Here is a 72089-nt window from a genome sequence, read left to right on the forward strand (position 1 = left end):
AGTCTATGTCCGATGCAGGATATGGCACGCTTGGGGCTGGTACGCAGGGATGACTCAGAGAGATGTTGTGGGGAGGGGGGGTGGGAGGGGGGTTCAGGTTTGGGAACGCATGTACACCCGTGGTGGATTCATGTCAATGTATGGCAAAACCAATACAGAATTGTAAAGTAAAATAAAAAATAAATAAATTAAAAATAAATAAATAAATAAAAGCAAAAAAAAAATCTTCTTAAATCCAATGACAAATTGGCTAGAAAAGACTATAAGGAATACTCTGGTCAAAAACTAACAGGGAATAGAAAGGATGAACAACAAAGTCCTACTGTGTAGCACAGGGCACTATATTCAAAGTCCTGGGATAAAGCATAATGGAAAAGAATAAAAAAGACTAGATATTAAAAAATAATATATATAAATGTATGTAAGATGGCTGGATGGCATCACTGACTCGATGGACGTGAATCTGGGTGAACTCCGGGAGTTGGTGATGGACAGGGAGGCCTGGTGTGCTGCGATTCATGGGGTCACAAAGAGTCAGACACGACTGAGCGACTGAACTGAACTGATGTATAACTAAGTCACTTTGCTGTACAGCAGAAATTAATACAATGTTGTAAAACAATTACAATTCAAATTTTTTAAAAAAACTAAATGGTAACAAGCAGGGAAGAGAGAATACTGATTCTGCTTCCATTTTGAGGGCATGCACTGAACTGGGCTAACAGGATCTTTGATATGCATGCCTTCTGGGACTGGGGTAGAGAAGATGTAATCCAGGGTGTGAACAGACTATAGAGCTAGGACCCAAGGCATACAACCTCAATGGAAAAATGAACTAGAATAAACTCTGTCTCCCAAGGGATGGTAAAGATAATTGTCAATGTGTGAAAGAAGAAAAAAAAAGTTGTAACAAAAAATAATCCCATACTAGTCAATAAAACAAGTCTCAACAAGTTTCAAAGGAATGATATCAGGCAGATCACATAGCTTAGAAAACAATTAACAAAATAGTAGCTAGAAATATACCATGCTGCTGCTGCTGCTGCTGCTAAGTCGCTTCAGTCGTGTCCGACTCTGTGCAACCCCATAGACAGAAGCCCACCAGGCTCCCCTGTCCCTGGGATTCTCCAGGCAAGAACACTGGAGTGGGTTGCCATTTCCTTCTCCAATGCATGAAAGTGGAAAGTGAAAGGGAAGTCGCTCAGTCGTGTCTGACTCTTAGCGACCGCATGGACTGCAGCCTACCAGGCTCCTCCATAGTTGAAAATAAAGAACTACACTTCTAAATAGCCAATTATTCAAAAAGAAAACAAAAACTAAAAACAACCAGTAATTAAGAAATTAGGCAATATTTAGAATTAAACAATAATGAAAATTATACATGTCACAAGTTTTTGGTATGCAGCTAAAACAATAAGTAGAGAGACATATAACTCCTGTTGAACCAATTAGGAGTGAAAAAGAGCTACACATTATTGAACAAAGAATTCCAATTTAAGAAATTAGGAAAAGAATAGCAAAATAAATCCAAAGAAAGATGGAGATAAGAAGTAACAAAGATAAAAGCAGAAATTAAAAATAAGAAAACTCACAATAGTGAAAATTAACAAATTTGTTTCTTAGAGATGATTAGTAAAATTGACAGATCTCTAATGACACGGATAAAGAACAAGAGAGAAGAGGTACAAACAATCAATATTGGGCTTCCCAGGTGGCGCTAGAGGTAAAGAACCTGCCTGCCAATGCAGGAGATATAAGAGGCATAGGTTCGATCACAGAGTTGGGAAGATCCCCTAAAGGAGGGCATGGCAACCCATTCCAGTATTCCTGCCCAGAGAATCCCATGGACAGAGGCGGCTGGTGGGCTACAGTCCATAGGGTGGTAAAAGTCAGACACAACTGAAGCAAATTACCATGCATGTAAAAACAAACAATATTAGAAGTGAAAAAGGAAATATATCAACAGGTGCTGCAGACATTATAAAAAGATATTATGAACAATTTTATGCTAATAAATTTTAAAACAGATGTAAAAGACAAATTCCTAGAAAACTAAAACTTAACCAAAACTGACTCAGGAAGAAATGAAATATCTGAACCCTCCCAAAGAAACTAATGACTAAAAACACTCCTATGTAGGAGAGAATAATGAGTTCATCTTTAAAGCCTCTAGGTTTTGGGGTAGATTGTTGCATAGCAATAGATAACCACTCATTATCTATATTTGTTATAAAGGGCTCTAGGTAAATACTTAATGATACTGGAGAATTATTGTTTTGTCATTTCTTACTAGAAATTTTTTATTTCCCTTTTGATTTCTTCCATAATCTGTTGGTTATTAAGGAATGTATTCCCTAATCTCCATGTTTGTGTTTCTTACAGTTTTTTTTTCTTGTAATTTATATCTAGTCTCATAGCACTGTGGTCAGAGAAGATGCTTGATATGATTTCAATTTTCTTAAATTTACTGAGGTTTGATTTGTGACCCAAGATGTGGTCTATCCTGGAGAATGTTCCATGTGCATTTGAGAAGAAGGCGTATTCTTCTGCATTTGGATGTAATTTCCTGAAGATATCAATGAGATCCATCTCATCTAATGTATCATTTAAGACTTGTGTTTCCTTATTAATTTTGTGTTTTGATGATCTGTCCATTGGTGTGAGTCGGGTGTTAAAGTCTCCCACTATTACTGTGTTACTGTCAATTTCTCCTTTTATGTCTGTTAGTGTTTGTCTTATGTATTGAGGTGCTCCTATGTTGGGTGCATACGTATTTACAATTGTCTTCCTCTTGGACTGATTCCTTGATCATAGGTAGTGTCCTCCCTCTTATAATCTTCTTTATTTTAAGGTCTATTTTGTCTGATATGAGGATTGCTTCTCCAGCTTTCTTTTGCTTCCCATTTGCATGGAATATATTTTTCCATCCTCTCATTTTCAGTCTATGCGTCTTTAGGTCTGAAGTGGCTTTCTTTAGACAGCATATATATGGGTCTTGTTTTTGTATTCTCTCAGCCAGTCTGTGTCTTTTAGTTGGAACACTTTATCCATTTACATATAAAGTAATTATTGATATATATGTTCCTATTGCCATTTTCTAATTGTTTGGGGTTGATTTTGTAGATCTTTTTCTTCTCTTATATTTCTTGACTATATAAGCCCCTTTAACATTTGTTGAAAAGATGGTTTGGTGGTAGTGAATTCTCTTAACTTCTGCTTGTCTGAAAAGCTTTCTATTTCTCCATCAATTTTGAATGAGATCCTTGCTGGGTACAGTAATCTTGGTTGTAGATTTTTCCCTTTCAGTACTTTAAATATATCCTGCCTTTCCCTTCTGGCCTGCAGAGTTTCTACTGAAAGATCAGCTATTAAATGTATGGGGTTTCCCTTGTATGTTATTTGTTGCCTTTCCCTTGCTGCTTTTAACATTCTTTCAATGTGTTTAGTTTTTGTTAGTTTGATTAGTATGTGTCTTGGCATGTTTCTCCTTGGGTTTATCCTGTGTGGGACTGTTTGTGCCTCTTGGACTTGATTGACTATTTCTTTTTCCATGTTGGGGAAATTTCCAACTATAATCTCTTCAAAAATTTTCTCATCCCCTTTCTTTTTCTCTTCTTCTGGGACCCCTACAATTCGAATGTTGGTATGTTTGATATTGTCCCAGAGGTCTCTGAGACTACCCTCGGTTCTTTTCATTCTTCTTACTTTATCCTGCTCTTCAGAAGTTATTTCCACTATTTTATCTTCCAGCTCACTGATTCGTTCTTCTGCTTCAGATATTCTACTATTGATTCCTTCTAGATATTTTTAACTTCAGTAATTGTGTTGTTCATCTCTTTGTTTATTCTTTAAATCTTCTAGGTCTTTGTTAATTGATTCTTGCATTTTCTCCATTTTGTTTTCAAGGTTTTTGATCATCTTTACCATCATTATTCTGAATTCTTTTTCAGGTAGTTTGCCTATTTCCTTTTCATTTATTTGGACTTCTGTGTTTCTAGTTTATTCCTTCATTTCTGTAGTGTTCTCTGCCTTTTCATTACTTTTTTTAAAACTTATTGTGTTTGAGGTCTCCTTTTCTCAGAGTTTAAGACTGTATTCTTTCTTCCTTTTGGTTTCTGCCCTCCTAAGGTTGGTCCAGTGGTTTGTGTAAGCTTCATATAGGGTGAGATTTGTGCGTCAAGACCAGCTCAACAAGCAGGGTTTCCAAAAGCGCGATACTGGGGAGAATGAGAAACAAGACACAAGAATCCAGTGAAAAGCAAGGATCAAGGGACCAACACTGCTCCAAGGTGAAGGTGCCGAAACTGAATCCAAGCCAGCTTTATTATACTCTCAGCCTTGAAGGAAAGAATGTGCAGGGAGTTAAGTAAGCTATAACTCATGTGGCCTTCAGGGCCAAAGAACAAAGTGGTCATTGAGTAACTAAGAAACAGTAATCAATAACAAATCAGTAACTAAGACTAATATTCTTCTCTATAGATTTTCCACCAGATATGTAAAACATGTGACTCTGAGACACCAGCTGGGAAACAGTCTGGGGTCGGTTTTCCAACTCCAGGATTGTATCTTGTTTTCAAGATTATGAACTGTTCCCTCTGGACTTGTTCCAAGAGTCTCACACCTTATAGCATCCAGTTTATCAATAATTATCAAAAATTTCATTTGCAGCCCTTGCCGAGGCCTGCTTTTGTTTTATTCTTCCTGTCTCCTACATCTCCCCCTCTTCGATTTTGCACGTGATGAGAAATGGTGAGAAACGCTAGTTGCTGTTGTTGGCTTCATCTCTTGATCGTTCTTCTCCAGACTATACAGAAACACAAATACATAGTTAACAGCGTTCCCATAACCGGAGCAATTCCATATCCAAATGTTTTGATCTGTAAGAAAGATTATCAGCAGCGGTATCAAGAAAATCTGATCCAGAAATTACATTGAGATGTTTATTAAAAGATTTTATTATATCTTGTTGCAAGTCTTGAATATCTACAGAAATATTACCTTGGTTCAATAGGTGTTTAACTTTATCCCATTTGAGTTGTGTCTTATTATACTTGAAAGCCATTACACAAAAGGAAGTATAGTTCCAATCACATGTTAGTCTCACCTGTTTTTGTAAACTGACCAGTTGATCTAATAAAATAACAGATTGTTGAAGGTCGGCCACTGGGGAGGCCAACTTTCCATCAATTTTTTGTTGAGTGGTCCAAAGGATGTTGGCATCTTTATGCCATTCTTGTACAAAATGAACTGTTTGTATAGATTTATGAAGAGCCATTCCGGTTACAGCTGCCATAGTGGTAATAGCCATAATGCCTAAGGTGGCAGCAATTAGCAATCCCAGAAAACGCTTAACACATTTAAGATTTTTCAGTATTTCTTCAATAACATATAATGTAGGGCTTTCTTTCCAAGGTCGTTGTAAATCAACTGGAACCCATATGGCAATTCTGGTTTTAAGAATGTAAATACTCTACCAACTTTCATTAAAGGGAATGGCATTATTTATACATGTATAAAATGAACAATTAAGACATGTTACTAATCCCAAATTGGGATCATTTTTTGCTGGTCTGATCATAAAAACAAAAGGAATTCTTACACAAGTCTGAACAGTGTGGGTAGAGTTTTTTGTCAAATTAAAGGTAGCTTTTGGGTCATTTAAAATATATTCAGTATGTCATCCCTTCCAAGCGATTAGTTCTTTTAATGCCATGGGTATTTTCCATATTTCATCATGAATAGGGTAACGATCTAAACTTGGCACAGGGGGAGCTAACCCTGCCCCATGCCATGTGAGGGGCTGACTACCATAAGTACCAATTGCCTTATCATTATATACCCATGGGGAAGACACTTTAGATTCTATAAGTCTAGGGGTTCCTCAGAGTCCCCAATCGATAATGGAGCCTTCTGTACCATTTAATAATAAGTGACCTTCTGAGCCCTTTCAATTTCCGTTGTAACCAATCTTTAATACCATGGCTAATTTCAGCCACACAATCAGGAAGTTCAGGTGTATTCATCATGCTGGAAGTTTCCTCTTTTTCTAAAAAAAGTTAACAGAAAGAGGGACGTCTTATCATCATTTGATTCTTTGACAACTGGCAGCCATTTTTGATATCCTGTTTCAAGACATACACTTCCACAACAAGTACAAATAGGAGTGGCATCTCATATCTGTCTTTTTATTAGCCTTAGACAACGCTTGAGCCAGGAGTTACATTTTATATGGTTCTGACCCAACATCCTGGCAAATTTAAGATATTTTTCTAGAGAGGCACCTTGTGCTTTGAGAGGCTAAATCGCCTTTTTACATTTCAAGTTAGCACTGCCATAAGCAAGAACTTGCTTCAGCAAATCTCTCAAACCAGGTTGTGAGACTGTTTTATTTAAATTTTGACGTGACCTGGCAATAAAATCTACATAAGCGTAGATTTGATTGTTTAATTTGGGTAAATGAAACCGGGGCTTGTCCGGGTGGATTTATTCTCTCCCAGGCTTTTAAACATTTCATTCTCACTTGAGTAAGTAATTGATCATCAAATTTGAGCTTGAATGCCAAAATGTGTCCCGCTACCCATTAATTGATCAAGCGTTATATCAACTGGCGGGTTGACTGTCGCATTTCTGTGAGCTTGTTGATTTGCCTCATCTTGCTGCCAGGTCCTAAACTGTAGAAATTCTGAGGTGGATAGGCAAGTTCTGGCTATCATTTCCCAATCATAAGGCATTAACCGTTCAGCTTGTGAAAGTCCCTGAATTAGTCCCATGGTATAAGGAGAATTATAGTGGGTACATGCCTGTTTCATCGCCTTTATAGTTTTAAATGGTATGGCGTCATAATCATAATGCATTCCTCCTTGTGGGACTTGAGGATCTGGTGGGATTTGAGTTACAGCCACAGGAGAACTAAAGCATCTTCACCCCCCTGCATTTGTGCCGTACGAACCCCCCTTTAAAGGCGTCATTTTATTAGGCACAGTTATCTGTGGTTTAAAAGTAAATCCATCATCCCAAGGGGTTTTAGGATTGAAAGGAGGGGGCTCGACCAGAGGTGCAGTTGGTCGAGTGAGAAAGATCTGTTCTTGACTTCTATCATTCTTTTTGCTCTTATTTTTTGTTTTTATTGTTTTTCTTCCTCATCACCTATGCTATCATATAAATTCATTTCCTCCATTTGTTTTTGTATTTGTTCTACAGAATCCCCTGAATCTGAGGTTTCTGATTGCAGCGGTCCTAAAGCAGTGCTAGTAAGATTCCCTACTGACCATACAGACAAAGGAATCTCTTCGCCGCATTGGTAGGCACGGCGCAGGCAACGCATAACTTCATGCCATTCCTTATGCCTTAAAATCCCTTTATCTTCATCTAGCCAGTAGCAATATTTTTCGATGGCAGAAAACAATTCTTTAAAAGGGGATTGAGATATCTCAGCCCCCGAACTTTTTAACAAAGTTTTTAACACTTGTATATAGTCACTATGCTTAGAAGGATTTTGCCCCATTGTTACCCTGATTGACGAATCCGCAGAGGTGTGCTTACCAAGTACTTCCCTCGTCTGCCGAGCTGGCCCGGATTTCCCTGCGTTCTCCGCCACTAGGAGCGTAGCCTCGCAGGCTGGATTCACTTTCGGGTCCCTGTTCGGGAACCACGTGTCGAGACCGGCTCGGCAAGCAGGGTTTCCGAAAGCGCGATACCGGGGAAATGAGAAACACGACACAGAATTCAGTGAAACGCGAGGATCCGGGGACCAACACTGCTCCAAGGTGAAGGTGCCGAAACTGAATCCAAGCCAGCTTTATTATACTCTCAGCCTTGAAGGAAAGAATGTGCAGGGAGTTAAGCCATAACACATGTGACCTTCAGGGCCAAAGAACAAAGTGATCATTAATCACTGAGTAACTAAGAAACAGTAATCAATAACAAATCAGTAACTAAGACCAATATTCTTATCTATAGATTTTCCACCAGATATGTAAAACGTGTGACTTTGAGACACCAGTTGGGAAACAGTCTGGGGTCGGTTTTCCAACTCCAGGATTGTATCTTGTTTTTAAGATTATGAACAGTTCCCTCTGGACTTGTTCCAAGAGTCTCATGCCTTATAGCATTCAGTTTATCAATAACTATAAATTTCTTTTGTGCCCTTGCCAAGGCCTGGTTTTCTGTTATTCTTCCTGTCTCCTACATTTGTGCTGAGTTTTTTTGTTTGTTTTTCCTCTGATGGGCAAGGCTGAGTGAGGTGGTAATCCTGTCTGTTGATGACTGGGTTTGTATTTTTGTTTTGTTTGTTGTTTAGACGAGGCTTCCTGCACAGGGTGCTACTTGTGGCTGGGCGATGCTCGGTCTTGTGTTCAAGTGGTTCCATTTGTGTGAGTTCTCACTATTTGATACTCCCTGGAGTTAGTTCTCTGGTGACCTAGGGTCTTGGAGTCAGTGCTCCCACCCCAAAGACTCAGGGCTTGGCCTCTGGTCAGGAACAAAGATTCCACAAGTGTTTTGTTATGGCATTAAGTGAGATTAAAACAAATAACCAAAATAAGAAACCAAAGATGAACCCCAGACAAACGGTAGTTACAAAATCAGGCAAATAATAATTAAAATAATGGAGTAGACACATATACACCCATAAGCAAAGTCAAAACAGTCCAACAAAAATAAAGTATGGTAGATTGACCCGGTTAACAAAGGAAACCAAGAATTATATCTACCAGTTAAGAATGAAACTAACTAAAGCCCACCTGGAAAACAAAACTAAAGCAAGGTGCCAGTTGAGGAATAAAGCAATGGAAACAAAACTAGCAAATATGTTGAGAAAAAAAGGGCAGAAAGAAAAGAAAGAAAGAATAGATACGCAAATTTAAATAGAGGTTCATGAAGAAGATTTATATACATTAAAGATTAGCTGCATGGGGAAAAGTAGGAAAAGCAAACAAAGCAATAAATGTAGAAAAAATAATATTAGGTTTAAAAAAATTAAAAATAAAGTTAAAGAGAAGAAAAAAAAAAAAAAGAAAGGAAATTCCACAGAACTGCAAAAGCCCAACATAGAGGCAGAGGGTTATAGCAACAATAAAAAATGTGACTGAAGAAAAAAACAAAAGTTCAAAAGCTTAATTAGATTTCATAGTGACAATAAAATGAACAACTACAACAGAGGGGGCGCCTCCCTGAGCTCAAACGGTAAAGAATCTGCCTGCAATGCAGGAGCCCAGGGTTCAATCCCTGGGTTGGGAAGATCCAATGGAGAAAGGAATGGCAATCCACCCCAGTATCTTTGCCTGGAGAATTCCATGGACAGAGAAGCCTGGCGGACTACAGTTTGTGGGGTCACAAAGAGTTGGACAAGATTGAGTGACTAATATTGCATAGGAACCTGGAATGTTAGGTCCGTGAATCAAGGCAAATTGGAAGTGGTAAACAGGAGATGGCAAGAGTGAACATCGACATTTTAGCAATCAGTGAACTAAAATGGACTGGAATGGGTGAATTTAACTCAGATGACCATTATATCTACTACTGTGGGCAGGAACTCCTTAGAAGAAATGGAGTAGTCATCACACTCAACAAAAGAGTACAAAATGCAGTGGTACTTGGATGCAATCTCAAAAATGACTGAATGATCTCGTTTCCAAGGCAAACCATTCAATATCACAGTTATCCAAGTCTATGCCCTGACCAGTAATGCTGAAGAAGCTGAAGTTGAATGGTTCTATGAAGACCTACAAGACCTTCTAGAACTAACACCTTCAAGAAATGTCCTTTTCATCATAGGGGACTGGAATGCAAAAGTAGGAAGTCAGGAAACACCTGGAGTAACAGGCAAATTCGGCCTTGGAGTACAGAATGAAGCAGGGCAAAGGCTAACAGAGTTTTGCCAAGAGAACATACTGGTCACAGCAAACACCCTCTTCCAACAACACAAGAGAAGACTCTACACATGGACATCACCAGATGGTCAACACCAAAATCAGATTGATTATATTCTTTGCAGCCAAAGATGGAGAAGCTCTATACAGTCAACAAAAACAAGACCAGTAGCTGACTGTGGCTCAGATCATGAACTCCTTATTGCCAAATTCAGACTGAAATTGAAGAAAGTTGGGGAAAACACTAGACCATTCAGGTATGACTTAAATCAAATCCCTTATGATTATACAGTGGAAGTGAGAAATAGATTCAAGGGATTAGATCTGATAGAGTGCCTGATGAACTATGGAAGTTTGTGACATTGTACAGGAGACAGGGATCAAGACCATCCCCAAGAAAAAGAAATGAAAAAAGAAAAATGGCTGTCAGAGGAGGCCTTACAAATAGCTGTGAAAAGAAGAGAAGCCAAAAGCAAAGGAGAAATGGAGACATATACTCATTTGAATGCAGAGTTCCAAAGAATAGCAAGGAGAGATAAGAAAGCCTTCCTCAGTGATCAATGTAAAGAAATAGAGGAAAACAATAGAATGGGAAAGAGTAGAGATCTCTTCAAGAAAGTTAGAGCTACCAAGGGAACATTTCATGCAAAGATAGACACAATAAAGGACAGAAATGGTATGGACCCAACAGAAGAAGAAGATATTAAGAAGAGGTGGCAACAATACACAGAATTGAACAAAAAAGATCTTCACGACCCAGATAATCATGATGGTGTGATCACTCACTGAGAGCCAGACATTCTGGAATGCGAAGTCAAGTGAGCCTTAGGAAGCATCAGTACGAACAAAGCTCCTGGAGGTGATGAATTCCAGTTGATCTATTTCAAATCCTGAAAGATAATGCTGTGAAAGTGCTGCACTCAATATGCCAGAAAATCTGGAAAACTCAGCAGTGGCTACAGGACAGGAAAAGGTTAGTTTTCATTCCAATCCCAAAGAAATGCAATGCCAAAGAATGCACAAACTACCACACAATTGAACTCATCTCACACGCTAGTAAAGTAATGCTCAAAATTCTCCAAACCAGGTTTCAACAGTACGTGAACTGTGAACTTAAATCGGGAAAGGAGTACATCAAGGCTGTACATTGTCATCCTGCTTATTTAACTTATATGCAGAGTACATCATGAGAAACGCTGGGCTGGATGAAGCACAAGCTGGAAACAAGATTGCCGGGAGAAATATCAGTAACTTCAGATATGCAGATGACACCACACTTATGGCAGAAAGTGAAGAAGAACTAAAGAGCCTCTTGACGAAAGTGAAAGAGGAGACTGAAAAAGTTGGTTTAAAGCTCAACATTCAGAAAACAAAGAACATGGCATCTGGTCCCATCACTTCATGGCAAATAGATGGGGAAACAATGGGAACAGTGACAGACATTTTTTGGGGGGGGGGCCTCCAAAATCACTGCAGATGGTGATTGCAGCCATGAAATTAAAAGATGCTTGCTCCTTGGAAGAAAAGCTATGATAAACCTAGACAGCATATTAAAAAACAGAGACATTACTTTTTCAACAAAGGTCCATCTAGTGAAGGCTATGGTTTTTCCAGTAGTCATGTATGAATGTGAGAGTGGACTATAAAGAAAGCTGAGCACTGAAGAATTGATGCTTTTGAATTGTAGTGTTGGAGAAGACTCTTGAGAGTCCCTTGGACTGCAAGAAGATCCAACTAGTCCATCCTAAAGGAAATCAGTCCTAAATATTCATTGGGAGGACTGATGCTGAAACTCTAATACTTTGGCCACCTGATGCAAAGAACTGACTCACTGGAAAAGACCCTAATGATGGGAGAGATTGGGGGCAAGAGGAGAAGGGGATGACAGAGGATGAGTTGGTTGGATGGCATCACCAACTCAATGGACATAAGTTTGAGTAAACTCTGGGAGTTGGTGATGGACAGGGAGGCCTGGTGTGCTGTAGTCCATGGGGTCGCAAAGAGTCAGACACGACTGAGTGACTGAACTGAACTGACAACAGATGTCAGGGGGAAGGGAAAAAAATTTCAAAGGAATCTACAGAACAAGTCAAAACATAAGAATAATAAATGTCTTTCTTGAGTCACTGCTGTCAGAGTTCTTTCCCTCGCTGGGAGTCACAGTCCACCTCACCTCCCTAGGATGCCCTCCAACACTGTGCTGATCTCTGGACATGCTGTGGGGGCAGCTCAGACTCTAATCTGGTCCTACTCTGTATTCTTGCCTCCATTGTCCACAGCTATCAAACTAGTGTGTTTTCTTTTGTGGGAGCTCTCAATGACGTTTTACATTTCCATAGACACAGAGTCTGCCTAGCTGATTGTGTGGATTTAATCTGCAGCTTGTACAGCTGGTGGGAATGTTTTGGGTTTTCTTCCTTAGCCACACTGCCCCTGGATTTCAACTGTGGTTCTATTTCCACCTCTGCATGTGGGTAGTCTACTGGGGTTTACCGTTGAGGCTTTGCCCTGGAGGACTTGGGTTTCCTGTGAGGGCCAGGTGTGGCGGTGGTACAGCTGCTTGGGTTCTGGAAGCACCAGGTACTTGCGGGAGTTGGTGGCTAGGGCAGCAGGAAATACAGTGCTCTAGAAGGGTATGGTAACCTGTGCTGGCCAATATCCTCCAGTATTCTTGCCTGGAGAAATCCCCTGACAGAGAAGCCTGGCAGGCCACAGTCTACAGGGTCGCAAAGAGTGGGACATGACCGAAGCGACCCTGTGTGGACAAGACTTTTTTTTGCCTGTGGCAGCTCTGCCCCAGAGAGAGTTGAGTGTGAAGGTGGCGCAGCTGCTTGGCTTGTGGGGATTCTGGTGGTGCCGAGTGTGGCACGGACACGGACTGCCTCTGCTGCAGGAGTAATGGCTCTATCGGAGACTTTTTTTGAGCCTCTTGTAGCTGGCGATCAAAAGGCCTCTTGGCCAGTCTTTGTCCGTAGCTCTGCCCGTTTAGGCACTTAGAGGGCTCCCTTGCCTGGGGTCCTTCTCTGTTGTTCGGTGCGTCAGGCACGTGGAGGGGCCCCCCCTAGCTGAGGTCCTACTCTGTAGATCGGCACACCAGGCACTTAAAGGGACACCTTCGTGGGGTCCTACTCTGTAGGTCAGTCTATCAGCCCCTCTATTGTTCAGCTGCCAATGCTGGCATGCGGGGAGAGAGACTATGGTGATCGCTCCACCCCATACGCATGACTCAGTAATATCACCTTGCTTCCATGGTTGTCGAGCTTTCCTCCACAGGCATTTCCCACCACAGTCTCCTCCCTCACATCCCCTAGATCCATCTTTCTGCTGCAGTCAACAGCAGCCCTCCCCTTGGGCTTGCTCCACAATCTCTGAACTTCACCTCCCAGCCTCTGCACCTTCCAGGGGACGTGCATCCCTGCCTGGGGTGTGTATAGCTGTGACAAGGACTGTCTGATTCTCATTCCATTTAGGCTGCCACAGATCAGCTGTTTCACTCTTAGCCTTAAATGTTTCTCCTCTGACTCAGACAACTGCCCTGATGTGGGGATCAGACCCCTGCTTCCGTCCCCTCACCCGCCAAGGGCAGGTCCAATGCTACTAACACTCCTGTTTTTTCCCCTAGTTCCTTCATCCTACCAAGTTTTTTGTGGTTCTATATGTTTCTTTCCACTGGTCAGGTACTCCTGTCTGCTCTCAGCTGGTGTTCTGCATGCACTTCTGTGTTTGAAGGTGTATCCCTGATGTATCCATGGAGAGAGATGTACTCCACATCCACCTACTCCTCTGCCATCTTGTTCTCTCAAGGGTCTGATTTTTTTTTTAAGGGAGAGAATTATTATTAATTCTAGATATGACCTTGGTATTAAATTTAAAACAAGTCCTTATCTCTTAGAGGTACATTTTTAAGTGTTTATGGATAAAATGATATGAAATCTATAACTTTCTTTGAAATAATGGTGTACATAAAGGTTACATGAACCAAGACTGACCATATGTTGATAATTGATGGAGTTCGGTGGTAGGTATATAGAGGTTCATCATATCATTCTCTTCGTTTTTGCATATATTTGAAATGTTTCATAAGAGAGTTTTTCTAAGTTCCCAGGGATGAGAGAAACTAAGATCATGGCATCCGGTTCCATCTTTCATGGTAAATAGATGGGGAAACAATGGAAAAAGTGACAGACTTTATTTTCTTCGGCTCCAAAATCACTGCAGATGGTGACTGCAACCATGAAATTAAAAGATGCTTGCTCCTTGGAAGAAAAGCTATGACAAACCTGCTGCCGCCGCTGCTAAGTCCCTTCAGCCGTGTCCGACTCTGTGCGACCCCAGAGACGGCAGCCCATCAGGCTCCCCCGTCCCTGGGATTCTCCAGGCAAGAACACTGGGGTGGGTTGCCATTTCCTTCTCCAGTGCATGAAAGTGAAAAAAGTGAAAGTGAAGTCGCACAGTCAGCATATTAAAAAGCAGAGACATTATCAGCTTGACTATATCAGTTTATCATTACCAACTTTGACTATATCAGTAATAAAGAAAGCTGAGCGCTGAAGAATTGATGTCTTTGAACTGTAACTGTGGTGTTGGAGAAGACTCTTGAGAGTCCTTTGGACTACAAGGAGATCAAACCAGTCAATTCTAAAGGAAATCAGTACTGAATATTCCTTGGGAGGACGGATTCTGAAGTTGAAACCCCAATACTTTGGCCACCTGATGTGAAGAACTGACTCACTGGCAAAGACCCTGATGCTGTGAAAGATTGAAGGCAGGAGGAGAAGGGGACGACAGGAGATGAGATGGATGGATGGCATCACTGACTGGATGGACATGAGTTTGAGCAAGCTCCAGGAGTTGGTGATGGACAGGGAAGCCTGGCGAGCTGTAGTCCATGGGATCACAAAGAGTCAGACACGACTGAACAACTGAACTGAATTGAGGGATAAGAAACATGACAGATATTTTATAAATATTCTTTTGATGTATTCTATAGTTCATTAAAAAATTGAAAAGTGAATTCATCATTGCCAACATAAATTCAATACAACTTCTTAAATAATTTGGATACTTCTTATATCTATCTTTTAGGGGAAACATGGTAGTTTTATCTTTGAAGACACTTCAAATACATTAAACAAAATTTTTTTAATTGAAGTATAAATGACTTAAAATAGTCTGTTAGTTTCAGGTGAATTTCAGTATAGTATAGTGACTTGATATTTTTATACATTACAAAATGGTCACCATGATAAATCTAGTTACCATCTGTCACCATGCAAGGTTATTATAGTATTACTGATTGTATTCCCTGTACTGTACACTATATCCCCAGGTCTTACTTCTTTTAGAGCTGGAAGTTTGTTCCTCTTAATCCTCTTCATCTCTTTTGCCCCTCTTCACCTCTACCTGCTTCCATCCAGAGACCGCTGGTTTGTTCTCTGTCTCCATGAGTCTATTTAAGGTTTCTGTTTGTTTGCCAGATACTCTGCCTCAGGTAGAAAGCATGTAGTTCTCATCTTCTCAAAGTGGCTTCTTTGAGTGGAGGAGGAGGCTCTTTCCCTGGCTCACTGCACTCCCACAAGCAAATGGAGTGTTACTTTGTTTCTTCACTCACAGCCAGGCTCCCCAACCTGGGAAGGAGATGCTAGAGCCAAAGGAGAACAAAACCCTGGCTTGCTGCCAGTCACAGCATGGCTTTCTTTGTGAGGACCTTACCCAGAGCCTATCTTGGCATAAACTGCACACTTCAATTACAGAGGGGTGCGGTGTGAGCTCCTGGGAGGGAGCCACATGCATGGTTAAAGGGCAGAAAATAATGGTGAGATTTTCCTGTGTGGCCTCACCTAATTTATCTTCTCAAGTAGCTCAAACACTAAATGGAAATACTCACCCTCCCTCCTCCCTATGCTGTAGACAAGGCAAAAGGAGTTTAAGAGCTTTTTTCTTTTTTAACAAAAAAAAATTTCTGCTTCTTTTGCCATTCTGTAGTCAAGGCAAAACAAAATAATGGATTACTATGCTTCACAGGGCCATGAAATAATTTCAGTTAAATTTGCGATTGGTGTTTAACATGTCAGTTTGTCATTGCAAATTGATTTCTCTGTGCAGATCAAGAAACAAAAGGGGTTTTAGGAATGAATGCCAAACCAGCCATCATGGGTGAATTTTTAAAAAGGTGCAGTTGAGAGGTAGTCTACACATACTATTTTCGAGCTGTTTAGATGAATTTTCATGACTTTTCCTTTGTCTGGTATGTTTGTTTTTCTACATGGTTTAAGCAGGATTAATTCACGCATTTCACACCTAGGACCCTCTGAAAGACAATTTTACATTTGAATATATTTAAGCCCCAGGTCTACTTCTTTCCATCCCGCAGCTTCAATAGCTCTACTTCTCATACCCTCCTGCTGTGACTCTGGCAAAGTTCTCTCATCTTTTCTAGGACACAATTGTACAATTGAGTAAATCCCAGGCCACAGGAACCAGTAATGTGTCCTTATAGTTTAGAAATGTTATTATAGCTTTCAGAAAGGACTTCTCAACCCTATCGCCAAAGATCAACTTACTGTTTAAACCAGTAAGTCAAATTCATCCAAAGAATCATGCACCATACATATTTTATAAATTTTACCTTCCTGTAGGAGGTACTTTATAGAGAATGTGTCCTAGGGCTATATACATGTTGACAGCATCTGCTTTCTTTTACTCAAAAGTCAATTGATGTTTCTTAAAAAAACTGGAGGGAAGGACAACCACTCTTACTCCTCCTCACCAATCCTCTTTGCTCTCTGGGTCTCCCTGGTCTTCTCAGCTCCAGTAGAGAATTGTGTCTCCCTGCCTGCACACCTGGCAACAGCATATCTGACCCATATCTGTGTATGGCCTTTGAGATGGAGGAGGAGCATGAGCCTGTTAAGTTCAGATCAGTTGCTTGGATTCCCATTCCCACTGTGGACTGGCTCATTTGTGTTTACGTTCTCTCAATCATACATTTTAGTTAGTGAACAGGTCACACAGTAAAGAAATTCATATGGCCTGAAATGGGGTGTAAACGTGTATGTGAGTTAATTAGGTAATCTGAAAGTGAAAGTTGCTCAGTCGTGTCTGACTCTTTGTGACTATAGCCTGGCAGGCTCCTCTGTCCATGAAATTCTCCAGGCCAGAATACTGGAGTGGGAAGCCGTTCCCTTCTCCAGAGATCTTCCCAACCCAAGAATCAAACCCAGGTCTCCTGCATTGCAGGCAGATTTTTTACCATCTGAACCACCAAGTAATCTAGAAAAAGCATTTTTGAAAAATAAACTAGGAAGAACCTGGAACTGATGTCCTATAACTAGGCTTCCTATTGCCTTAAACAGTTATTATGATCACATACTTGTTGGTGGCCAACTTAATGCAAAAGCAAAACGTGTAACGCAGACTAATACAATCTTTTCCCAGATTCTGGAGGACAGCTTATGGTGGCTCTGTTTCATCAAAGGAAGTCTTCTCTGCTGCAAGAAAGGCTTGTTCATTCTGCTCATGAATTAGCTGTGCTAATGTGCCAGAAAGAAAGCAATGATGTGGGGATAATTTCTATAAAACCTGATGTCTCATCCAAATGTGATTAACACAGCCAAGAATTTTTGCCCTTGCTACTATGACATAACTCAGAGCCAGTGGTTGAGTTAATCAGAGCTAATCTTTTGTCACCAACTGAGGAAAGGTGTCACTTGATTTTTCTTCCTTTCTGCATAACATTGATAGTTTTTGAGAGAGCCCATAAATGAGCCTTTTGTTTTTTTTCAGTTTGAAGATTTCTTTCGTGAGGATCAGACTATGGAATCTGCCAGATTAGAGATTAATTTTAGGGTCAGGTACTCAAGGGATCAACAACTACGCAAACTCTGCAAGAAAATGGTTATTAGACACATATTCCATAGTATGGCCCTTAAAGCTGTGACGTAGCAAGTCTGAAGCTACAAACATAGCTTTGCCTTTATCAGTACTTTGGGAAGGAGTAAAGGATTGTGGTTAAATATGCACAGGAAAACATTAGAATGATTCAAAGCTTTCAGACTTCCTCTATCACTCTAGGTTATAACGAGAACTGAAGCTAATTACTGGAGACTGCTCTATAACTCATTGCCATCAACAATGAGGAGGAAAGATACCTACCAACCTTACTGAAAAGTGGATGAAAAATCTTGAGTAAGCTCCTAGTGCAAAGTAAATACTCAATAAGCATTGCTACTAACTGCTTAAATATTAAATCAATACAATACTTAGGCTTCATCTGATAGTGAAGATTATGTACCAAATCACAGAATAATAAAAATTTATCTTATTACAATTAACTCAAAGTGTTAATACTACTTATTTTCTCTGTAATTCACAATGCCTTATCCATGTTAAATTATTAAAAAACAAAACAGAACAACAACAACAAAAAAAAACACCACCACTTAGTGCAGCTGACGTATAAGAAGCTTTCTGAAGGCATGATGATTTGAGTAGAGCAAGCTGACTTAGAGGTGTTTGGGTACAGAATATGATCTCTATTTTAAATATCTAAATCCTGTAGACCTCAGTTTCTTAACCAGCTAGGATTTGAGATAGAGGGAGCAGGGAAGGTAATCAATTCCCTTCCTATTCCTCCACTAAGTGGTGGAGCCAGGATTAAAAGAGGAAATTTTAGACACTAAAATATGTGAATTTAACTACTACTAGAATTGCTTTCCCAGTTAGGGATAAAGACTGGGCTGGGCCAGGAGTTCCCAACCAGAGACACTCAAGAGAAGCAGCCGGTACAAGGTGGTCTCTGGGAACCCACTGCCTGAGTCTGGATCCAGCTCTACCACACGTGCCATAAAACCCCAGGACTTGGCACATGTGGCAGAATTTTCTGTCTCTGTACCTAAGCTTCTTTACCTAGAAAGTCAGAACAGACACAATACTTGCTCATAAATTCATAGGAGGATAAATAACAATACATACGATTTGCATAAAACAGTGGCCAGTCTACTATAAGCAGTTGTTACCTGTTATTTATCTTGATAGACGTATGGGAGACATGCTAAGGTTTTGGATTTTTTTCATTTATTTGTTAGTGAATCTATGGGATGTTGTCCCATTTGCAACAGTTTTTACTCTGTCCTGCAAAGCTGGGGGTGTACTGTTTCTCTCTCATGCACTGATTAGTCCAAACACTGCTCATGTATGGTTGTTGTTTTTTTTTCCCCTCCTATTTCATACGGATTTCTGGGAAGGAGATATTTCCAAATCAAGCTATCCCTTTGTGAGGACTATAAGTGATAAATTATTTATCTTTGGGTCAATGGTTCCCAAAATCATACTAAGCTTTCAAAAGTGCACTGGACTGTAAACTGCTGAGAATAAAACTGCAAGGCACACTCTCCCTCAAGGAAGTTGGATCTTATCATAGAGCTCAGCTTTAATATTAGCACTTAAGGCAAAAATTAACATCTTTAAAATTACTCTTGAACATCTCTTAGAGAATAGGACAGTTCTGTTTGTCAGCAAATCCGCTTTTTTTTTTCCTCCAGCTTTGGAGCAGATCACATTTCTTCTGTTGAAAACCAGATGAAGAAACTGACTTGTAGTTAAGCCAGTTTTGTATGAAAAAAATACACAACATAAACCAAGCAGTTTATGTACACTATCTCATTTACTCCTCACAGGGGCCTTCTGAAGAATTAGTACATATTCTTTTCTACTTTCTAAGAACGGAGACAAAGCAAAGTAACTGACTCACCTGTGGTCACTGGCAGGGGGGCTATGCAGCAGAATTTTGATCTCAGCTCACCGAAGCTCCTAATTTCTCTCTACGCATTCCCTCAGCCTAGAATCACATTTGTATAACACTGAAGGATATAAATTCTTTTAGTCTGCTCAAGCAAGACTGCTGCTGCTGCTAAGTAGCTTCAGTCGTGTCCGACTCTGTGTGACCCCATAGACGGCAGCCCACCAGGCTCCTCCGTCCCTGGGATTCTCCAGGCAAGAACACTGGAGTGGGTTGCCATGTCCTTCTCCAATGCATGAAAGTGAAGAGTGAAAGTGAAGTCACTCAGTCGTGTCCGACTCTTAGTGACCCCATGGACTCCAGCCCATCAGGCTCCTCCACCCATGGGATTTTCCAGGCAAGAATACTGGAGTGGGTCGCCATTGCCTTCTCTGCAAGCAAGACTACTTAGCATCTATTACAGGAAAGGTTGTGTTTAGAGCTTCTTGAATTGAATGCAGAGAAGCTGGAGGAACTCCAAAAAAGACTAAGGAACTCCTTTGAATGAAGTCCCAGGAGGGATGCAGTTTAAGAGTGGAAAGATATAAAGAGGGATAGAAGGACATTACTGACTCTGCTGGATTTTAAAACCATAAATAAGTTATACAGGGAAGCCGAGAAGAATGAGCCCAGAGGTCCAGGTGCCTTGGTTGCAGCTCTCCTTGCAGATGGGACTGGATGGGGGCCTCTCAAGCAAGAGTCCTTTCCATCCACAGTTCTGGGAATCTACCCTGGACATTACTAATAAATGGAGCAAAGCTAGAGAGATTTTGCCCACAGCTAGTTACAGATACTATTCTGTTGATCCCTGGAATGCCTCTCTGAAGGAGGACCAGACATTACTGTCTTCTCATTTAATGAGGGGAAATGAGGCCCTGACACTCGCTTCACAGAACAGTGACTGCTCCACAACATGCTTGCTGGACAGGCAGCCCCAAGGGCACTGGCTTCATATTATCAGTTTCCCATGCTGACTCCACAGCCATCAGCAAGTGTCCATGCCCACCCTTAACCAAGAGAAAGTGCACAGGGCCTGAGGGGGTAGGGGGAATAGGGTGTAATCAGGGGAATGTTCCTAAAGGCTGATGCCATATATATACCTGTGGCCACCAGACCAGCTCATCCCTCTGCGTAAATAGGCCTTTGAAAGATACCAATTACTCAAATCACTGATCCACAGTAAAGTCAGATCCTTTCTTGTGGCCTTGTTTCTAAATGGCTCTTTTTCTTTTAGTTGCTTCTTTTTGTGATCATAATACAATATCAGTCCAGTTCAGTCACTCAGTCGTGTCCAACTCTTTGCAACCTCATGGACTGCAGAACTCAAGGCCTCCCTGTCCATCACCAACTCCCGGAATTTACTCATGTCCATAGAGTCGGTGATGCCATACAACCATCTCATCCTCTGTTGTCCCCTTCTCCTCCTACCTTCAATCTTTCCCAGCATCAGGGTCTTTTCAAATGAGTCAGTTCTTCGCATCAGGTGGCCAGAGTATTGGAGTTTCAGCTTCAGCATCAGTCTTTCCAATGAATATTCAGGACTGATTTCCTTTAGGATGGACTGGTTGGATTTCTTTGCTGTCCAAGGGACTCTCTAGAGTCTTCTCCAACCCACAGTTCAAAAGCATCAATTCTTCGGTGTTCAGCTTTCTTTATAGTCCAATTTTCACATCCATACATGACTACTGGAAAAACCATAGCTTTGAGTAAATGGACCTTTGTTGGCAAAGTAATGTCTCTGCTTTTTAATATGCTGTCTAGGTTGGTCATAACTTTTCTTCCAAGGAGCAAGGGTCTTTTGATTCCATGGCTGCAGTTACCATTTCAGTGATTTTGGAGCCCCCCAAAATAAAGTCTGTCACTATTTCCACTGTTTTCCCATCTATTTGCCATGAAGTGATGGGACCAGATGCCATGATCTTAGTTTCCTGAATGTTGAGCTTTAAGCCAACTTTTTCACTCTCTTCTTTCACTTTCATCTAGAGGCTCTTTAGTTCTTCTTTGCCCTCTGCCATAATGGTGGTGTCATCTGCATATTTGAAGTTATTGGTATTTCTCCCGGCAATCTTATTCCAGCTTGTGCTTCTTCCAGTCCATCATTTCTGATGATGTACTCTGCATACAAGTTAAATAAGCAGTTAAATATACAGCCTTGACTTACTCCTTTCCTGATTTGGAACCAGTCTGTTGTTCCATGTCCAGTTCTAACCGTTGCTTCTTGACCTGCATACAGATTTCTCAGGAGGTTGGTCAGGTGGTCTGGTATTCCCATCTTTTGAATAATTTTCCACAGTTTGTTGTGACCCACACAGTCAAAGGCTTTGGCATAGTCAATAAAGCAGATGTTTTTCTGGAACTTTTGTGCCTTTTTTATGATCCAAAAGGAAAAAAACAAAAAAATGTATAAAATAAGCTAAACAACATAAAGACGGTCAGATAAACAACAGGTCCTAATGTATAGCACAGGGAACTATATTCAATATCCTGTAATAAACCAAAATGGGAAAGGAATCTGAAAAGGAATGCTGCTGCTACTGCTAAGTCACTTCATACGTATATATAAAAACAGGACTACCATATGATGCAACAATTCCATTCCTAGGTCTACACTCAGAGAAAGCCACAATTCAAAAAGACACACGCACCCCAATATTCCTTGCAGCACTATTTACAATTGCCAGAACATGGAAGCAATTGAGACAGAGGAATGGATAAAGAAAGTGTGGTATATGGATGCATATATAGTCAGCCATCCCTCATAGCTCAGTTGGTAAACCTGCCTGCAATGCAGGAGACCCGGGTTTGATTCCTGGTTTGGGAAGATCCCCTGGAGAAGGAAATGGCAACCCATTCCAGTATTCTTGCCTGGAGAGTTCCATGGACAGAGGGGCCTGGCAGGTTACAGTCCATGGGGTCGCAAGAACCAGACATGACTTAGTGACAAAACCACCATACTCAGTCATAAAAACGAACAAAAATGCCGTTTGCAGCAACATGGATGGACTGAGAGATTGCCACGCTGAGTGAACTAAGACGCAGAAAAACAAATGTCATATGAGACCGCTTATATGCAGAATCTAAGAAAAAAGGTATAAATGAACTTCGTCTCAAAACAGAAAGAGAGTCACAGATGTGGGTAATAAACTTCTGGTTACCAGGGGATAAGAGGAAGAGGGATAAATTGGGAGACTGGGATTGACACATACACACTAACATATACAAAATAGATAACTAATGAGAACCAATTGTTAGCACATGGAACTCTACTCAATACTCTGTAATGACCTGTATGGGGAAGAAAACCTAAAAAACCAACTGGATATATGTATAACTGATTCACTTTACGGTACACTTGAAACTAACTAGCACATTGTAAGTCATATATATTTCAATTTTCAAAAAAAGATCATATATTTCTATATGCTATAGTTTTTCCTTATAAAACTCAGCTATAAAAGATATAGACTGGCAGGGTGGATGAAAACATGTGCATGTATGCATTTGCACTTACAGCATCACTCTACTTACCCCCCCAAATTGTATGTAATTATTTTATATTGTTAGGATCATGTTTCCATTATGGCTTGTAATTATAACTATCTTTTATTTTTCGTCTGGCTATTGATTGTGAAAACTGATGAACATCTTTTACTATTGTGATTATGTAACTATTATTCATTTAATACCATTGTATCATGATTGGTCAACAGAAAATAATATAATTTTATATCAGTAAAACTGTTTAATAGAGAAACCTGTAGCCACCTTTTAATTCAGATGCACATTAGAATTATCTTGGAATTTTTGAAAAATTCAGATATCCAGGTACTTCTTTTTCTCCAAAGCTCCAGATGTGATTCTAATAAGCAGTTATGTTTTAAAAAAACTGGACTAGATGATGATATTTTACTTTCATCTAGATCATTTCACTTTTTCTATTCATATTCAAGTGTTCCCATTTAGTTTCTGTTTTCCAAATTTTCCATCTCCTTTTTTTGGTTTGTTTTTCTTTCTCAAGTCTTTATCAAGTATAGGAAAAAAAGTTTTGGTATAAATATGTACAAATAGTATGTGTAATAAATATATATTTTAGAAAATCTATGAATTTTTGCCCAAGTAAAAAATTTTGACATTTTGATTACACTTGTTTGACTAAGAATAGAATGCTAGATTTCTAATTTATATTCACTCAAAACTGACATAGTCCCATTTATTCTGGCATCTATTAGGCTGGCGCAAAAGTAATTTTGGTTTTGCATTGTTGAACTTTGCTGTATGATACTGGAATACATTCTTAAATAAATGTGATTATGTTATACATCATTTTAATGAGTATTGCTTTATGTTTTTTGCTAATGAATTATTGTTTATTTTATATGTATTTTAGTGGAAATGATGCTAGACAAAAAACAAATTCAAGCAATTTTCTTATTCAAGTTCAAAATGGGTCATAAAGCATCAGAGACAAGAACTGCCAATGAACGTACAGTGCAGCAGTGATTCAAGAAGTTTTGCAAAGAAGATTACAAGCTTGAAGTTGAGCACAGAGACTAGCCATTGGAAGCTGACAACAACCATCTGAGAGGATCACTGAAGCTGATCTCTTAAAACCATACAAGAAGTTGCCCAAGAACTCAACGTCAACTATTCTACAGTTGTTTGGCATTTGAAGCAAATTTTAAAGGTGAAAAAGCTCAATACATTGGTGCCTCATGAGCTGCCGCAAATAAAAAAATTCGTCGTTTTGAAGTGTTGCTTCTCTTCTTCTATGCAACAACAACAATTTCTCAATTGGATTGTGACATGCAATGAAAAGTGGATTTTATATGATAACCAGGGATGACAAGCTCAGTGGTTGGACCGAGAAGACACTCCAAAGGACTTCCCAAAGCCAAACTTGCACCCTAAAAAGGGTCATGGTTATTGTTTGGTGGTTTGTTGCCGGTGTGATCCACTACAGCCGTCTGAATCCCAGTGAAACCATTACATCTGACAAGTATGCTCAGCACGTTGATGAGACATACCGAAAACTGCAGTGCCTGCAGCCAGCACTGGTCAGTAGAATGGGCCCATGCTTCTCTGTGACAACACCTGACCGCATGTCACACAACCAACTTCAAACGTTGAACAAATTGGGCTACAAAGTTTTGCCTCATCTGATATATTCACCTGACCTTTCACCAGTTGACAACTTTTTCAAGAATCTTGACAACTTTTTGTAGAAAAAAATCCTTCCACAACCACCAGGATGCAGAAAATGCTTTCCAAGAGTTCATCAAAACCTGAAGCACAGATTTTTATGCTAAGGAATAAAGAAACTTATTTTTCATTGGCAAAAATGTGTTGATTGTAATGACTCCTATTTTGATTAATAATAATGTATTTGAGCCTAGTTATAATGAATTAAAATTCAGCATCCAAAACTATAATTACTTTTGCACCAACCTAATAGTATTATTGCTAAAAGTCTAGAAATCTTATTAGCCAAGTGATTTTTTTTTTAATTTGAGTAAGGTTGAAACTGCTATTCCAATTCTGAGAATATAAGAAATACTATGCTGTTAAAAAAAAAAAAAAAGCTAGTAGAGGTGATGGAATTCCAGCTGAGCTATTTCAAATCCTAAAAGATGATGCTGTTAAAGTGCTGCATTCAAGATGCCAGCAAATTTGGAAAACTCAGCAGTAGCCACAGGACTGGAAAAGGTCAGTTTTCATTCTAATCCCAAAGAAAAGCAATGCCAAAGAATGTTCAAACTACCACAAAAATGCTAGCAAGGTAATGCTCAAAATCCTTCAAGTTAGGCTTCAACAGTATGTGAACCAAGAACTTCCAGTACAAGCTGGATTTAGAAAAGGCAGAGGAAGCAGAAATCAAATTGCCAACATCTGTTGGATCATAGAAAAAGCAAGGGAATTCCAGAAAAACATCTACTACTGATGTAGTTCCATTTATTCTGGCATCTATGAGGTTAGTGCTAAAGTAACTTCTGCTTCATTGATTACACTAAAGTCTTTGACTGTGTGAATCACAACAAACTATGGAAAAGAGATGGGAATACCAGACCACCTTACCTGCCTCCTGAGAAATCTTTATGCAGATCAAGAAGCAATAGTTAGAACTGGACAAGGAACAATGGTTCAAAATTGGGAAAGAAGTACATCAAGGCTTTATTTTCACCCTGCTTATTTAATTTATATGCAGAGTACATCATGGGAAGTGCCGGGATAGATGAAGCACAAGCTGGAATCAAGATTGCTGGGAGAAATACCAATAACCTCAGATATGCAGATGACACCACCTTAATGGCAGAAAATAAAGAGGAACTAAAGAGCCTCTTGATGAAGGTGAAAGATGAGAGTGAAAAAGCTGGCTTAAAACTCAACATTCAAAAACCTAAGATTATGGCATCTGGTTCCATCATTTCATGGCAAATAGATGGGTAAAAAAATGGAAATAGTGAAAGACTTTATTTTCTTTGTCTCCAAAATCACTATGGACAATGACTGAAGCCACGAAATCAGTATTGTAAAGTAAAATAAAGTAAAATTTAAAAAATAAAATTAAATTAAAAATAAATAAATAAAAGATGCTTGCTGCTTGGAAGAAAAGCTATGACAAACCTAGACAGTGTATTAAAAAGCAGACACATCACTTTGTTGACAAATGTCCATATAGAAAAAGCTTTGGTTTTTCCAGTAGTCATGTATGGATTTGAGAGCTGGATCTTACAGAAAGTGGAGAGCTGAAGAATTGATGCTTTCGAATTATGGTGCTGGAGAAGACTCTTGAGGGTCCCTTGGACAGGAAGGAGATCAAACCAGTCAATCCTAAAGGAAATCAATTCTGAATATTCATTGGAAGGACTGATGCTGAAGTTGAAGCACCAATGCTTTGGCCACCTGATGCAAAGATCAGACTCATTGGAAAGGATTCTGATGCTGGAGGGCAGGAGGAGAAGGGATGACAGAGGATGAGATGGTTGGATGGCATCTTTGACTCAATGGACATGAGTTTGAGCAAACTCTGGGAGATAGTGAAGGACAGAGATAGTGAAGGACTGCGTGCTGCAGTCCATAAAGTTGCAAAGATTCAGACACAACTAAGTAACAACAACAACAACAACAACAACAAAAGAACCACAGGAAATTAACATATGATACAGTATTACTAACTACAGATTTTGTTCAAATTTCACAAAATTTTGTTAGTGTCCATTATTTATTTTCCTACCTTATTCAAGAATCCATATTGTATTTAGTATCACTGAGCCACTTCAGCTGCAGCAACAAATTCTGATAAATTCTCTTTTCACTTTTATTCTGTTATGAATATTTTAATGAGAAAACATTCATAACAGAATAAAAGTGAAAAGATATATCCATTAATTTTAATTACATGGGGTTTATAAAGTATCTTTGATATTAATCTCTCAATTTGATATTAATTTCTCATTTAAATGCTTTCTTCTCTGCAATCACCCTCTGTGTTTTTTCAGTCTTTTAACTTTATTGAGGCTTTTAATGGCTAAGTCAAGGATCTCTCTTAGTAAATGTCACATTGCACTTGAAAATATGTGGATTATTTTCAAATATCTTTTGATTTTGATTTTTAATATAATTCCACAGTGGTAAGAGAACAGACTGTATGATTCCAATACCTTTAGATCATGAAATCTCTGAACCTTGTTTTATGTTCCTGGATATTTTTCAGTGTCTCCTGGCTTATAGTCTATGAGAACTTAAGTAGAATTTGTAAGCTGCTGTTTTATGAAAATTGTATAAATTTTAATTATGTTGAACTCGTTCATAATGCTTTTCAGGCCTACTATATCCTTCTACTTTTCTATCTATTCGTTTATTAATTTTTAAAATTTATTTATTTTAATTGAAGGATAATTTCATTCTATGAATTTTGAGAGCTTGCTATCGAAACTCCAACTAAGTATCTTAATTTATCTATTTAAAAAATAATTGTAAGATAGAGTGGAACTCTATGTAACTTTGTTCTGTAGTTTCCAAGTTGCTTATAAATGTGTTATCATACTTTCATAAATTAAAAAATAAAAAAGTAATAAAAACTCAGCTATATAATAATCTATGATGTGGATAATAATAAAAATAATAATGATGAGATAGCTTATGCTATTCAATTGGATTTTACAGACTCTGAAATGATCCCCAAAGTATGAGCAACAAAGGGAAAAATAAACATCAAAATTAAAAATTTGTACATCAAATGACACTATCAAGAAAGTGAAAAACAAACAACCCACAGAATGGGAAAAAATACTTGAAAACCATATATATGATAGGAGTCATCCAGTATCCAGAATACATAAAGAATCCTTACAATTCAACAACAAAAAGACAAACAACCCAATTTAAATATAGGCAAAGGACTAGTAGACATTTCTCTAAAACAGATATACAAATGGACAACACATACATGCAAAGATGTTCAATATCATTAGTCACTGGAAAATGCAAATCAAAACAACAAGATATACTTCATACCCAAGAGGATAGTTGTAATTTTTTAAAAAATGAAAAACAAGAAATAATTAGTGTTGTCAGGAATGCAGAGAAATAGGAACCCTTGTACTTTGCTTGTAGAAATGTAAAATGGTACAGCTGCTATGGAAAGCAGATTGGCAGTGTCTCAAAAAGTGAAACATCGAACTACCATATGACCCAGCAATTCTTCTCCTAAGTGTAGACCCAAAAGAACTGAAAACAGATATTCGAACAAAAACTTATGCACAAGTGTTCACTGTGGCACTATTCACATTAGTCAAGGGGTAGAATTTATCTACATCTTCATCAGCTGGGTAAATTGATAAACAAATTGTGGCATAACCATTCAATGGAGCATTGCTGCTGCTGCTGAGTTGCTTCAGTCGTGTCCGATTCTGTGCGACCCCAGAGATGGCAGCCCACCAGGCTCTCCCGTCCCTGGGATTCTCCAGGCAAGAACACTGGAGTGGGTTGCCATTTCCTTCTCCAATGCATGAAAGCATTGTTCACCCATAAAAATGAATGAAGTACTGACATATGCTATACCATGGATTAACCTCAAAGACATGCAAAATGAAAGAAAGCAGATATAGCAGGTCACACACTGTATGAATCCATTTACATGCAATATCCATCACAGGTAAATCCATACTGAAGAAATCAGATTGGTGGTTACTGGGAGCTAAGAGATGGGAGAATTGGGGAGTGACTGCTTTATGAGTATGGGGTACCCATACCCATATCTTTAGGGGTTATGGAAATATCTTAGAATTTGATAGAGATGGTGGCTGTATAATACTGTCAATGTTTAAATGCCACTAAACTGTACACTTGACAATAGTTAACTTTTATGTTATGGGTGTTTTACCTTGGTTTTTAAAAGTATGATGTAGAAAACACAGTAGCCTTTGACAATGACTTTATAAATGTTCATTTGCTGACAATATTTTCCTGATCTTCATTAAGTAATAAAACATTAATTTATTTTATTAAAAATAAATTAAGTTAAATTTTCAAAATTATGAATAAAAAAAGCAAAAGAGGATGAGGAAACAAAGAGAAAAAGAAACAGGGAGAAAGAGAATGAGAGCCAGGGAAAATGAGAAAGGGAGGGAAAAGAAAAGAGGAGGAAGAACAAGATGAGAAAAAGGAGAAAAGAAACAGAGGTAGAGCTCTGTTAAAGCTGGTGACATTAAGTGTCAGTGGGACCCGTATAGAAAACCCTAGAACAGCTGGTAAGAATGTGAGCTGCACAGACACAATGGAGAACAACTAGTCAACAGTTAACAAAATTAAAACGGACATACACAGTAATGTTCAGCATGTCAACTACGGTTAATAATCAGTTCAGTTCAGTTCAGTCGCTCAGTCATGTCCGACTCTTTGAGACCCCATGATCCACAGCACTCCAGGCCTCCCTGTCCATCACCAACTTCCACAGTTCAACCAAACTCATGTCCATTGAGTCCATGATGCCATCCAACCATCTCATCCTCTGTGCCCTCAATCTTTCCCAGCATCAAGGTCTTTTGAAATGAGTCAGCTCTTTTGCATTAGGTGGCCAAAATATTGGAGTTTCAGTTTCAACATCAGTCCTTCCAGTGAACACCCAGGACTGATCTCCTTTAGGATGGACTGGTTGGATCTCCTTGCAGTCCAAGGGACTCTCAAGAGTCTTCTCCAACACCACAGTTCAAAAGCATCAATTCTTTGGCGCTCAGCCTTCTTTATAGTCCAACTCTCACATCTGTACATGACCACTGGAAAAACCATAGCCTTGACTAGATGGACCTTTGTCGACAAAGTAATGTCTCTGCTTTTTAATATGCTGTCTAGGTTGGTCATAATTTTCCTTTCAAGGAGTAAGCATCTTTTAATTTCATGGCTGCAATCACCATCTGCAGTGATTTTGGAGCCCCCAAAAATAAAGTCTGACACTGTTTCCACTGTTTCCCCATCTATTTCCCATGAAGTGATGGGACCAGATGCCATGATCTTCATTTTCTGAATGTTGAGCTTTAAGCCAACTTTTTCACTCTCTTCTTTCACTTTCATCAAGAGGCTCTTTAGTTCTTTTTCACTTTCTGCCATAAAGGTGGTGTCATCTGTATACCTGAGGTTATTGACAGTTCTCCCGACAATCTTGATTCCAGCTTGTGCTTCCTTCAGCCCAGCATTTCTCATGATGTACTCTGCATATAAGTTAAATAAGCAGGATGACAATATACAGCCTTGATGTACTCCTTTTCCTGTTTGGAACCAGTCTGTTGTTCCATGTCCAGTTCTAACTGTTGCTTCCTGGCCTGCATATAGGTTTCTCAAAAGGCAGGTCAGGTGGTCTGGTATTGTCATCTCTTTCAGAATTTTCCATAGTCTATTGTGATCCACACAGTCAAAGGCTTTGGCATAGTCAATAAAGCAGAAATAGATATTTTTCTGGAACTCTCTTGCTTTTTCCATGATCCAGCAGATGTTGGCAATTTGATCTCTGGTTCCTCTGCCTTTTCTAAAACCAGTTTGAACATCTGGAAGTTCACGGTTCACGTATTGCTGAAGCCTGGCTTGGAGAATTTTAAGCATCACTTTGCTAGCATGTGAGATGAGTGCAATTTTGTGGTAGTTTGAGCATTCTTAGGCATTCCCTTTCTTTGGGATTGGAATGAAAACTGAGCTTTTCCAGTCCCGTGGCCACTGCTGAGTTTTCCAAATTTGCTGGCATATTGAGTGCAGCACTTTCACAGCATCATCTTTCAGGATTTGAAATAGCTCAACTGGAATTCCATCACCTCCACTAGATTTGTTTGTAGTGATGCTTTCTAAGGCTCACTTGACTTCACATTCCAGGATGTCTAGCTCTAGGTGAGTGATCACACCATCGTGATTATCTGGGTTTTGAAGCTCTTTTTTTGTATAGTTCTTCTGTGTATTCTTGTTACCTCTTCTTAATATCTTCTTCTGTTAGGTCTATACCATTTCTGTCCTTTATCGAGCCCTTCTTTGCATGAAATGTTCCCTTGGTATCTCTAATTTTCTTGATGAGATCTCTAGTCTTCCCCATTCTATTGTTTTCCTCTATTTCTTTACATTGATCACTGAGGAAGGCTTTCTTATCTCTCCTTGCTATTCTTTGGAACTCTGCATTCAAATGGGTATATCTTTCCTTTTCTCCTTTGCTTTTCGCTTCCCTTCCTTTCACAAATATTTGTAAGGCCTCCTCAGACAGCCATTTTGCTTTTTGCATTTCTTTTTCTTGTGGATGTTCTTGATTCCTGTCTCCTGTACAATGTCATGAACCTCTGTCCATAGTTCATCAGGCAATCTGTCTATCTGATCTAGTCCCTTAATTTACTTCTCACTTCCACTGTATAGTCATAAGGGATTTGATTCAGGTCATAGCTGAATGGTCTAGTGGTGTTCTCCACTTTCTTCAATTTCAGTCTGAATTTGGCAATGAGTTCATGATCTGAGCCATAGTCAGCTCCTGGTCTTGTTCCTGCTGACTGTATAGAGCTTCTCCGTCTTTGGGTGCAAAGAATATAATCAATCTGATTTCAGTGTCGACCATCTGGTGATGTCCATGTATAGAGTCTTCTTTTGTGTTGTTGGAAGAGGGTGTTTGCTGTGACCAGTGCATTCTCTTGGCAGAACTCCATTAGCCTTTGCCGTGCTTCATTCTGTACTCCAAGGCCAAATTTGCCTGTTACTCCAGGTGTTTCTTGACTTTCGACTTTTGCATTCCAGTCCCCTATGATGAAAAGGACGTCTTTTTTGGGTGTAAGTTCTAGAAGGATCTAGATCTTCATAGGAGCATTCAACTTCAGCTTCTTCGGCATTATTGGTCGGGGCATAGACTTGGATTACCGTGATATTGAATGGTTTGTCTTTGAAACGAATAGAGATCATTCTGTCGTTTTTGAGACTGGATCTAGGTACTGCGTTTCGGACTCTTTTGTTGACCATGATGGCTACTCCATTTCTTCTAAGGGATCCTGCCCGCAGTAGTAGATATAATGGTCATCTGAGTTAAATTCACCCATTCCAGTCCATTTTAGTTCACTGATTCCTAGAATGTTGATGTTCACTCTTGCCACCTCCTGTTTGACCACTTCCACTTTGCCTTGATTCATGGACCTGACATTCCAGGTTCCTATGCAATATTGCTCTTTACAGCATTGGACCTTGCTTCTATCACCAGTCACATCCACAGCTGGATAGGCTTCCCTGTCCATCACCAACTCCCGGAATTTACTCAAACTCATGTCCATAGAATCAGTGATGCCATCCAACCATCTCATCCTCTGTTGTTCACTTCTCCGCCCGCCTTCAATCTTTCCAGCATCAGGGTCTTTTCAAATGAGTCAGTTCTTCACATCAGGTGGCCAAAGTGTTGGAGTTTCAGCTTCAACATCAGCCCTTCCAATGAATATTCAGGACTAATTTCCTTTATGATGGACTGCTTAGATCTCCTTACAGTCCAAGGGACTCTAAAGAGTCTTCTCTAACACCACAGTTCAAAAGCATCAAATCTTCAGTGCTCAGCCTTCTTTATAGTTCAACTCTCACATCCATACATGACTACTGGAAAAACCATAGCTTTGAAGATGGACCTTTGTTGGCAAAATAATATCTCTGCTTTTTAGTATGCTGTCTAGTTTGGTCATAACTTTTCTTCTGAGGAGCAAGCGTCTTTTATTTAATGGGTGTGGTCACCATTTCAGTGATTTTGGAGCCTCCCAAAATAAAGTCACTCACTGTTTCCATTATTTCCCCATCTATTTGCCATGAAGTAATGGGACCAGATGCCATGATCTTAGTTTTCTGAATGTTGAGTTTTAAGTCAACTTTTTCACTCCCCTCTTTTACTTTCATCAAGAGGCTCTTTAGTTCTTTTTCACTTTCTGCTATAAGGGTGGTGTCATCTGCATATCTGAGGTTACTTATATTTCCCCTGGCAATCTTGACATAGCTTGTGCTTCATCCAGCCTGGCATTTCACATATAAGTTAAATAAGGAGGGTGACAATGTACAGCCATTCCCTATTTGGAACCAGTCTGTTGTCCCATGTCCGGTTCTAACTGTTGCTTCTTGACCTGCATACATATTTCTCAGGAGGCAGGTCAGATGGTCAGGTCCAATCTCTAAGAATTTCCCACAGTTTGTTGTGATCCACACAGTCAAAGGCTTTGATATAGTCAATAAAGCAGAAGTAGGTGTTTTTCTGAAACTCTCTGGCTTTTTCGATGATCCAGCAAATGTTGGCAATTTGATCTCTGGTTCCTGTGCCTTTTCTAAATCCAGCTTGAACATCTAGAAGTTCCCTTTTTACCTACTGTTAAAGCCTGGCTTGCAGAATTTTGAGCATTATTTTGATAGCATGTGAGATGAGTGCAATTGTGAGGTAGTTTGAGCATTTTTTGGCATTGCCTTTCTTTTGGATTAGAATGAAAACTGACCTTTTCCAGTCCTGTGGCCACTGATGAGTTTTCCAAATTTCCTGGCATATTGAGTGCAGCACTTTCACAGCATCATCTTTCAGGATTTGAAATAGCTCAACCGGAATTTCATCACCTCCACTAGCTTTGTTCATAGTGATGCTTCTTAAGATTCACTTGACTTCACATTCCAGGATGTCTGGCTCTGGGTGAGTGATCACACCATCATGGTCATCTGGGTCATAAAGACCTTTTTGTATAATTCTTCTGTGTATTCTTGCCACCTCTTTTTAATATCTTCTGCTTCTGTTAGGTCCATACCATTTCTGTCCTTTATTGTGCCCATCTTTGCATGAAATGCTCCCTTGGTATCTCTAATTTTCTTGAAGAAATCTCTAGTCTTCCCCATTCTGTTGTTTTCCTCTATTTCTTTGCAGTGATCACTGAGGAAGGCTTTCTTATCTCTCCTTGCTATTCTGTGAAATTCTGCATCCAAATGGGTATATCTTTCCTTTTCTGCTTTTCCTTTTGCATTCTTTTCTAAAATGTTATTTGTAAGGCCTTGTCAGACAACCATTTTGCCTTTTTCCATTTCTTTTTCTTGGGGATGGTCTTGATCACTGCCTCCTGTACAATGTCATAAACCTTCATTCATAGTTCTTCAGCACTCTATCAGATCTAATCCCTTGAATCTATTCATCATTTCCACTGTATAATCGTAAGGGGGTTGATTTAGGACATACCTGAACGGCCCAGTGGTTTTCCCTACTTTCTTATATTTAAGTCTGAATTTGGCAATAAGGAGTTCATGATCTGAGCCACAATCAGCTCTTGGTCTTGTTTTTGCTGACTATATAGAGCTTCTCCATCTTTGGCTGCAAAGAATATAATCAATCTGATTTTGGTGTTGACCATCTGGTGATGTCCATGTGTAGAGTCTTGTGTTGTTGGAAGAGGGTGTTTGCTATGAGCAGTGCATTCTCTTGGCAAAATTCTGTTAGCCTTTGACCTGCTTCATTTTGTACTCCAAGGCCAAATTTGCCTGTTACTCTAGGTATCTCTTGACTTTCTATTTTTGCATTCCAGTCCCCTATGATGAAAAGGACATCTTTTTTGGGTGTTAGTTCTAGAATGTCTTGTAGGTCTTCATAGAACTGTTCAGCTTTTTCAGCATTACTGGTCCGGGCATAGATTTGGATTACTGTGATATTGAATGGTTTGTCTTCGAATCAACAGAGATCATTCAGTTGTTTTTGAGATTGCATCCAAGTACCACTGCATTTTGGACTCTTTTGTTGACCATAATGGCTACTCCATTTCTTCTAAGGAATTTTGCCCACAGTAGTAGATATAATGGTCATGTAAGTTAAATTCACCCATTCCAGTCCATTTTACTTCACTGATTCCTAAAATGTTGATGTTCACTCTTGCCATCTCCTGTTTGAGTACTTCCAATTTGCCTTGATTCATGGACCTAACATTCCATGAATAATACTGGTTAATAATACATGGTTGAGGCTCAGAGGTTAAAGCGTCTGCCTCCAATGTAGGAGACCTGGATTCGATCCCTGGGTTGGGAAGATCCCCTGGAGAAGGAAATGGCAACCCACTCCAGTATTCTTGCCTGGAGAATCCCATGGACAGAGAAGCATGGTAGGCCACAGTCCATGGGGATGCAAAGAGTCGGACACGACTGAGTGACTTCACTTCACTTCAACAAGACTGTGGACCTTAGACACACAATCTTTGAAGCAGAAATGCAGGTGGAAGTCCCAGAGAGCCCTAGACCTAGGGCTGATGCATGGGGCACCACTTCTTTTCTTTTCCCTTGAATTGTTTTTTTTCAATTGGAGGATAATTGCTTTACAATATTGTGTTGGCTTCTGCTGTACAACAACACGAGCCAGTCATAGCTCTCTCTCTCTCTATGTGCATATATATATATATATATGTATATATATCTCCTCCGTCTTGAGCCTCCCTTCCACCCCCTCATCCCACCTCTCTAGGTCATCACAGAGTGCCAGGCGAGGCTCCCTGTGTTATATCAGCTTCCCACCAGCTATCTATTTTATACATGATAGTGTATATATGTCAATGTTGCTTTCTCAATTCATCTCATCCTCTCCTTTCCCTGCTGTGTCCACAACTCTGTTCTCAATGTCTGCATCTCCATTGCTTCCCTGCAGACAGGTTCATCAGTGCCATTTTTCTAGATTCCATGTAGTTGCATTAATATATGATATTTGTTTCTCTCTGACTTACTTCACTCTGTGTAATAGGCTGTAGGTTAAATCACCTTAATACAACTGACTCAAATCCATTCCTTTTTATGGCTGAGCAATATTCCATTGTATATATGTATACATACACATGTATACATTTCCCAGGTGGCACTAGTGGTAAAGAACCTGCCTCCCAACACAGGAGATGCAAGAGATGCAGATTCAGTCTCTGAGTGGGGAAGATCTCCTGGAGTAGGAAATGGCTACCCAATCCAGTATTCTTGCTGGGAAAATCCCACGGACAGAAGAGCCTGGTGGCTACCACAGGGTTGCCAAGAGTTGGACATGCCTGAGCAACTGCGCCCCGCAACTTCTTTATCCATTCATCTGTTGATGGACATCTACCTTGCGTCCATGTCCTGGCTATTGTAAACAGTGCTGCAGTGAAGATGTGTCTTTTTGAATTGTGGTATTCTCAGGTATATGCTGAGTAGTGGGATTGCTGGGTCATATGGTAGTTTATATTCCTAATTTTTTAAGGAATCTCCATAGTGGCTGTATCAGTTTACATTCCCACCACAGTGCAAGATGGTTCTCTTTTCTCCACATCCTCTCCAGCAATAAAAAAGCATTTTTATTGTTTGTAGATTTTTTGATAATTAGCCATTCTGACTGGTGTGATATGATACCTCATTGAAGTTCATTAGAGTTTTTGTCTCATGACTTTGCAATGAAAATCAAGGTAGAGAGATATGTGAAGGAGTAAGAAAGAAAAAAATTAGAATGCAACAGGACAGCAATATTTAACACAAAGTTTATCAAAGAAGAAACTATATTCTATTACTAATATGTTAAATAACTGAACCACACAAACAAGCTATATTAGTTAATAAAAACTTAATGACTTGAAATAACTCACAACAATTATCTCACATTTTTGGTGGGTCAGGAGTCCAGCCAAGGCTTAACTGGGTCCTCTGCTTACAAACTCAAAATTAAGGTGTGCTCTGGTCTGCATTCTTATCAGGAGGATTGAGTGGGGAAGAACATTTCCAAGGTCACTTAGATGTCTGACAGAATTCATTTCCCTGTGCTTGTAGTACGCCAGGGCACTGGCTTCTTTCTGGCTGGAGGCTGCTCCTAGAGGTCACCTACAATTCCTTGACTAGAGGACTTTCCCAGCATGGCTATTTACTTCATCAAGCCGGATCAGATGGTCTCTAGAGAGAGCTGGCTAGCAAGACCAAGTCTTGTGTAATGTAATGTAGTCACAAGAGTGACTTCCACCACCTGTGCTATATTTATTGTTTTACAAGCAAGTCACAGGTCCCAGACGCACTCAAGGGGAGGGGGGGGTCCCAAAAGGTGTGAATGCCAGGAGTCAGCCACCTTACAATCTTTTGAACAATCATAGCTTTTGCTGCTTTGGAATTTTTAAGTTAAAAATGACCATGAGTATAATCCTTAAAGAATGTAACATATAATACTAAATAAGAAGTAAAATCTAAACCCAGAATATGATAGGGACAGAGTAAACAGACAAAGTAGGTGATTAAATAGTTAACCACACTAGAGGATTGTAAGTAGAAATAAATATGGGTGCCCCCTGTAGTAATGATTACTCAAGGAAGCAGGATGACTTAACCACAAATCCAAGCAGGCTTGCTTAGCAACAAAACCATGGAAAAGAAGCATGAGACATAGCAAAAAAACAATGGTGGCATGAGGCCCACATCCTGCCCAGTGAGCTCAGCAAGTAGATGATCCATAGAACATGCTTCTGCACATATAAGAACAACAATTTATGGAAAGGTGACATTTCAAAGTGAAAGACGCCCATTGTACTGAGACTTGAAATAATTTTTCCATTACTGACATGACAGTCCTAGCTTGACTATATAGGGACAAAAAGACTTCTTTGCCTAACCTGGGGGAGGAGCTAATGATGAAAGCATGATGCCTACTTAAGAACAAGGGAGACGGTTGTCTTTCCCCCTTATCTATTTTTCCTATTTTATAAAACTGTAGCCCACTAAGTTCTCAGTGTGGCACCTTCACACCTGCCCACTGATAAGCCTCACAAGCATCCTATCACCTCTTATCTATCACTTTGCCTATTGATGAATTCTTTTTGTGCTGAGACATAAAGGACTGCACCTCTTTGGAACCTCCTGAAATGCCACTTAGCAGTCTCAAATACATCTGATGTCAAACCTCATGACCTTCTTACTTCCCCAGCCATATCCAATTTAAACTGGATTTCCAACATTTCTGAGTAAATCCCTAGAATGAAACATAACAGCAAAGGCCTGGAACACATGTGATTTCTAGCCCCATATAGGGTATAAGAATATGGGTACTTTTTGCCCCTCAGTCCTAGTATCCATTAAAAGAGGTTAATTTTAACCATTTATATTACTTTAATGGCTATTCTAGGGACCAACAGAGAAGGCAATGACACCCCACTCCAGTACTCTTGCCTGGAAAATCCCATGGACAGAGGAGCCTGGTAGGCTGCAGTCCATGGGGTCGCTGAGGGTTGGACACACTGAGCGACTTCACTTTCACTTTTCACTGTCATGCATTGGAGAAGGAAATGGCAACCCACTCCAGTGTTCTTGCCTGGAGAATCCCAGGGACAGGGGAGCCTGGTGGGCTGCCATCTATGGGGTCACACGGAGTTGGACAGGACTGAGGTGACTTAGCAGCAGCAGCAGCTAGGGACCAAAAGAGCCACTGATTACTCAGTAAATGTTCCTGGAATCACTGTAACCAGAACAGTTACAGAACACGAGTGAGGGTGCTGAGAAGGGAGGAGATGCAGATCCTCAAGTAGGTTGTGTTTCACTGTTCCCTCACCAACCACCAGAGTTTGATCCTCAAAACCAAAGAGAGCTTCACTAACTTCATGGGAGGGGAAAAATGCATTTGATTTCTGCCTTAAGTTGTAGGCATTAGGGCTCATTACTAACTTGAACTTTTGGGGGGGGATTATCTGTATTTAATTTTTTTTTTCCTTCTATGATTGTCCATGCTCTTCATCCATTTGCCTTGGAGATATTCATTGATTTGAGACAGGATATTAACTGTTCTCTGCCCTCTCTACCTAAATATTCCCATCCCCATTCCAGTCACTGATCTCATTTTGTTTACAGCGGGGGTGGGGTAGAGAGAGGGCAGAAGTACACTTGCTTCCCATCCAAGGAGTGAACCCCATGGTCCTCTGCCTGGCATATAGCGAACACGAGGTTCGTTTTACAACTGTAAGCTGCGTTCACTTGAGACCCATCTTTGCAAACTTTGTTCCGTCGCTCAATCGCTAGGTTGATCAGCAGTCCGACGACTTTTGGAGGCTGGGGCTACCCGGGCCCCGCGCCGTTCCTGCCGCCGCCACCCCGCCCTCCCCGCGGTCCCCGGGGCGCGCGCCCGTGCCCGGCCCCCGCCTGCGCCACCGCGCCGCTCCGGAACCGGGCTGCGGTCACTGAGCGCCTGGGCGCAGGGCGGGCACCGGCGCGGGGTGGCCAGGAGCGCGTGAGCCGGGCACCAGAGACTTCGCGCCGGTCGGGGGGGCCCGATGCACTCGGCTGGGAAACTTCTGCGGGCGCGAGGCCGGAGCTCTGCGTGAGGCCAGCAAAGGCCAGGTAAGGAGGGAGCCGGGGCGCCTCGGCCGCCACCCTTCCGCCGCCGTCTGCACCCTCACACCTTGCGGCACTGGGGCCGCTTGCCGGGTGCGGTTCTCTGTCCTGGCCCCGCTCCTGGGAGGGGATCGCGACCTGCAGACCCCCTAGCAGCGCCCAAGCTTCGCTGCCTGTGCCCCTGCTTGCGCGGCGCTGCCACCTGCCTCCCGCTCCGGCCCCGCTCCGGCCAGCGGCGAGTCCCGGGGTCCGCGCGGGTGCTGCTGGAGGCTGGCCCGCTGGGGTCGGCGCACTGGCCCTAGGCGCTCGGGTCCTCCGCCCACAGAGGTGAATCTTCTTCCCACCTCTGCTGTTGGACCCACTCTTGCCCCGGGCAGCACCTTGGAGACCCCCAAAAGGTCGGATTTTAGAGGGAGAAAAGCTGTTTCAGGAGGCCCTAACAGCCCTCGGTTGGCCTTGGGGAAGTCGGGCAGAGGCGAGAAGCTTCCCTGGGCAAAAGGTCTGAGTAGGGCAGGGTTTTCTCTTTGAGTTCGGGACCCAGAAAGCGGCCTCATCCAAGGTCACGCTGACCTGTTTACTCTATTTGGGGAATCCCCCTGGGCAAGGGGAGGGGAAGGAAAGAAAGAGAAAGACATTTGAAAATCACTAAACTACCTCCTCACCAAGGTCGGTTACAGAGATATGTATTTTGAGGGTCTGTATTTTAAGAAAAGATTAAAGGCACCGAATCAAATACAGTAATATGGCTATGGCACACACACGAAAAAATTCTTAGGAGGCATTTTACAAAAAGTGAAAAAGTTCTATAAGTAAATAAGTGGGAAAGCAGAATTAGAAACCCACTTTTGAACATAACCTAATTTGATTTACTGAACTTCTAGAATGTGACAACCTTCCTTCCTGACTTTTTACTCTACTTCTTGTGGTTAGGTATTTTCAGTTTGCAAGCTTGCACGTTGCAGTTGAGTTTTATGGCAGCCTTAAATTTACTGCTGTCTCTCTGTTCATGCTAAAGTTTAGTGGCTATTTTCTTTTCTGTTATTTTTAATACCAGGGACTGTTGCACAAACAACTCCCTGGTGTGACAATACAGGAATTTGGCACTGTTCTTTGTGGCAACTGAAAACCAAACAAGAACTACCTGAAACAAAATATAAGCAAAATAAATATTGGATCTCTTTCCACATTTGCCAAATGAAGAGGTCTGTCTGATCCCACATGATCTTTAAGGTTCTTTCCTTCTCTGGGAGACTGGGTTTGCCTTTTGGGATACAAATATTAAGTGAAATCTAGAATAAGAGGTTATCTGTTCTACTAAAATTTTATACATATAAGCTGGGAGACATTTGATAATTGAGTTTCTTTAATCTCATCAGTTTCTCAAAATAGCTGAATCACTGTGCATCCTGGGCTTCTAAATGATGCCAGTCTAGGCTATTAAATAAATATGTGTCAGGGGAAACCCAAATCCCATGCTTCTTATCACAAGACTGACTAATAGGGTTGATACACTAGAGCATTCATGTCTGCTTTCTGAACAGTCCCCAGGAAAGATCAAGAATGGTTATGAAGCATTTGCTGCAGCATATGAGCATAACAACACGTAAGTGACATGACAAGCAAGAAGTTTCAAAACTGCTTTGGAAAATGTCTGTGATATATTTGCAAGCTGGCAAACTGCAACTGAAATTGGTTTCTGTAATTATGGGTGTTGGTCAGCTGGGATTATTAGCTATAGAGAACAAGTAAGAATTTATAAAAGTGTATTGAATCATTAATGAGATTTTTTTTTTAAAGGAAAAGAGAAAACATTCCTGTCTTTTATCTAAGTAGTTAGAGGAAAATATCTTAAAGTGAAAGTTACAACAGATTATTTTATGAATTAAATAATAACAAAAAGTTGCTGACTTAAAACTCCCATAACAATGCTGGACCCTCCTCCAGCCTAGAGAATTGAGAGATCAATTCACACAGCCACAAAGTGAGACCTTCTCATTTTGTATTTTCCAACAGAATAATCTCTAGTGACTCTCTCACACATACTGAAATTGGTGGGGGAGGAGGGATTTACGGTCTAGAAAGAAGAGCAAGCAGCTGGGCCTGTGGAAGAACTTTCATCTTTCCAAGCCTCATTTTCCACTCTGAAGAATGCTAATGATACTATTTGGGTGGCAGAGTTGTTGTGACTCCTCAGTGGGTCAGTGTAGACAAGACCCAGTGCATGGCACATAGTGAGACCATAGCTAATCTCAGTTCTCCCTGTCTTCCTTAGTAGGTGGTTGTTTATTGACTTAACAAATTGTAGGATGAACAGTAGGTTACAGTTTTCTGCTTTTGATTTCAAAAATTCCATGTGGCAAAACCTTGATGAGTGCTGAATCTAGGTAATGGGTATATAGGGGGGTTATCATACATTATCTTCTCTATTTTGGAATATGTTTAAAATTATTCATCAGAAAAAAATTAAGCATAAAGCTGAAAAACTCATAAGATACATTTCTAGTCTAGCCTAACATTTTAAATTGGAATTTAAAAAATTATTCTATATGGACAGGAAAGAAATGTAGCTTTATAGAGGGAGTTGATGGGTGAGGAATGGCACTAGAGGGTAGTCCATGATGATCTTTAATTTTTTGTGGAATCTTTTTTATTTTAAAAAGATCCAAAAATATGACAGTGTTGATATTTGATAATTTTGGTTATTGGGTTCATGGATATTTCTTCTCTGATATCTTTGTATTTAAAATTTTTCAAATTAACATAAAATCACCTTTTGGTTTTATAAGATTATTATAAAGGAAGCAAACAATATAGATATATGCAAAGAAAAAAGTAGTGTCCTGCCATCCAGGAATAACCTTTCTTAGCATTAAGTGAAAAATCACTCCATATGCCCTTGCATTTATACAAATAGAAGAATATAGGCATATTAATATGTAATATGCTGCTCCTGTGACACATACAACATTTTAGGGTTTGTTTGTTGCTTTTGGTCTTGAATTTCTAAGAAATAACTTGCTTGCATTTTGATTTTTAAGACTTTAGTTTGTCTTTTAAAATATACCATTTATTTAAAAATTCAGTATGGAACAACTGACTTTAAATGAGTTTTAAGTAGCTTATTTGCATATAAAATGTATTTTTAGATTATTTTAGAACTCATAATTTGAAACTGGGCTTAAATGGTGTCAGTATTTGAATTTCACTAAAATGCAAGCTCCATGAGGGCAGGGATTTGTTCAATTCTTACATATGTTAATTATTAATGTGTTCTTGGCTATTTGAAAGTAGATGATACAGTCAGTTATGCTATAATGCTTATTTTGAAAACCAGCATCATTCCAATGCAACTGAAATGTAAGTAACAATTCAAACATGATGTAAATTTTGTACTAACTTATTCAATGATTTACTCAGTTAGAAACACCAGGCGAACACATTAAACTGCAACCAGCTAACCAAGCCCTATAGGAATATAACACAAAATATAACACACACAGACCTCAAACATTACCAGCTACGTTGGTTCACTGAGTGATATCCTGCAAGATTGTGTTTTGTTATTCTTTTACAATTATGCGTTTTTTTCTATAGAAAAACACTCATTTAACATCCCAAGAATATTTAAGCATCTTGATTCAAAAATGTCAAATAGTGCATGCAAAAGGACAGCTTAAACACTGAAGAGAAGCTTGAGATAATCAAATATTTTGAAAGAATCAAGAGAATATGCAGTATTTCCTGAGCAGCAGGAATGAGGGAATAATCCACACTGACGATCATGACAGGAAGTACACAAAAATAAAAGCAACGTCTATGGCTGGAATAAGCTCAAGTACTTCAAAGTCAATAACAATGAGGCTGAAAGAAATAAAAAAAGTGGAAAGACTGTTGGCTGTCTGGATGCAGAACCAGTGAACAACTTTTCTCACAAAGAGAAAGCTCCTATCTCTATAAAACACTCAAAAGGAAATGGAATTCCTTGCAGAAATGCTCCTATTAGCACCAGGAGTGGCTGATTTGGTAGTTTCAAACATTGCTGACCCTAGTATATGATCCACCTGCTCATTAAGCTCAAAAAAATGACAAAGGAAAGATTACAGCCAATTAGCTAGCACACATGAACTTATTAGGTGTGTTTGCCAGGAAGGAACATGAAGTAAACATAGAAAAAGTGAGTTCATTTGCTGTATGCAGGACACTTGGAGGAGAACTAAGTGAAGGTGTCTTCCTTGGATTCATATCAAGGAAAGACTGTTTCATGCATCTGTGATTCCAGCTTCTCTTGCATCTTTCATCAGGAATCTCTGGTGAACTTACTGCATGACATGATTGCAGCTGACTGAAAGTGAATGGCTTCCTGCTTGTGCCTTTAGCCATTTCCAGAACATGGAGAAATTAGAAGAACTTGAAGCAGAGTATGGGGATTGTTTGTTTAAAGCAGATAAATGATAAGCTTATGAAGGAAAGGTTTATAGCTGTTTCTTCACATTAACAATCATAGGGCACTAAGTGACTCAACCTCCTGTCCTTCTGTTGCTCCGAAAATTGTAATTGCTTATTTTTCTTTCAGTTTTACTGAAATATAGTTGACATATAGCACTGCATGGCTTTAAGATGTGCTGCATAATTGTCTAACTTCCATCATAAAATGATTATTACCACATTAAGTTTAGTAAAAGTCTCTCATCCCATATGGATACAAAATTAGAGAAACATAAAAGATACTTTTTCCTTGTGATAAGAGCACTTAGGATTTTTCTTAGAAACTTTCACATATATAACATACCGCAGTGTTAACTATATTTATCATGTTGTACATTATATCCTTAGTACTTATTTACCTTATAACTGGGAGTTTCTGCCTTTTGACCACCTTCCCCCAACTCCTGCCTCTGATAACCACAAATTTGACTTTTTTTTCTATGAGTTTTTTTATTTTTGAAATATAATTGACCTGTGACACTATGTTAGTTCCTGGTGCACAACATAGTGAGTTGATATTTCTATATATCTCAAAATGACCACCATGATAAGCCTGGTTACCATCTGTCAACATACAAAGATTAATATTATATAATTGTCTTTGTATGGAAACACAAAAGACCCCTGATAACTAAAGCAATCTTGAGAAAGAAAAACAAAGCTGGAGGAATCAACCTTCCTGACTTTGGAAGTATAGACTGAAATACAGTAAAACTTCTTTGGAAGGAATGATGGTAAAGCTGAAACTCCAATACTTTGGCCACCTCATGTGAAGAGTTGACTCACTGGAAAAGACTCTGATGCTGGGAGGGATTAGGGGCAGGAGGAGAAGGGGACGATAGAGGATAAGATGGCTGGATGGCATCACCAACTCGATGAACGTGAGTTTGAGTGAACTTCAGGAGTTGGTGATGGACAGGGAGGCCTGGCGTGCTGTAATTCATGGGGTCACAAAGAGTTGGACCCGACTGAGCGACTGAACTGAACTGAACAGTAATCAAAACAATATGATACTGGCACAAAAACAAAAGTATATATCAATGGAACAAGATAGAAAGCACAGAGATAACCTCATGCACCTATGGGCATCTTATCTTTGACAAAGGAGGCAAGCATATACAATAAAGAAAAGACAGCCTCTTCAATAAGTGGTGCTTGGAAAACTGGACAGCTGCATGTAAAGAATAAAATTAGAACACTTCCTAACACCATATACAAAAATAAATTCAAAATGGATTAAAGACCTAAATGTAAGGTCAGAAACTATAAAGCTCTTAGAGGGATACATAGGCAGAACATTCTTCGGCACAGATCTTTGACCCACCTCCTAAAGTAAGGTGAAGTCGCTCAGTCGTGTCCGATTCTTTGCGACCCCGTGGGCTGTAGCCTATCAGGCTCCTCCGTCCATGGGATTCTCCAGGCCAGAATACTGGAGTGGGTGGCCATTTCCTTCTCCAGGGGATCTTCCTGACCCAGGAATCGAACCCAGGTCTCCTACATTGGAGGCAGATGCTTTAACCTCTGAGCCACCAGGGAAGCCCTCTCCTAAAGTAATGAAATATCTGTTTAGATCTTCTGCCAATTTTTTTTTGTAATGAAAATAAAAACAAAGATAAACAAATGGGACCTACTTAAAAGTTTTTGCACAGCAAAGGAAACTATAAACAACAGGAAAAGACAACCCTCAGAATGAGAGAAAACAATAGCAAATGAAATAACAGATAAAGGATTAATCTCCAAAATATACAACCAGCTCATGCAGCTCAATATCAGAAAAACAAATAACCCAATAAAAAATTGGCAGAAGATCTACACAGATATTTCTCCAAAGAAGACATACAGATAGCCAACAAACACATGAAAAGACGCTCCACATCATTCATTACTAGACAAATGCAAATCAAAACTACAGTGAGGTATATCACCTCATGCCAGTCAGAACTGCCATCATCAAAAAATTTATAAGTGATAAATGTTAGAGAGGGTGGGAAGGAAAGGGAACCCTCTTGCACTTTTGGTGGGAATGTATTAATAAGTTGTTAATACAGCCACTATGGAGATTCCTTAAAAGAAAACCAGGAATAAAACTACCATATGACTCAGCAATCCAACTACTGGGCATATACCCTGAGAAAACCATAATTTGAAAAGACACATGTGTCCCAGTGTTCACTGCAGCACTATTTACAATAGCCAGGCCATGGAAGCAACCTAGATGTCCATCAAGAGATGGATGGATAAAGAAGTTAGTGGTACATATATACAATGGAATATTTCTTAGCCATAAAAAGAAATGTATTTGAGTCAGTTCTTGTGAGGTGGACAAACCTAGAGCCTAGAAGTAAGTCAGAAAGAGGAAGACCAATACCATATAGTAGCGCATATATATGGAATCTATAAAAATGGTGCTGATGGACCTATTTGCAGGCCAGGAATAGAGACGCAAACATAGAGAACAGACTTGCTGGACATAGTGGGGGAAGAAGGGGGGATGGATTTAGAGAGTAATACTGACATATATACACTACCATGTATAAAACAGATAGCTAGTGAGAAGCTGCTGAGTAGCACAGGGAGCTCAGCTCAGTGTTCCGTGATGACCTAGAGGGGTGGGATGGAGGAGTTAGGAGGGAGGCTCCGGAGGGGGGTGATATATGTATTCTTATGGCTAATTCACATTGTTGGACAGCAGAAACCAACACAACATTATAAAGCAATTATCCTCCAATTTTTAAAAAAATACATAATTGTCAACTATATTCCCCAGACTGTACATTTTAGACACAACTCATTTGTTTTGTAACTGGAAGTTTGTACCTCTCCACCCCACTCACCTATTTCATCCTCCCACCTGAAAATTTGCAATTTCTTAAGAAAACATTTAAATTCACTGAATCTAGGACTGAAGTGAGAAAACAAGAATGCTGTGATTTGCTCCAGTAAGTCCAGATATTTAGATTCAAACTGTACGTGAAGCAGTTAAGTCATGAGGGTTAAGACAGCAGAGCCTTGGCGTCTGCCTGCCTGAGAGTGAGTCTGGGCTCTATCAATATTGGATCCTTAAGCAACCTAGACTTTAGATATCTCATCTTTAAAATGGGGAGATAAATTTGCCTACTTCAAGAAGTTGTGAGAATTAAGTGACATAGCATTTTAGGGCTTTTAGACATGTGCCTGGCACATAGTAAGTATTCAGTAAATATTAGGTGCTGACAGTAACAGCGTTGGTAGTACTACTAGTAGTAATAGTATATGAGGATTAAGAAGATGGCACATAGTTCATTAATTCCCACTGCTCAACTCATCTAAATTTGGTGGAGTCACAATTCGAATTACATAGCTATCTGTTTCAAGTTTCTATGGGCTCTTTTTTTTTTAGTATTATTCTCTGGATGTGTTTGAAACATCAAGTATTTGCCATACATGTATGGCTCAATTTTGCAAAGAATTGACCCAGCTAAAAGTCAACCAAGGAAACATGGTATTCCAGGAATTTTGGAGATTGGTATATGAATGACTTATGGGCTTCCCTGGTGGCTCAGAGGTAAAGAATTCGCCTGCTAATGTGGGAGACGCAGGTTTGATCCCTGGGTGGGGACGATCCCCTGGAGAAGAAAGTGGCAACCCACTCCAATATTCTTGCCTGGGAAATCCCATGGACAGAGGAGCCTGGCAGGTTACCGTCCATGGGGTCGCAAAAGAGTCACACATGACTTAAGCTCGCCAGGCTCCTTTGTCCATGGAATTTCCCAGGCAAGAATACTGGAGTGGGTTGCCATTTCCTTCTCCAGGGGATCTTCCCCACCTAGGGATCAAACCCTGGTCATCTGCATTGCAGGCAGATTCTTTACCATCTCAGCCACCAGGGACCCCAAACAACAACAAATGAATGACATAAGCATTCTAGAAGTTGCCCACATGTACAGATGCTTAATAGTGTTGGGGCCACTGGACTCCATGAAAGGAAAACCTATAAAGTGGTGCAGTTAATTTAAATATAATTCCCAGGGCCACTTATCCTGTCTTGTTTTCCAGATATGACTAAAGACCTGTTATCACTTGATTTTCTTAATAGAAATCTCACAAGGATTGTCTTCTTCTCCACAGACCTGTATTCCAAGTCCATCATAAAATGTAGTTATTACCTTAATGAAAAGCCTCAGTTATAGTGGATATTCGTAAGTGTGTATATTCATTTTCTATTGCTTTGTAATTACCTCAAACTTAGTGGCTTAAAACAATACAAATTTACTGTCTCACAGTTTTTGTGTCAGAAGTCTAGGCACAGCGAGAATAGATCCTCAGCTCAGGGTTTCACAAGCTTGCAATTCAAGTTATCAGCTAGACTGCACTCCTCATTTGAAGTCTAGGATCCTCTCCCCAAATTTCCAGGTAATTGGCAGAATTCAGCTCCTTGTGATTGAAGGACTGAGGTCCTCATTATTCTGGAAACTTTTGGTTGGGTACTTCTTTCAGCTCACAGAGACTGCCTGCAGTTCCTTGCCTAGTGGCCCCCACAGGCAGTTCACAGCATGGTGTTTGCTTTTTTCTAGGCTAGTAAGAATATGTTTGTCTAATTTCCAGTCCGACAGTGGAGTCTTACATGGCTAATCACAGACGTGACTATTCCAGCCCCATTGGCCAGAACATGTTACCTAATTAAGGTACCCTCTATGCCATGCCATTCACATGGAATGCCATTCAATGGGAAGACTCAAGGAAAGGGGATTACAGGACCTGTGTACAAGCAGGGTAGGAATCTTAGAATTCTCCCTACCACCATATGTGATAAAGTAAGAAACCAAACATGGCTAGAGATAATCAAATGTGGCTTTAGCTGAGACAAGAGAATCAGAGAAGCCTGGCATAGCTTGTGGGCAGGTTCTCTAATTTCCTCGAGTCTGAAGTGAAGCCAAGCTTTCATTGGTATAAAAAGTCAAAGGCATATTCCAGCCTGGGAGCCTAGTGGTGCATGAAGAGACTTAGGTATTATGTGAACCGCCCCCCCTCCCCAAGGCTGGTGTGGATTTTCTGGAATCTAGAAGGCCACAATCCAATCTCCAGCATAAAATTTATGAGACTGTCTACCTGAGATTTCCAATGTATTACATGGGGTAACATCAGAAGATGAAACGAGAAAATGAGACCATGTAATATAATTGCTTAAGAAAGTAGGATTCGTCTAAGGCAAAAGAAAAAAGTACCACCTTCCTTGGCAGAATAAAGGAGCCAAGAGCTTAGTGGGTTGGCCATCTCTATAGGCAGAAGCCAGATGGTGACACATCGATGCCTTGGATAACATCTGACTATAGCATATGAACACTGTAGCCAAAATCATTTACATTTACATCAACTCTCTGCTCTTAATCTTAGATAATCCTTCCATATTTATACATTTATATACTATACATATGCACTGTTTGCACAGCATCATGCCAAGTCTTGGCATGATGAAGAAATTAATTTCTTCTTTCCTGTTGCTTGAGAGGCTCTAGACTAGCACTGTCCAAGAGAAATATAATGCAGCCATATACATAATTTAAAATTCTCTAGTAGCAATGAAATGGGTGAAATTAACTTTAATAATATGTTTAATTTAACCCAGTATTTCCAAAACATTATCATTTCAACATGTAACCAATAAAGAAATTATTAATGACATACTCCTTATCTTTGTACTGTCTCTGAAATCCATTGAGGCCAACGCATCTTACTTCAGACCAGTCACATTTCAGAGGCTCAGTGTGGCTGATGGCTCCTGCAGTGGCCAGCATAACCCTAGAATTCTAAGGCTTCTGGTCATGGGCATTTAACTTCAACTCTCATTTCTCTTTCTACTCACTTTCTAGATAATCTCATCAGCCCCAATCCTTATTCAGTGTTGTCCTGTGTCATTTAGGACAACTGTTAAATATGCCTCCATCCTGCACCTTCTGCTGTGAACTCTGTTGTTAGACCAGGTGCATCAGGTTAAACATGACTCAAAGTGAGTCCCCTGCCCCCCAACTCCCTCTGATTTCTTTCCCAGCTTCAGGATCTCTTATAACTCCAAAGTGTCTTTATCCCTTCTCTGTTCTTCTGTCTCAGTAGAGACATGTCTTCCTTTCATTTTCTTCTTCATGGTTAATATAATATATGCTTTTCTTTCTTTCTTTGTCTAACACCTAACCCATTGATTCAGGTATCAGTCATATCTCACTTGGGCTTCCTGGCTATTAACCTGCTTGTTCCAAAACTATATTCTAAACATTGTTTTTCTACCTGAACACTATTTATATTATATATATATATAAAACCAATTAATAAAGCCAATATTTAAAATATATATACTATCTACATTAGATTCTTTAAAATATTACTTAAATATGTACCCCCAACTGAAAGAATAAACAAATTATGATGCTTTAAAAAGGAAAACAGAGGCTTCCCTACTGGTCTAATGGTTAAGACACTGAGCTCCTGATGCAGGGGACCTGGGTTTGATCCCTGGTCAGGGAATTAGAACCCACATGCTGCAACTGAAGATTTCATATGCCTCAACTAAAAAAGATCCTGCATGCCACAACTAAGACCCGGCACAGCCAAATAAATACATACTTTAAAAAAATTAAATGGAAAATATAATTATGTTCAATATACAGAGGAAGCCATGTAGACACATAGTAAAGGCCATAAAAATGCACAGCCTAGAAAGTACACCTCAGCCACCATGTTAAGGAAAGGCTGGTGCAGAACATGCACAAACCTTGAGCCCTCTCAGAGATGAGTGTGAGGAAGAAAATGCCTCCTGACCTGAGCAAGCATGGAGGTGAGCAACACAAGAGAAAATATGCCTTTCCAGCCCCAGAAAAATAAGGATTAAAACCCAGATTCTTTCCTCTATAGATTGTCTCTTACCCCTTGCCCCTAAAATTTCTTAACCCTGGCTGCACAAAAAAATCAATGGGAAGTCTGTGAAAAAAATGCCAGTGCCTGGGTCTCACTACAGTCCATAAATAATTAAACAATTTCCAGAGCAGGGCCCCAGTCACAAACCTGGTGTGAAGATGCGCAGTCATGATTCAGTTCTGCCCCTCTGCTCTATATTTTGACCTGGGCTAGGAATAACTTTGAATTGCATATCATAGAGAGTGGTGTTATTTTAGAGCTGAAAGGAGCTGCACATTATTTGTCCAAATCTTTCATTTTATCAATGAGGAAACAGGTCTGGGAAGATTAAAATCTCACGCTGTGGGACTGCCTTGATGTTACGGTCGGTGGTTAAGAATCCGCCTGCCAGTGCAGGGGACACATGTTCTATCCCTGGTCTGGGAGGATCCCACATGCCGCAGGACAACTAAGTTTGTACGCCACAGCTACTAAGACCACACACCTAGAGCCCGTGCTCCACAGCAAGAGAAGCCACCGCAACAAGAAGCCCGCAGGCCACAGCTAGAGAAAGCCCAGCACAGCCAATAAATAAATCACATGCTGTTTAGGGACATAGCTAAGACTGGCACCCTTCTCTTAAGCAGTAACACCAACTGGACAGACCAGACAGAAGGATGGTAGACCCAACACTGGCACTACAGCTGTGGACAGACAAGGCTCAGAGGACATCACATGGAGTAACCAGCCTGGAAGGACGCCCAGCTGGCAGCCAGGAATGGACAAAGCCGGGGCGCTTTAAGCAAGGATAAACCAGGAATCCTTCAGGAACAGGATGAAATGATGGCTCTCAGACTGAATGGATACATGTATATGTATGGCCGAGTTCCCTTTGCTGTTCATCTGAAACTATCAAAACATTGTTAATCAGCTATACTCCAATACAAAATAAAAAGTTAAAAAAAAAATCAACTGAGAGCTTATTAGAAATGCATCTGTCTGGGTCCCTCCCTGGCTCAGTTATTCTGGGGTGGGGCCAGGGAAGGGGTATTTTAACAGGTCCTTGAGTGATTCCGATTGTTATTGGTTTCCAGAGACTGGTTTCTTTACTCAAGGATAGGTTAGTTATGGGTCGATACCTACCAGCCGTAGGTGGTCAGGACACAACATAGGGAAGAATAAGATGATCACTCCTGCAGAAATAAGTAAGTTTAGAATTTACAACGTAAGGATGGTTTGTCTTCTATTGAAATCCTCTGAAGAAAGCTTTTAAAATCTATATCTTCAAATGGCTCAGCTTTGTAGCAAATAAGCAACAAGTACAGCAATGCCATTTCTCTGTTATTTAAAAATCTGCTCAATATTAAAAAAAAAAAAAACTGAATCAAAAAATGGGCAGAAGACCTAAAGAGACATTTCAAAGATGAGCTGGCCATACAGATGGCCAAGAAGCACATAAAAAGATGCTCAATATCATTAATTATTAGAGAAAAGCAAATCAAAACTACAATGAAACACCTGTCCAAATGGCCAGCATCACAAAATCTACAAACAATAAATGCTGGAGAGGGTATAGAGAAAAGGGAATGTTCTTGTACTGTTGATAAAAATGTATTAATAAACTGGTAGAACCACTATGGAGAACAGTATGGAGGTTACTTAAAAACTAAAAAGAGAACTTCCATGTGATCCAACAATTCCACTACTGGGAATATACCCAGAGAAAACTTTAATTCAAAGAAACATGCACCCCAATGTTCATTGCAGCACTACTTACAATAGCCAGGATATGGAAACAACCTAAATGTCTATCAATGGAGGAATGGATAAAGATGTGGTACGTATATGCAATGGAATACTATTCAGCCATAAAAAGGAATGAAACTGGGTCATTTGCAGATACATGGATGGGCCTAGAGACTGTCCTACAGAGTGAAGTCAGTCAAAATGAGAAAAACTATTAACACATATATGTGGAATCTGTAGTTACAAAGCAGAAATAGAGATACAGATGCAGATAACAAATGTATAGACACCAAGGGAGGGAGGGGGTGCAATGAATTGGGAGATTGGGGTTGACATATATACACTGCTGTGTATAAAACAGATTACTAATGAGAACCTACTGTATAGCACAGGGAACTCTACCCAGTGCTCCATGGTGATCTAAATGGGAAGGAAATCCAGAAAAAGAGGGATTATATGTAGACATATAGCTGATTCCTCTTCCTGATACCGGGAAAAATTGAGGGCAGAAGGAGAAGAGGGCGTCAGAGGATGAGATGATTGGATGGCATCACCCATGCAATGAACATGAACTTGGGCAAGCTTCAGGAGATGGTTGAGGGACAGGAAGGCCTGGTGTGCTGCAGTCCATGGGGTCGCAAAGAGTTGGACGTGACTGGGCAACTGAACAACAACATAGCTGATTCACTTTGCTGTACAGAAGAAACTAACACAACATTGTAAAACAACTATACTCCAATAAAAATTAAAAAATAACAAGATAAGTGCTCCCAAAAGACTAAAAAATTAAAAGAAATCTAAGAATTTTTAATATAGATTTTCTCATTTGAATGTTCTAGTACCCTTTAAAGTAGACACAATAGGTGACATTACCTCTGCTTTACTGATGAATAAATACGTCTAAGTTCATCTAAGTAGCAAGGAGGAAACTGAAGTCTACATTTTCTAAATCCTGGTACTGTGGAAGCAGAATGATATGGTTTAGACAGTGAGTTTCAGAGTCAGACAGACCTGGATGGAATCTTAGCTCCAATACTGAACAGTGTGGTGACCTTGTACAATTTATTTACTTGTCTTCTCTGAGTTTCAATTTTCTCATCTGTAGGATGGAGATAATAGCACCTTTCTCGTGGGGTTGTACAGATTAAATAATTTTTTAAATGTCTGGTACATAGTTGCTGAGTAAGTATACATACTTAAAGGTTTAAGTAGAGAAAACAATCTTCTCCATATGTAACACATACCAAAGTTGGGATATGATTCCAATTAATAAGGATAATATTGACAGAATTTTGATCTTCTAGGTTGCCTAGCAACCACAACTAACATAATACCACAAGCTACCAGAGTTGTTTTAATGAAATCAGGAATTCAGCTGCTCTTAAGGAACTGAACATTGTAAGAAGACAGAAGGATTCTCCTATGAATTTGGAGTTGTGCCGGACATCTTAAATAATCCCTCAGTCAAGAAATCCTCCATTTCTGTTCCCCTAGGTGACAGAAGATGTTAGAACATCTGTTGACCTAGATAGAGTGAGGATGGAAAAGGCAGAGAGGACTTGTTCCTCTGTATCAGTGTGTTCAATCCACATTCCCTGAGTGCCAAGGGTCTGAAATACAAAAACATTTGTCTTTACCCCTTAATAATTTTGGAATCAAGAAGAGGAAATGAGTCAGTGTTGAACAGTAATACAGCAGATTATTTCATGAGTGGCTTTCTATGTCTATGTCCCCAGCAGTATTCTAAGCATTATGGACTGAACTGGACAAGCAGATATTGCCTGTCTCAAATATCTACTGTTAGGATTATTATTTTCCTGGCAAACCATCCTGGCAGAATATTCAACTGGTCTCCCAACACATTAAATCAGATCTGCAGCCTTGAAAGACACACTGCCTGCTGGGGAGAGCGTGAAGCTGAGCAGAAGAGGACTTGAACTTCCAGCTTTGTGACTTACTGTGACTTTTACCTGAAGCAAGTTACTTAACCTGCCTTGGGCTCCACCTTTCTCATTTGTAAGCTGAGCATGATGGTTTAGATACTGCCTCGCTCATAGCAGTAAGTGTGATGCTGTGAGATAATAAATGTACACGTTCTGAACCCATAGCTGCCATTTCAGGTTAATCTTCATCACTGTGCCACCCAATTTATATCACATTTAGCTGAGCACCCTGTGTCTGCCTTTACATTTCTTTATTCCTTTGAACTCAGGCTCTAACAATGTAAAGAGTAAAAAAGGGAAAAGCTTGGAAATATTTGGTTTATTTGCACTTTGTCTCCATCATTTGTATCCCATGCGTTAACTTCTTTTGCAGGGAAGATCAACTACGTAAGAAATCCATTGTGCTCCTTTGACATTCCAGCATATATTTACCCCAAAACATGACTTGAGGCCTACAGGCCTTTGACATAGGCAGCTGGTTGATGAGCCGTGTTAGCATTCATACAGGGCTGCTGGCACATGGCAGAGGAACACTTAGGCTCGTCACCTGCCCCTGTCAGTTCTTCTAATAAAGTACATCTGTTTTGGTGACTGAATAAAAACACACCAAGTGGAGAAAGCCTGGGTGTGGAGTAATCTAATCAGGGCAAGTCAGCACTCTTTGTTGAGTGATACAGGATCAAGGGTAGGAAGGTGGTTTGGTAGCAGCTTATCGAAACAGAAGCTGACTGGAAAGGGCCAGAAACACAGTTCCTCATATAATTATAATGGGTCACACTCCAGGAATGCAGGGGGCCCAGTATATTATTCCTCAAGTCAAGAGTTTAAGGGGTAAGTTTCCAATAAACTCCCTTCTGAATTACCACAAATGTTTCACGTTAGCATCATTTTAGCAGTTTGTTGAGGATTTTAAATTTCCAGGAAGTTCAAATCCAAGTTCAGAGCTCCACTGGTAGTGCTTTTTAATATTGCTTTTGTGGCTATTTGCTTGGCATCTTGAGGAATTAACTTAAAATACTTGAGTTTTTAAAGTAAAACAGCAGGGAGACTGACACTTGTGGTCTGCATGTCACACTTCTCAACTACTCATTGTATTTTTAAAAAATGTTTCTTTGTTGTGAATATGCAGTGATATATAACTTTGGGTTTTGTTTAAAGAAGAGAAAGGAAACATGTTCAGAGTGCCAGTCGTCCTTAAGTCTCATCCCTCACAGAGGGATGGGTGGAGTGATAATCAGACAGATGCAGAATGTTTGTATTTGAAAGCAGCGTAAGTAGAAATAATACAGTTGTAAGTTATAGGTCTGTGTTATTTTTTCTTGTTTTAATGATTCACCTGGTGATGTTCTTAAAGTCATTCCTTGCTGAGAAGAGAATCACTATCCAGGATGAAAAACCAGGAACTTGAGCAGTGGCAGCTTCTTTATTTTCATCTCTAGTTCTGTTGGTAGTAAAATGCTGTTCCTTTTTTTATTTCAGCTAAGTCTTTTTCACCTCTGTAGGTACTTTTTTTCTATGAGACTAGATCTATGTTATTTGATATTTTATTACCAGGTGTTCTGGAAGAAAATCTATCTCAAAATAAAAACAATATAGCACACAAGTTCAAGGTTCTTGAATGTTACCTTTGTTTCAAAAACATCAATCCAATGAATGCTTCATATTGAAACCATTTATTGTTAAGACACTTGGTGATAAATGATATCTATCCTACAGCTCTGTCATCATGGTTAAATCTCTCCTGAATGAGATCACATATTAGCATTTTTACCATATGGCTGAAAGGGTAGAGAATATATGTGCAGAGGAACTAGTCGCTAACATTTTTGACCATCTGGCAAATAAATGTGTAAGTAGCAGGAACTTTAATATTATTTATTTAGTTATATAGATGCAACCTTTAGCCTGAAAGAGCCTCTAATACAGTAAAGGAGAACTGAATTTATATTTCTCAAATAATTTTGATCTAATTAAACATTTTCACAGTCTACCATGTGCTCTTAAAGCCTGACTCCTAATGGTGTGTTTCTTACATTGATTGATTAGGGCTCCTTACAGTGACCATTTTAAAATCTCTCTCGTGAGAGACCACACGATTGGATCTGGCATGCAGGCTTAAGTGCTGAAGTTCTGCTCTGCCATCAACCACCGTGTGGCCTAGGATAAATTAGTCTCTCTGAGCCTCAAATTCTTCATGTGTAAAGAGTGAATAACATATTGTCAAACAACATCTCTAAAAGGGCGGGCCCTGGAAGACGTGAACTGATGCATCAGAATCATGCGGGGAGCTTGTTCAAAATACCAACACTGAGGCCCCGCCCATAGAGATTTCTGACTCAGTATATCCGGAGACAGCCTATAAATCTGCATTTTTAGTCACTATCATGAAAGATTCTGAGGTGCACTGAATTACTGTTATAGAAACCAGCTGATTATAGCACTTAGCTTTCTTGAAAAATACATAATTAGCTAATTGTAACAAATACTAAAATTTCTGTAAATTACTTATAATTAAGCCTAACTTGAAAATATGCATTTTTTTCTATCCTAGAAATGTAAATGTATTTGTGCTGAATATATTTTAACTTCATAGAAAGTAGGATGTCAACTTGAATAAGTAAAATGCTGGTGATTCATTAAATACATTTCTCAATTCTGTTTAATTAGAATCCTGTTTTTATTTCTTACATAGGCAACAACATATTTGTCAGCTAGAACTAAATCAGAAGCCCAGATGAATTTAAGGATGCTAGCATGGGATTCTTAGTTTTTCAAGATCCACATACACCAAACCCGTAATCACCCCAGCTCCAGTGTCCGGGCTTTCTCTGGTTTTGTGAAGACTCAACTCTGATGATGGAAAAGCAAAGGACTTAATTATTTGCTTTGATATTATTTAATATCGACTGAAAAGTGAACCAGACAGTACTACAGCCATGGAAGGAAATTCAAGTCTATGGAAGAACCTAATCGATGAACACCCTGTCTGCACCATCTGGAAGCAGGAGGCTGAAGGAGCCATCTATCACCTAGCCAGTATTTTATTTGTAGTAGGTTTCATGGGTGGCAGTGGGTTCTTCGGGCTCCTTTACGTCTTCAGTTTGCTGGGATTGGGTTTTCTCTGTTCTGCTATCTGGGCCTGGGTAGATGTCTGTGCAGCTGACATATTCTCCTGGAATTTTATATTGTTTGTCATCTGCTTCATACGGTTTGTTCACATTGCCTATCAAGTTCACAGCATAACTTTTGCCCGAGAATTTCAGCTGTTGTACAGCTCCCTCTTCCAGCCTCTGGGGACCTCTTTGCCCGACTTCAGAACTATTGCTATGAGCTCAGAAGTGGTGACTCTGGAAAAGGAGCATTGTTATGCCATGCAGGGAAAAACCTCCATTGACAAACTCTCCCTGCTTGTCTCAGGAAGGTTTGTACTCTTGGCACTTGTGTCTTTCCGCTTTATTACTTACTAGCTTTTGTTCCTTTCCGCTGCATTTTCCTACCTTGATGTAGCATAGCCCTCAGCAGCATTTAGTACTCTGAGACATGAGAAAACCCTTGGCACATGAGTCATTTACACAGGCATTTAGAATACATGGTACCATTTACTTGAAGCAGGATATAATTTAGTCTTAATATTTCTTTGTAGAAATCAAAGGTATGAATTGGTTTGTCTGGATATGCTATTTGTTTCCAAACTAATCACTTAGAGTCGAGAAAAAGATGATGCCAGTTTGAATGAATAGAATACTTATAGTTATTTAGCATACAAAGTACTTGAAACATTCTATTAGGGCATTCTTTTAAGTAATAGAGAACATTTAAATTTTATAATGATCATTTTTTTTCAGTAATTTCTAGCAAATGCCCGCTTGCTCAAAGGGGAAGTATACTATATATAAAATTTGAAAAAAAGTTTGAGGGAGAAATAGGAATGTGATTATTCATGTTTTTTAAAAGGTTAAATATTTAGTTTACAGAGATATTTCCATTGGTACATCTTTATGTTCTTCAGAGTTCTACTTAATTTAAAATCTGAGTGCATTGAAACTTATAATTGTAATACATTATACACACCTAAATGGGCACATATCAATGTACAGTTTGATGAATTTTCTGATGAATTTCACCCACTGTTCCAGAATCCTAACTATGGGAGGAATAGCAGTACATAAATTTTACAGGAGATTTTTGTCACTCATTATAATGTATGAATTTAATATTTTGCCCTTCAAGATTTTAAAAGCCGAAAGGATCATCAGGGATCAGAAATACTGCTCCCTGCCCTTGTCACCAATTTAGTTCTTTCTCCTTCCCTCCTGACTGATGTCCTTTGTGTCTGGGTAGGATCAGAGTGACAGTTGATGGCGAATTTCTGCATTACATTTTCCCCTTCCAGTTCCTGGATTCTCCTGAATGGGACTCACTGAAGCCCACGGAGGAAGGCACTTTTCAGGTAAGGGATAACTAGACCACACCGTGAAAACTGCCTTTTTCAACCAGATAAACGCTGCTTGTTTAAAAACAGGCAAACAAGCAAACAGAGCAGCAGATAACATAGGAGGAATTTATACTTAACTTTGGAATGTACTTGGTAGCATGCATGTCTTCCCCATTCTGCTTGAGTCTTACTGATTAATGTCACTGTAGAGGTCCAGCAACAAGGAGAAGATTGGGTATCCCATAGAACAGAAAGAAGTCTGTGATAAACACTCTTAAATTTTCCTTTGCTTAACTGAGTCCTTGGGAATTAAAATATAATTAATTGATATTTGACTCTAAACTAAACACTGCCACCTGTCACAGTTTAGAAAAACATCAAGAATGAAAATCTGTCCTTATGACAAAATAAATGACTTTTAAAATTCAAAATGTGATGAATTTCAGTTGTTTTCTAGCAACAAAATGCTAAACAAAATGTCATTACTACACTGCCATATCTGGTAGTATTGAAAGGTAATCCTTGTGGTAGGTTCTATTATGGCATTCGTTTTCCTCTGGTTAATACATATAAATACATGTGTGTATACATGTGTGTTTTATATATATATAGAATCATACACATATGTAGATTAGGTTAATTATATTCAGTACTACAGAAAATGAATTAGGGTTAAATGTCCACAGTCTTCAGGATAGACATGGAAATATTTCCCCAACATTAGCCAACTTTATTATTTTTTAATATCAAGTAGCTCTCAATTCAATAAAATGCAAAATATAGATATCTAAATTTAGAAACATATGAACTGGAGATGGGCACAACACTGATTATTCATGTTATAAATAACATACGTAGCAATAAATTTTGTACTTTCACTATGTTTTACGATACATTGTGGGTTTTAACATTAAAATCAGCATGAGAAATTCATTTAAAATTTGGGGCCAAAAAAAAGAGCAGGACATTTCTTGCTTCCTAATCTCTGTTTATGTGCGGTCTTATTTTTTTTAGGTAACCCTCACAGCAGAAACTGATTGTCGATATGTGTCTTGGAGGAGAAAGAAATTATACTTGCTCTTGGCTCAACATCGTTATATCTCCCGCCTGTTTTCAGTTTTAATTGGCAGTGACATTGCAGATAAACTCTATGCCTTGAATGACAGGGTATACATAGGAAAAAGATACCATTATGATATTCGGTTACCCAACTTCCTTCAAATGTCAAGTCCTGAAATGTCCAAGTCATCCCTAACAGAACATTTTCAGAATTCCAGACGATATTGTGATAAGTGACACCGAAGTCTCAAGTTTTATAATTATAAAAGACTCTCTTCATCATTCCCCAAATGAAATAGCAAAATACAGCAAATTGAGCTCACTAATATTTTTATAAATCCAACTCAGAGGCAAGATGCCTTTGCCAGCTGTTTTATTCATCTTAACTTGTACATTGTGAATAAATTTTACAATATTTTTTCTGTATTTCTCATTGGAATATATGGAGGGGGGTGAATAAACTGTGGGCAATTTTGTCCTCTTCTGTACCAGAACTGGAAGAGTGAAATTTTGCATTCTCAAGTATGTCCTCAGATTTAGGGAAATCTGCTGCTGTGCCCTACTGAGTTAGGTGCCACTTCTCAAGAAGCAGCCAGTAAGTACTCTCAGCAGGAGAGTGGGTAGCTACTTCCACATCAGTGCTGCCAGAATTTTGCTACAACCTCTGATGAAGCAACATGTGTTACTGTGGGGTAGGCAGCAATTATTTATCTTAAGTGTGAAGTTATTTAACATGAGTAGAAAGTGGAAGAAATGTTTGCATCTCTTGAGATGACAGTATGCCAATCTTAAAGACTATTTTATTACTACAAATAATTTATCAGCTTAATCATGACTAACATTTTAAACAGCATTTCATGAAAAGCTACATACTAATTACTGAGTAAAAAGAATACTTGTGAATCAATAGCAAAAATGTAGCACAGAATCTCAGTTTTACATGTTCAGTTCTAAGGGCAAGACGTGTGGTCTGACTGGATGGTGAGGGACTCCTACTGAAAGCTTTACCCACCACCAGGGGCAGGCAGGTGGTCAACCTTCTAGCCATTCCTTCAGCTCTGTAAAGAGACGGATCTGATCCCTATCTGGAAAATTGGTTTTCTGGAGCTCACATGCAAGCCGTGTTCTTTGGTAGAGAGATACAGCATCCTACAGCTAGCAAGTGTATATTGAGTACCTACTGTGGACTTCCCTGGTAGCTCAGATGGTAAAGAATCTGCCTTCAGTGCAGCAGACCCAGGTTTGATCCCTGGATTGGGAAGATCCCTAGAGAAGGGAATGGCAGCCCACTCCAGTATTCTTGCCTGGAAAATGGACAGGAGAGCTGGTGGGCTACAGTCCGTGGTATCCCAAAGAGACAGGACACGACTGAGCAACTAACACACTGTTGCTCCAGGTCCTGACCTGGACACTAGGAATATTTCAGGTAACAGAGATCCCATCACTCACAGAGCTCACATTCTGGAGGTGAAGGAGACAGAAAATAAATCAGAAACACCTAGAGACAGAAAGAAATAGTACTGTAGAGAAAGATAAACCAGAGAAGGTGGCTGGGACGGGGCACTGCAATTTTAACAGTAGTCAAGGAAGGCCCGAGAGAGAAAGGTGATGTTTGAGCAAAGACCTGAAGGAGGCCAACAAATGATGCATGCGGCTATTTGGGGAAACAGCAGTCTGGGCCGAAGGAGAGCACGTGAGGTCTTTAGGCAAGAGCAGGAGGAGCTAGGAGGCTGCTGTGGCTAGAGCAGAAGGACTGCAAGGGAGAGGGCACAGAGGTCAATCGTGGGGCCTAATTAACTCATGGTAAGAACTTTGACTTTTATTCTGAGAATGACCAGAAGCCACTGGAGAGTTTTAAATAGAAGAGTGATGTGATCTGCCCTACATTTTAATAGAATCACCTTGGTCAGTCTGCTGAGAATAGGCTGGAGGAGACAGGACTGGTCTTAGAAGGGGAGATCAGGGTTTAGTGAGAGATGCTTATTAGACTGAAGTAGAAGAGATAGCTGGAGGAGTCTAGAGTTCCAGAGAAAGGTCTGGGCTGGAGATAAAGATCTGGGAGTATTTCACATGTGTGTGTTAATCACTCAGTCGTGTCTGACTCTTTGTGACCTTATGATCTGTCCATGGAATTCTCTAGGCAAGAATACGGGGGTGGGTTGCCATTTCCTTCTCCAGGGGATCTTCCAGACCCAGGGACTGAACCAGAGTCTCTTGCACTGCAGGCAGATTTTTACCATCTGAGCTACCAGGGATTAGTTGTTTGTTTGTTTGTTTTTCCACATGTAGATGATATTTAAAACCATGGGACTAGATGAGATGGTCAAGGGAGTGAACATAGGTTCAGAAGAAGAAAAGGTCTGGGGACTTTTTCTTGGGAGTCTCCATTGTTAAGAGGATGGGGTAGCAGGCAAACAGTTGGCAAAGGATTCAAGAAGCAGCAGCTGGTGAGGAAGGAAGAAAACCATGAGCGTGCAGTCCTGGATGTCAAGAGAAGAAAAGTGTTTCAAGGAGAAGGGAGTGGCAAAGTGCCTCAAAGATGGCAACAGTCAGGTAATAGGAAGTCTGAGAATGAACACCTGGGTTGAGCAGCATGGAGGCCACTGGTGAAGCTGACAGGAGCAGTTTCAGTGGAGTAAACCGGGGACAAAAGCTTGACTGACATAGGCTGAGAGAAAATGAGAGGCACGAAATTGGAAGAGCAAGTATAATAATGTTTACCAAGTTTTGATGTAAAGGGAAATAGAAATGGACGGTAGCCTGAGCTGGAAGTGGGGTCAAGAAAAGAGGATGTTTTTATTGTATATATTTTTAACTGAGAAAAACAACGGGACTTCCCTGATGGTACAGTTGGTAGGAATGCGCCTGCCAATGCAGGGGACACGGGTTCAATTCCGGGTCCAGGAAGATTCCACACACCTTGGAGCGACTAAGCCTGTGTGCCACAGCTACTGAGCCCAAGCACCCTAGAGCCTGTGCTCCACAACAAGAGAAGGCACTGTAATGAGAAGTCCACACTGCATATCTCAAGAGTAGCCTGTGCTCCCAGCAACCACACAAAGCCCACACAGCAACCAAGACAGAGAATGACCTAAATAAACAAATAAATTTAAAAGAAGAAAGAAAAATAAGGGCATATTAGTATGAGGATGGGAATGATCCAGAAGAGAAGGGTGAACTGCTGGAGTGACGACCTTGAGCAGATGAGTCAAAGTCAATTAAGCACAATCATTAGTTAAGGTGAGAAGGCACAGTATATAGCAGTGTTGTTGCTCACAAATGAGAGCTGTGATGGGAGCATATGAAAGTTCTCTCACAATTACTTCTGTGTTCTCAGTGAGCAAGGAAGCAAAGTCATGGGGAGGAGGGGGAAGAAGTAGTGGGGTTGTGTAAAGTACATTACTTCCCCGGTATGTGCATCTGCCAGGGAAGATGATGCTGTCTGAACGAGTCTGGATGAGCTACTGAGCGTGGCGTGAACTAAACAGATAGTCAGGCTGTTCCTCTGTCTCCCAGCTACACATGGGCAGTGCTTCCGAGTAGACACAATGGCACCTGTCTGCCTGGTGCCACTGAAGGCCTTCAGGAAGCACCCACTGGCTTGTCAGCGGGCTTCACAATGGCTCTGGGAGAAATTCATTTCTTTGTGCCTGTAAGACTGTGTGGTATTAAATATTAACATACAGAGTACCCCAAGGAGCAGTCACACCTTAAGTTACTACCAGCTAATGGTACAACAGGGGTTAATTATCAGATAGCTTTCTAACTGTGAAAGTCAACTGAGAACAAAGCCAGGCAGAGATGGGATATAGACTTCTGGCTCAAATCATGTGGCAGAGGGAGGAAAAGAATTTCTAGTCAAGTTTTCCAGAAATGAAATCAATTTAAGATGAGGAAGAAGGAGTACAAACATAACAGGATGAACCTAAGAGATGCTGTCAAACCTCTCCATCTTCACATTTGTGTAAGCCTGGCACCATCCCTCGGTATTAACAGATCGGCTATTATTCAATACTTTGGTTGCACCCAGCTTTTCTCACTTAAAAAAATAAAAAACCCTATAGTGACCTCCACGGATCCACTGTATGTTTGCTTTGAAGTGTCTAGCAAACAGCATTTTACCATCTCTAAGTATTCAGCCCAGATGGAAAGAAGAAAGCAGTGATATACTGGAAGTGTACCCTGGAAGTGCAATATCACAGTGCATTTAAATTTAATCTCTATTAAAAACTAGGCTCAATTTAATCTCAGCCTAATTGTTTCCAGCCCTAAATTCCTTTGATTCATTTATTGTTGGTAACAGAGCAGTAAGATAAGGAACCAGCTGCTTTCTTGTGTTAAAAATGCTTTGTGCAAGGCACTCAGAGTCGGTGCTCTGGAACAACCCAGAGGGATAGGGTGAGGAGGGAGGTAGGAGGCGGTTCAGGATGGGGGGGACACACGTATATCTTTGGTCGATTCATGTTGATGTATGGCAGAAACCATCACAATATTGTAAAGTAATTATCCTCCAATTAAATAAATTAATTTTAAAAATTCACAATTTAAAAAACTCCAAAAAAGAAAAATGCTTTGTGGCTTTGTATACAAAATATGTATATGCAAAAATAAATGGAGCACCTTGTTCACAAAGAATAAAGAATTTCAAGACTAAGACAGTAGAGCATTTATGCCAAGTGTGGTGTGCTCATAGCCTGGGGCTGTCTGTGACTGTGCAGGACGCAGGCCCATGAAGCTGGCACAGGCCAAGAACGGTCCCTCTGACTTGAAGGAAATGGGGTGATCACTTTGTGACTTTTCTGTGCTAAATTTCGTGGTCAGGAAGAACTGAGAAGTAGCCTGAAGGGGAAAAGGTGGGTCTCTGGCTTAAAATGCACCCATAAACACTCTCACCCCAGTCACCAAGACCAGTTCCCAGAGGCTGCAGGCCCCAGTTACACAGCTTAGGTCACTTCGATGTTTGGAAGCTTCCCACCCTCTCGGGGCAGGATGTGGGGCAGAGCTAGACTTTCTAAGCTGATCTGACCTTTGTGCAAATATGAAAAGGGACCAGTGGGATTTTCCCTGGCTCTGTACCCTCAGGAACTCACAATGCTGACATGTATCTACCATAAAGAATAGTATGATGCGCTCAGCATTCAGAGGGGGAAGAATTTTCTCTTTCCTTCAACAGAGGAACAGAAGGAAATTCGTTTGCTCTCTGCTCATCTGAGTAAGCTTCAGATGTCATACTGTTACACTGCGTAGAACCAGAAGAACAGAATTGATTTGACAAAGCAGTTACAAGGTGAAATCCCTCAACTAAGCTGGCAAGAGCCATATAAAAAACAGACTACTTAGACACTGTATTAAATATAAGAGCCATTCCATACAACACTATGTACTTGAGTCCCCTGGTTTGACCAAAGGCTAAATATGTGTGCCATTGGATTGCACTTTCAAACTAGGTTCCATGTTCCATTATGTTGCCTATGGTAATCGAAGAAATAAATCTTCAGAAATGGTGTTCCCAAATTAACATTATTTTTAGTGAAAGACAGTTTTTACACAAATTTGAGAAGTCAATGGACCTAATTCCATGATTTTTCTTCAACCTATCAAAAGTTAATATAAATATCAATAAAATGCAAATATCAACAACATATGGACCTATTATAGTAAAATACAGGTTTAATTTGATTTAACTATGTTTCAAGTTCAAAAGTCTTACAGGAATGAAAAGATGTAGCAAGAATGAAATAGTAGTTACTTCAGCACTTGGTCACCGCACTATGAGTATTTCCATCATTTTAATGCTGGATTGTACATTTGCATATGATATCAGCATGGTTTCAACATAATGAAGTTTTATTATTATGCTAAATTTGACTAGCTTTAAAACCTGCTAGCTATTAAAGATTGACAGGGAACTTTTTTTGCCCCTCAGAACAGATCATTTGTGTTCTGAACTATAATTTTTCCCTGTACTCCCTTTCAATTCAAGCCTTGGTGATCTTAATAAACATAATTTTATTTATAGGATTCCAAAAATATTTATTTCTACATAATTTTATAGTAGAACTTTTACCTTCACTTGACTTAACACCAGATATTTTAGGTCATCGAACTTGAGATTGCCTCTCTTATAAATTTATCTCCCAAATTATTTAATTACAAAATAATATCTTACCTCTACTTAATGCTTTATAGTTCACAACACATGCATGTACACAAGGTCTCATTTGCTTGTTCCTTTGAAGAATTCCACTTTATGATAAAGATTAGAAAGGTTGCAATCAAACTCATAAGTTATTGCACAGCAAAGGAAACCAGAAACAAAATGAAGAGAGAACTTAGAGAATATTTTCAAATGATGTGACGAGCAAGGGTTTAATTTCCAAAATATACAAACAGCTCACACAACTCAGTAACAAAAAAAAAATAAACCCAATCCAGAAAGATGGGCAGAAATAGACATTTTTCCAAAGAAGACATACAGATGGCCAATAACCACATACAAAGATACTCAGCATTCTTAATTGTTAGAGAAATGCAAATCAAAATTACAATGAGATGTCACCTCACACTCATCAGAATCACCATCATCAAAAAATCTACAAATAATAAATGCTAGAGAGAATGTGAAGAAAAGGGAGCCCTCCTCCACTGTTGGTGGGTACGTAAATTGGTATAGCCACTATGGAGAACAGTATGGAGGTTCCTTAAAAAACTGAAAACAGCGCTACCATATGACCCTGCAATCCCACTCCTGGGCACACATCTGGAGAAAACTCCAATTTGAAAAAATACATGCAACCCGATGCTCACAGCAGCACTATTCACGATAGCCAATTCATGGAAGCTTACCTAAATGTCCATCAACAGGTGGATAAAGAAAATGTGGAATATACATATATACAATGGAATATTACTCATAAAGAATGATTAATGCAATCTGTAGCAACATGATGGATTTAGAGATTATCATACTAAGTGGAGTAAGTTAGAAAGACAGACAGTTACTATCTGATATTACTTATATGTAGAATCTAAAATATGATACCAATGAACCTATCTTTTGAAACAGAAACAGACTCACAAACATAGAAAACCACCTTATAGTTACCAAAGGGGAAGGGGGATGGGGGAGGGATAAATTGGGAGCCTAAGATTAGCAGATACAAACTATTATATATTAAGTAAATAAACAACAAGGTCCTACTGTACAGCACAGGGAACTATATTCAATATTCTATAATAAACCATAATGGAGAAGAGTTTTAAAAGCAGGCTAAAAAAAGATTAGAGAGGCTGAATCACAGTGAATGGTGACACTCAACTCAAGCCAGTTCCTCCAAATCAGTGTCCTTGTGTTTTCCATGCTACACTGGCCACAGTGCTACTAAGTGACCTGAGAGAAGTAAAATGCCCCCAGTTGGAACTGAAAGAAAACTTAAAGCCAAAACGCTAGTTACACATCTGCTGAATTATTTAGTGACAGTATGGGGAACATCAGCCAAATGTGAACCTTCTTCTAAATCATCAGCGACTACCTTGAGCTCAAATGTGGTTTGCGAGCAAAAAAAGTGCAATTAAACGTAACTTTAATGTTAAAATGGCTATAACTTTATATAATAAGAAAACATGGCCAAGCTTCTTTGATGCTGTTTAAATAAATTCTTTAAACTCTGAATCCGTCCAGTTTCATTTCATGAAATTTTACTGAGAAGGGTTTCTTATCTCAGGCCATCTCCCCTACTTATATTCCAGGTAAACTAATTCAGTGTTCCTTGCGGTGCTATTTCTCTCTCTTTCCTAAGATGGGATAAAATCTCATGTACAATGAAACTCTGTAAACGGAAGTTTTTTCAAACGGTAGCTAGCAAGGTCCCCAAGTCAGAGAGGATATTTTTTGATGTGAAGTAAGTTGGGGTTTCTGAAGATCACGGAATATATCTGAAGTGGGAAATAACTCAGTTCATCTGAGATAAAAGTTTAGCTGATATACAAGCATAATGTCTATTTTTCTGAGAAAAGGAATTCTGTTTTTATACTCCCCTGCTAGTCTACATCTTGCTTACCATTTGGGAACCAGTGCCTGGCACATGGCAGCTGCTTTGTAAATATTTGCTGAGTACAAGGAAAGTAATTGCATCTGTTCTTGAATCCATATCTGAATTTTGACAGTGAATCCCCCTTTTAATTTGACTTGATGCAGTGCTATCAATGATTTTGTTATGAAACAAAATGTAAGATTTGCAATAACGTCATTTTTTCTGTATGTCATTTTCTCTGTATGAGACAGAACTGGTATTCCTCTAAATGACTTTCAAAGTCACATTTTTCTTCCCAATATCGTTGAAGAGAGTTGAATAGCACTTGTTCAGGATGCAGTTATTGGTTTTCAGGCTCCAAGATCATTCTTTGGACTGAAAAACTGCACGCAGATTTAGCTTAGAGACTTCTGTGCCGGTAGCATGCAATAGATTACTGTGCTCCCTATAAGGAATTCCATTTAAAATAATAAATAATATAACCGGTCTCCCCCACTACTACTACTATATTTTTCTCAAAAATGTGTAACTGTGACCTCACCTAAAGCCAATCTCCATACTCTAACTATAATTATATTTTTCTGTGAAAAGTTACCCTGGTCTAGTGCTTAGTATATAGCAAGTGCTCATTATTGTTATTTTTTTTGGAAAAAAATGAATAAAATATATAGCAAGTGTAAACTGAAGAGACATTGATCAGACATGTGGAAAACACACCTTTCCTTCAACTTGTCAATTGATTTCATCCTGCTCTCACCTCCTCTTCCCAGTGATGGCAAAATATACTTGACCCTACCAAAATATACTTAAAACCCTTGGCCACAAGGAGATCAAACCAGTCAATCTTAAGGGAGATCAACCCTGAATATTCACTGGAAGAACTGATGCTGAAGCTGAAGAACCTGGGCAAATTCCGGTGGATGGTGAGGGACAGGGAGGCCTGGCATGCTATAATCCATGGGGTTGCAAAGAGTCAGACACAACTGGGCAACTGAACAACAACAACCACTTAAAAAGTAACTTCTTCCCATCTTAAATAACCATTTAAAATGAACTCATAGTCTTTCTGAGTTTCTCTTCTTGCTCCAGGAGGTGCAGGGGCAAATTTATAAGATATCAGGGCACAGCAGGAGGGCTGCTTCATTCTCTTCGTGTCCTATGAGTCCTCCTTGGATTGATGGCAATGCTGCTTGGCAACTTGGCCTCTGGGATGGGGGCCCCCAGTGTCCTCCAGTTGCCTTTGACATTGAGCTCTCTGTGCTCCCCCACTACTACTACTTTCTGACCCCAGGCATGTGCCACCATTCAGACCATTTAATGTTTCTAAAGGAATGAGCATCTCAGGGTTAACATCACTTTTTCTCACCTTCCAAACCTATCTTTTCTACCTTCCAAACCTAACTTTTCCACCTAATAAAATATTTTATTATGTTTTATATATGCATATATGTTCCCGTTTCAGCATAAATCAACTAGATGGTAAGTGGGCAGGGGGTAGGAAGATAGTGATGGGGAGAGTGAGGGTGGGCAGGGAGAGAAGGGTCGCTATTATAGTGGAGAGGTCATCATAGTTTGAATAAAGTCATTTTCAATCTAGTAGAATATTAAGTGTTATTTTATTAATATTTCATTAGAAAGATAGCAGGATTATTTATTTTGCTATATCCACCATTCATAGCAATTTAGGTTGTAAAATACCATTTTAAAAATATTCAGTAGTTCTTCTATTGGAAGATAATACTTGAAAGCAAATGAAAGTATTCTATCAGCTAACATAAGTACCATGGAGACATGAAAGATAAATTAGACACACCTTTACCCACCAGAAACTTACAAAATGGAAGGAAAAACAAGGCTTGTACATAAACATATAAAATGGAGCAAGTAATAAAAGCCACAATAGAGGTACAAACTGTTCTGGGGAACCCACTTCTGTAATATCACTTTAAAACACATGGTAACACATGCTAACATGTTAAGCCATTAATAATTTCAGTACTAAATGCCAAGGTATTTTAATGACTTCATCATATGGCATCTTATAACGGTCATTAATACTAACATTTTCTACTAGATATTTTCCTACTCAACATCAATTATCTAGGTATTAGAAATGTTATTTATTCATTAAACAGTCATATGATATCATCTATAAGATTTCCTGACTCATGTTAGAATGTTCTGCTGCTCCCAGGTGCCATTTTCTGAGCTTATATTCATTACACTTCTCTTTAGATAATTTACAGTGGTATAGTTGATATAAAAACGATTAAGAAATCCCTAAGTTGTAGCATGCAGTAAAACTGCATAGGAATAGTTTTGTATATGGCATATAAACCAAAATGATGTTCTGTTGGGAAATGTGCTAACCAAGGAGTTCCATTCCTCCCCTACTCTAAAGAGACTCAATGCCTGCAAAATCTATCTTTTCAAATCATGACCTTTTTTTTTTCTATGTAAGTGTGTGAGGTTCTCTGTAGTTTTCAAGCCAAACATCACTGTCATCATTTTCTGCAGTCCTAAGTTTTACCAAATATGCTTGTTCTTGGACTAAAAAAAATTATATCATTTTTTATGACAAATGATAAAGCTGCTGGTATGTGGCTCATAAATATTTTATTAGGTTTTATATATGCATCAGCTAGTGAGGTGTCTTATTTTCATGAATTTATTACAACAATTTAAGTAGTCATAATAATAAAAATTTGCATTTAAATACTTCTTTTCTCTTGGGAACTCTGAGTGCTTTTGCACATCAATTAACGCCAGATGACAGCATCATTATTCTCAACTTTATTTTATTATTCCATCTTTATAATATGTTGCTTTGGGTTTTTGTTTCTAGCCAATGTCAATTACTGGGCTGGCTGTTATCAGGCCTCCAAAACCAGGCTTTTTTGAGGATTAATTACATAACAGAATGATAGTGCTCAGTAGAAATTCTATGACTAAAAGCTTCGCTTTCACTAGATACAGATCAAAAGTCATTCCCTGGCTTTACTTTCAATCAAAATCTTATCTATACATTCAAATTACACATTAAGAATTGCTATAAGCTGTTTTTCTATCATTAACAACTTTTCCTTTCTAATCACCAAATTAATTATTCATATAAAAAGTTACTTATACACTAAAAACAGTAGTTTTAGAAGTATCATCCTCGGGGTTGTAGCATTTCTCTTCTCTAGAAGTAAAGGTAATTACCATGGGATTCATAGACAGGCTTCAAAGGGTCTATCATTTTCTAGAAATTCCCCAAAGGGAAAGAACAAAACACAAGAGAGGTCTTGGCAGTGGCTGTTTGCCAGATTTTTGAAACTGCACTTGTGGGAGATCTGTCTGGGAGGAATCCATTTCTGTTTTAAGGATCCAACACAGGCCAGGCCTTGAGGCTTCTTTGGGATTTGACTGTGATTTTGATATTTCTCTGATTCTCTCTTCACACTTAAAAAAAAAAATCACTATTCTGTTATGCTTAGTTACTTATAATAAATTCTTCTTTTGGAAGTAACTTTCTGAGAGATTAGGAAATCCTATTAAACGCTTCATCTATGGCCTTTGTTATTTTAATATTTAAAACAAATAATTCACAAATGCAACTCTGCTGTTTTAGAAGGAAAGTTATGTAAGGAAAAACAGACAGAGGGAGTATCAAGGGTTCTAGTTTCTGCCTAGAGTCGCTGTGTGCACATTTCTGTCAATGCCCACACAGTGAACTACTGTAACTTAGTTCTCTAAGTGCCTAGTTACTAGAATCTGTTCTAGTACATATTTTATGAATTTGCTTCTGAAGCCAATATCTCATTTCTGGCTATTCTGAGGAAATCCCAAACCACCAGATATTTTAGCATGAGTCAAAGTCTTGCAATTTTGTTTGAAATCTCTAGGTCTTGTATATGCTATGTTTCAGTTATTAAAGCAGGCCAATGACACTGAAGACGAAACTACATCTGCATTTTATATGTTCACAGAGTATTTCAACCATCTCATCAAGGAATTTTGATGATGAGAATGCTAATCATTCTTATTGACTGTGTGCCATGTGCAGGGCACTGTAAGTGGGGTAAA

At 39.5% G+C, this 72089-nt stretch overlaps 2 protein-coding genes across 2 annotated transcripts; both read left to right on the forward strand.

Annotated features, from left to right (window-relative positions):
- The first annotated feature begins 37001 nt into the window (after positions 1-37001).
- Positions 37002-57167, forward strand: LOC120862647 (probable E3 ubiquitin-protein ligase IRF2BPL). Its single transcript, XM_040238735.1, has 4 exons — positions 37002-37072; positions 39142-39459; positions 40995-41056; positions 56211-57167. Exons 1-4 carry the CDS (start codon positions 37002-37004, stop codon positions 56237-56239), a joined length of 480 nt encoding a protein of 159 aa, XP_040094669.1. The 3' UTR covers positions 56240-57167.
- Positions 57168-57189: 22 nt separating this feature from the next.
- Positions 57190-60476, forward strand: POPDC3 (popeye domain containing 3). Its single transcript, XM_040239109.1, has 3 exons — positions 57190-57915; positions 58836-58944; positions 59944-60476. Exons 1-3 carry the CDS (start codon positions 57431-57433, stop codon positions 60223-60225), a joined length of 876 nt encoding a protein of 291 aa, XP_040095043.1. The 5' UTR covers positions 57190-57430; the 3' UTR covers positions 60226-60476.
- The last annotated feature ends 11613 nt before the right edge of the window (positions 60477-72089 follow it).

The sequence above is a fragment of the Oryx dammah genome, unplaced genomic scaffold, assembly GCF_014754425.2.
Source record: "Oryx dammah isolate SB20612 unplaced genomic scaffold, SCBI_Odam_1.1 HiC_scaffold_4, whole genome shotgun sequence".
Taxonomy (NCBI): Eukaryota; Metazoa; Chordata; class Mammalia; order Artiodactyla; family Bovidae; genus Oryx; species Oryx dammah.

Excerpts from the sequence above, each read along its gene's own strand:
- LOC120862647 (XM_040238735.1), top strand. The coding sequence starts at position 37,002 with ATGGCTATTTACTTCATCAAGCCGGATCAGATGGTCTCTAGAGAGAGC. Across the intron at positions 37,073-39,141 it reads CTAGCAAGACCAAGTCTTGT|GTTGATCAGCAGTCCGACGA; the intron begins GTAATGTAATGT and ends CTCAATCGCTAG. Across the intron at positions 39,460-40,994 it reads GTGAGGCCAGCAAAGGCCAG|TCCCCAGGAAAGATCAAGAA; the intron begins GTAAGGAGGGAG and ends CTTTCTGAACAG.
- POPDC3 (XM_040239109.1), top strand. The coding sequence starts at position 57,431 with ATGGAAGGAAATTCAAGTCTATGGAAGAACCTAATCGATGAACACCCT. Across the intron at positions 57,916-58,835 it reads TCCCTGCTTGTCTCAGGAAG|GATCAGAGTGACAGTTGATG; the intron begins GTTTGTACTCTT and ends GTGTCTGGGTAG. Across the intron at positions 58,945-59,943 it reads CGGAGGAAGGCACTTTTCAG|GTAACCCTCACAGCAGAAAC; the intron begins GTAAGGGATAAC and ends TATTTTTTTTAG.